This window comes from Vicia villosa, linkage group LG6 (genome assembly GCF_029867415.1).
Source record: "Vicia villosa cultivar HV-30 ecotype Madison, WI linkage group LG6, Vvil1.0, whole genome shotgun sequence".
NCBI classification, from domain to species: Eukaryota; Viridiplantae; Streptophyta; class Magnoliopsida; order Fabales; family Fabaceae; genus Vicia; species Vicia villosa.
In genome coordinates, this window is record NC_081185.1 from 88,967,422 (window position 1) to 89,019,310 (window position 51,889).

General features: G+C 35.2%; 6 protein-coding genes across 6 annotated transcripts; 5 read left to right on the plus strand and 1 right to left on the minus strand.

Moving 5' to 3' along the window:
• Positions 1-21,946: 21,946 nt before the first annotated feature.
• Positions 21,947-24,761, plus strand: LOC131614094 (uncharacterized). Its single transcript, XM_058885723.1, has 5 exons — positions 21,947-22,340; positions 22,447-22,783; positions 22,924-23,548; positions 23,938-24,148; positions 24,244-24,761. The coding sequence occupies exons 1-5, from the start codon at positions 21,947-21,949 to the stop codon at positions 24,759-24,761; spliced, it is 2,085 nt and encodes a 694-aa protein (XP_058741706.1).
• A 33-nt stretch (positions 24,762-24,794) lies between these two features.
• On the plus strand, positions 24,795-25,780 carry LOC131614095 (uncharacterized). Its single transcript, XM_058885724.1, has 2 exons — positions 24,795-25,098; positions 25,200-25,780. Exons 1-2 carry the CDS (start codon positions 24,795-24,797, stop codon positions 25,778-25,780), a joined length of 885 nt encoding a protein of 294 aa, XP_058741707.1.
• Positions 25,781-34,733: 8,953 nt separating this feature from the next.
• On the plus strand, positions 34,734-38,047 carry LOC131614096 (uncharacterized). Its single transcript, XM_058885725.1, has 6 exons — positions 34,734-34,910; positions 36,762-36,837; positions 36,958-37,028; positions 37,112-37,448; positions 37,531-37,650; positions 37,722-38,047. The coding sequence occupies exons 1-6, from the start codon at positions 34,734-34,736 to the stop codon at positions 38,045-38,047; spliced, it is 1,107 nt and encodes a 368-aa protein (XP_058741708.1).
• A 1,951-nt stretch (positions 38,048-39,998) lies between these two features.
• LOC131614097 (uncharacterized) lies at positions 39,999-41,132 on the plus strand. The gene is made up of 2 exons (XM_058885726.1): positions 39,999-40,634; positions 40,731-41,132. Exons 1-2 carry the CDS (start codon positions 39,999-40,001, stop codon positions 41,130-41,132), a joined length of 1,038 nt encoding a protein of 345 aa, XP_058741709.1.
• Positions 41,133-41,174: 42 nt separating this feature from the next.
• On the plus strand, positions 41,175-43,211 carry LOC131614098 (uncharacterized). The gene is made up of 2 exons (XM_058885727.1): positions 41,175-41,345; positions 42,093-43,211. The coding sequence occupies exons 1-2, from the start codon at positions 41,175-41,177 to the stop codon at positions 43,209-43,211; spliced, it is 1,290 nt and encodes a 429-aa protein (XP_058741710.1).
• A 3,725-nt stretch (positions 43,212-46,936) lies between these two features.
• LOC131614099 (uncharacterized) lies at positions 46,937-48,672 on the minus strand. Its single transcript, XM_058885728.1, has 3 exons — positions 48,040-48,672; positions 47,238-47,951; positions 46,937-47,098 (listed from the first exon to the last, which is right to left on the minus strand). The coding sequence occupies exons 1-3, from the start codon at positions 48,670-48,672 to the stop codon at positions 46,937-46,939; spliced, it is 1,509 nt and encodes a 502-aa protein (XP_058741711.1).
• Between the last annotated feature and the right edge of the window lie 3,217 nt (positions 48,673-51,889).

Below are 51,889 nucleotides of genomic sequence, written 5' to 3' on the forward strand. Positions count from 1 at the left end.
AGTCTCTCCCAGTAGAAGACAGTTTGTTTCCCCAGCAGTCAGCAAATGGCAGTCTCTTTCAGTAGAAGACAGTTTGCTCACTTTCTTTCATGACAGAGTCAACAAATGGCAGTCTCTCCCAGTAGAGGACAGTTTGTTCCCCTAGCGATTGGCAAATGGCAGTCTTTTCCCAAGAAAAGACGGTTTGTCTGTTAAATACTCAAGAGATCGACAAATGGCAGTTTCTTCAAACAGTTTGTCTGTTTCTGGGATGTTTAACTCCCCACAGAGTCGATGAATGGCAGTTTTCCTCTTAGGGAAACAGTTCGTTGACTCCCCAGGCATCAGTTGACGAATGGCAGTTTTCGTCCCGAAAACAGTTCGTCCGCTTTCAAACGAAGTCATTAGCCCCTCAAAAGATCATGAGGCCACATGACATTCTTTCAAAGACGTCAAGTCAAAAGGGAAGATGGTGAAGTTTCTTTACTACCGTCAAATGGCGTCTCATCTCCAAGTGCTGATGAGAAGTTTGATGAGGAAACAAACCTTTGAAGTTTCTTTACTACCGTCAAATGGCGTCTCATCTCCAAGTGCTAATGAGAAGTTTGATGAGGAAACAAACCTTTGAAGTTTCTTTACTACCGTCAAATGGCGTCTCATCTCCAAGTGCTGATGAGAAGTTTGATGAGGAAACAAACCTTTGAAGTTTCTTTACTACCGTCAAATGGCATTTCATCTCCAAGTGCTGATGAGAAGTTTGATGAGGAAACAAACTTTTGGAAATTTTCTCTTTATCTGAGATATTGTCCAAACGCAGCCGAGACCAGTTTCGAGATATGGACATCCGAAACGAGGAAAGGTTGTTTACCTTTTTCTAAGTATCAGCACTTAGTTAAAGAAGATGGATTGCGCATCCTACATTGCCATCCATTCACCAGAATCCACATCAAGTATTTCTGCAGGAGTTAGTCTCCTCATTCCCCGCCAAGTGCGACAACAGGATCAAATCATGCAAAGATTTTATCAATTACAACATCTCAGGAGCGCCCAAAATTCGGGCATTCTTTGATATTTAAGTCTCTTTTACGCAGGAGAGATCGAGATCTCAATCTCTCTCCCTCCAGATAAAAGAAACTTAAATAGGGGCATCTGTCATACCCTAATTTTTGACCCCCCTGAGATGACATATCTTCAGGATTTTTCATCAGGTCAAGACAAGTACCCAGAGCAGTCATTTCTCCATCTGGTACCTAATCGAGGATGCTCGAAGACAAGAAAGCTCAGGCAAAGGATCAATCAATACAAAGACTAGTCTTTAATACAATCATGGGGCTCAAAAACTTCACTTTTCTCATTTATGATTGATTAGACATCCAGTCATATGAGTACAGGTTTACTCAGGTCACCAGACTAGGGTTTTGAGCCTATCAGGGACTAAAATCAGGGATCACTTTTGGGAAACCCTAAAAAGCCCCAGGGAACCATTCAAAAACATCAATCATCTTCAAATAACTCATATGACAAGATCTACTAGACATCACACTTCAATTCAAAGTCTACAGTCATTATTTTCACATGGTCGACAAATTAGGGTTTTGACCTAATTCACCAAGATAGTTGACTTTTAATCAGGGCATGAATCCAAAACTCAAGACATGATTCAAGAATCTCTACTACCTCAATATAATCCATTTACATCATTCATTTGAGGAAAAGATCTTGTTTCTACACAAAAGCCCAAAAATTCACTTTGTCAGGAAAAAGTCAACTGTGAAGGATCATCATTGACTTTTAAGGTTTTTGGTCAAAAAATGACTTTCAAAGATTAATATCATCAATATATGGATGTCAAAGTCATTTGGCCAAAGAAATTCAAAGAAATTCATCAAGGAGCAAAAAGTCGGGAATTAGGGTTTTTGAGGGCATGGTGAGATCTCAAAATTTCACCTACACAACTCAAAAAACTTCCAACATGAAAGTTGTAGATCTTGCCAAATAAAACAACATCTTACAAGGGAACTTTTTTCAAAAGATCAACCATTTATGAAGTTTTGGAAATTTTGAAGTTTAGGTCATAAACACTTAGAAATTTTTCTAAGTGTTTTAACCTAGTTTTCATCCAACTTTAGGCTCATTTTTCACAAATTTCCCAAAGGATTCTGAAGAAACTCCAAACTAATGATTTGAAGTAGATGTTTAGGGCTTTCCAAATTGTGTTCAACCTTCTTCAAATTCAATTTGAGCTAGGAGTTATGCTTGTTCAAAGTTGGCCTCATGAAGTAAAATTATAGGTCATGTACAATTTGGAACTTTGCAATTTTGTGCATTTTGCTTCACTAAGTGATGCTACACGACCTCTAATGCATCTGAAACCATACCATACATCAATTTTCATCATTGCATAAGGATTAGAGAAGATTCCCAAAAACAAAGGCATGTGATTATGTAATGATTGCATTTTTGAATTTATGGCAAATTGATGATTCATCAAAGGAATCTTCTCCCAACCAATTGGAGCTCATTTCTGCAGCCATTTGGTCCCCTAAGATCAAGCAAAACCGATGGCTAGGGAGTGGTATCAAAGAGCTCATCATTGCACTTGGAATATTCTTTGAATTCCTTCATGGCTAAGAAAGCAAATCAACTTCACTAAGGAAGCTCACTCCTCTGCAGCTATACCAATCCATTTGCCTATAAATACAGATGCATTCCTCATTCAAAAACACACCAAAGCAACCATATTCCTTGCTTTCTCTTTCTCTCCTCTTGTTCATTGTTTTTCAAAGTTCTTTGGCAAGAAGAATCGATTTCTTCAAACCAAAGCTTATCTTTGGGAAGTGAGCATTCTAACATCTCAAGGGAGGTCATTTGAGGTGATCCAAGCACCTGGATCACTTCTGTAGGTGGAGGAACACCATTGTTGCTCTCACTTTGGAGCATCTGCAGTTGGAGGTCCATGGAGTGATTCAGAAGGTTTCAAGGCAAGCCAATCATCCAGACACACTCCTCAGGTCATAGTGAAGCTAACCAGATGGCTGCAGCTCATCTGTAACTCAGGATTCAACAACCTCCATGTCCACTTAAAGCTCAAATCGAGGGAGGTCCATAGAACAATTCAGAAGGATTCAGGCTACAATAAGCATCCAGTTAGCATCATTGAGTCTCAGGGAAGCTATTGAGATCATTCATTCAAGCCCAGGTGCTCTCAATCATCCTCACGACCTCCATTTTCAGAGGTAAGTTTCTGAATTTCACCTCTCTAATTTAAGTACTCTTTATGAAATAGCTCGATTCTATCTTGTTCAGCATCATCAGAGGATTGAAAACCCTCTATCATCATCCATTTATCTTTCAGTATAGTCATTTAATTTGATTTTGAAATTTTAGGGTTCTTCACGATTTCTGGTAAATTAGTTAGATGTAGTTAATATTAGTTCATGTTAGTTACATATTTAGAATCGTGAGTGAAATTAGAGCAAGTTTCGTGTTTACATCATGGCAAATGATTGAGAAATGAGTGAGTTCAGAAATTCAAATTCATGGAGCTTGAGGTTGAAGACGAAGATGGTGGTGGCGCGCAAAATTCAAATCTCAGGGCAGAGTTTATTTTATTTTGAGTGGTATGCGTTTTATTAATGACTAAACAACTTGCCCTAGTGGCCACACATGCGCCCTTAGTATCATCATGCCACAAGTCTGGGGTTCGAATCCCCCTCGCCCCAGACTTTTTGATTCTTTTATTTTTTAAGGATTTCCAACTTGTTTTGAGACATGACCAAATGGAGGCAAGTCACTAACACTGAGCGCGCGTTGGCTCAGTGGTGTTGTTTTGGATTGGTGACCTCAAGGGCGTGGGTTCAAACCCTCCAAGGGCCAAAACTTATTTTTTTTTAACACTAATTTCTTTCATTTCTCTTCACAACTTCACATATTTATTTAACCTATCAAAATAAATCATTTTCACTTCATTTTTCACACACTTTTTATTTAACATATCTATTTTGTGAATAATCAAAAAAATCATAAAAATATTATTTATTTCATGTATTTTTATTAGGTTTAAAATAGCATGTTTTAGGTGTTTTCTTAAATACTTGAATACATATTTTCTACTTTGTTTTAAACTAAATCACCTTGTAAATAATTTTATGATGAAACCCTATTTGTTTAGGTCTTAATTAAGTAAAAATCTTTATTTTTACTTTAATTAAGTTGACTTTTGTCAATTTTCAAAGCTGTTATCAGTCTCCGATTAAAACGGATGATTAAGGTTTTCAAACAACAAAACCTTGTATCATTCAAAATCATTTTCAAATTGCTCTCATAACCAGTACTGTAAAGTACTGGGCCTCTAATAGAGTGTAAGTCCCAAAAACCTTCTCTTCTTAGCTTGTTTTCAAAACTGTATTTTCAAAATCTTCTTTCTGTTTTCAAAAACATTCTTCTGGTATTTGAAGGGCATTATTCCCGGTGAAACTCTTCAGATACCTATGTGACCTTTGTCCATCTTCACTTCTTCTGTTTTCAAAAAACCATTAACTATTTATCATATATACTCAACTGTTATCAACAAAACAACAAAAATACTGTTGAGGCTCTGTACATACTTCTTCAATGGCCTCCACTCCATCCAGGTTAGGCTTTACAAGCTTTCAATTTACAGTCTTTGTTTAAATTACTGTCAAAATATAAACTGTGCATATATTAGTTTAGAACTACGTTTGAGTATAAACCTTAGGACAGCTAAACTATATATATATATTATAGGAATATGGCCTAGGATTGAGAATGTCTTCCCGGTGAAGGCTCTTTCCTAATTAGAGATTTGTAGTTCAAACCCCCAAGATGAATTATTCCCGGTGAAACATCTTGGCAAAAACCTTAGAATCCAAAAATAATAGGACACATCCACCCAAAGAGGAATTATTCCCGGTGAAACCTCTTACCCATTTGCTTAGAGCCAAAATAAGTTCAAAACTACATAGCTTTCTCTTGTGCTATAACAAGGACCCTCGATTAGCCTCCTCTTGGGCTTTGTACAAGGACCCACAGGCTTCTTAAAAGCATTTCCAGCTTCCTCTTGAGCTTGTATACAAGGACCCATCAGGTTTCTTATAAACATAGGAACAGGTCTTTAGCCACCTTTTAGCCTACCCTGGTGAGTTTCTTCCAATTTAAACCAGACTTTAAAACAAGCTAAGTTTGTCTCAATTTCACATTGAGTACATTTTTGGAATGAGAGACATGGACAGTCTCTGTCACCCTTATCTTCATCAATCCTCATTAGTAGAGTCTAGGATCTATGTTTTGGTCATCCTCAGCATTGAGTCAGCCTTCATCTTGGGCTTTAAACAAGAAGTCTCCACTAGATAATCTTTCTGCCAATCCTTTCTTCCTTTAATAATTAATGGAGTGCTACCCAAATCATTCATTTCAACAAAACCCCTGGAAAGGGTCAGCCTCCAAAAAAAAAAAACATGATAAAGTCAATTAAAATCAACTTCCATAAAATCCCTGGAAAGGGTTAGCTTCCACACATTCCTTCATTTCAATAAAACCCCTGGAAAGGGTTAGCCTCCAAAGTCAATTAATAAAAATGTCATTTCTCTTAGGAGATAATTTCCCCAAAAGAGTCAAAACCCCTGGAAAGGGTCAGCCTCCAAAAAACATGATAAAGTCAGTCTTTTAACAGACAAATTCACCAGCTGAGTCAAATCCCTGGAAAGGGTTAGCTTCCAAAGAAAAACAGTCTTTTAATAAATAAAACCTCCTCAGTAGAGTCAAAACCAACAAAAACAGTTAGCCTCAACCTTGGGCTTCATACAAGGCACCCAAACAATAAAACCCCCCTGTCAAGAGTCTGCCTCAACCTTGGGCATTGTACAAGACAGATAATAGAGTCTCCCCAGTGAGTTCTTCATCACTCAGTAGCCACAACCTTGGGCTTCGTACAAGGCAGATAAACCATACCTTTCATATGTCAAAGATTCCTAACACTTAGGATCTTTCCCCATATAGTCATCCATACTTAATTCGTTTAAGAGTCCGCCACAACCTTGGGCTTTGTACAAGGCAGAAAATAATGTTTTCCCTAGCTACAGTCAGCCACAACCTTGGGCTTTGTACAAGGCACATAAAATAGAGTCATTCATAGTCTCAAAAATTCAATTATCCTCAACAGTTAGCCACAACCTTGGGCTTTGTACAAGGCACATAAATAGAGTCTCCCTAAGTAGAGTCAGCCTCAATTCTGGGCTTTGTACAGAACACAAAAATACCGTATAATTAACCCCCAGTGGAGCCATCTCCCAGAGTCAATAATAATAATTAATCAATCAAAAAGCCTCAAGCTTGGGCCTCATACAAGCCAGCTAAAGTCAAATCTTTTATACAGTAGATAGACATAGCTTATCTCTATAGAGAGATATTTTTACTACTCTACCATATTCAAACAAACAAACATTACATTTCAATTTCAATTTCAATCAAAGTCTCCCATTTAGGACTCTGAAAGACATGCTCTGGCACATCCCCAGACTTGTACACTTTCCCTAATTTGGACGAGCAACTTTCTTTCATTTAAGAGGCATCTGACTGGCATACTTGCACACACAAGTAAGGTCCCCCTCTTGAATGAAATGAATCCAGTTATTCTGTCACTCTTTCAAAATGTTTGTGGTAGAATAGTACAAATACCTCTCTGTAGAGATAATTTCATGTCTCTTTACTGTAAACAGAGATTTAATTCCAAGCTTCAACCTTGAGCTTCAAGCAAGGCACCAAAAATAATTAATTTCCCTAGTTAGTTCCCCGAACTACATTAAGCTCTGACTTCCACTAGGGATATGTAGGCATGAGGTTCACAAGGAATCTCAGCGAGCTAATAAAATACCAAAAATAGTCAGTCTGTCTATCTGTCTGTCTTTTAAAATCAATTCAATTCCTTCTCCTAACACAAAGGAGAAACTTTCCCAATCATTAGCAGTAAACACAAACACAATGACACAGAGAAGGTTCCTGTAGAGTACTACAGATATGTAGGGTGTTTAAACACTTCCCTATGTATAACCGACCTCCCGGACTCCAGAATTTCTAGTCTAGGTGTAAATCCCCACACTTAGCAAACTCCTAGGGTTTAGTTGAGATCTTTTTTCCCCTTTCCTACTCGTAGGACAAATAAGAAAGTTCGTGTGATATCGTAGGAAGAACTGAAATAAAATTCATCCCGCCACGGGCGCATTCTCCTTCCAAATTTCGCGTGAAGGGTTTAGCGTGCCGTCCTCCCAAGTGAAACGGGGAGGTAAAAGAAAACGACCACCACAGTAATCTTTTGTAATCTTCGTTTGATGAGTGCTTAGTTTTCTTAGGGCGTACACTAACTGTTTGTTATTTTCACCAGAGCTCAAAACTTCGAGCACCAGAACCTCTGTCCCAGGATGACATGAATAGCATTTCTGTATGTATTTTTTACATGTGATATTATTTATTTGCTGGGCAACTTTATCATTGTGTCATTATTGTAAATCTTATTGTTGCCTTTCTTTATTCATGATAGGAACTTGTATCTGCATCTGCAGAAAATGACCTGACCATTGAAAATTCAGGACTCACTCCATGTAAGAGACTTATGAATGATGCAGTAGAAGATAATGATAGTGTACAACAATCATCAACCAAGATGGCCAGAGATATTAAACAGGAGAAATAGTTAGCTTCAAAATTTATAAGTTTTAAATTTACATTGCCTTATGATCAAGACATTTGGTTTATTTAATTAGTTGGATGAAATTTTGTTTTGCTGTTCTGGTACTTAGTTTATCATAATTGTTGAGTTTGAGGCTTTCTAAAGACATAGATATGTTGAATTACAATTGCCCCATTTAGTTATGATATATACAAGGTTTTCATTGAATTGAGTTTATCATGATGAGCATTGTTTCAAATCTACTTCTGTTTGAAATGCTTCTAATGAATTTGAATTTGAATTGCTTAAATAATATACCCTTGCTGTCATATATTATTGAAGATTCCAATTGATAGAATTCCGAACAACCTAAAGTTTTATCTTTAACACTATCATGCTGTATTGATATGCATTTGTATATGTTTTATAATTTAGAGTTGATGGCATGGTTTATATTCTAAGTAAAAAATAAACACTCTAATTAAAAAACACACTGTCTAAATGAGCCTAACTATAAAAAATTTAAAAAACAAATATGTGAATAATGAAGGATAGAAAAACACTTAGAAAGGGGGGGATTGAATAAGTGTGACTTAAAATCTTGAGCGATAAAAATTAAATGCACAATTATTTTTATCCTGGTTCACTGTTAACGAAGCTACTCCAGTCCACCCCCGCAGAGATGATTTACCTCAACTGAGGATTTAATCCACTAATCGCACGGATTACAATGGTTTTCCACTTAGCCGCAACTAAGTCTTCCAGAGTCTTCTGATCACAACCTGATCACTCCAGGAACAACTGCTTAGTTCACTCCTAAGACTTTTCTAGAGTCTACTGATCAACACGATCACTCTAGGCTTAGTTCACTCCTAAGACTTTCTGCTCAGCCAACTGCCAAGACTTCCTGCTCAGCCAACTGCCAAGACTTCCTGCTCAGCTAACTGCTAAGACTTCCTGCTCAGCCAACTGCCAAGACTTCCTGCTCAGCTAACTGCTAAGACTTCCTAGAGTATACTGATCAACTGATCACTCTAGTTCCTTACAACTTAATGTAATCAATTCAAGAGTTTACAAATGCTTCTAAAAAGCGATAATCACAACTGTGATATTTCTCTTACAATTTAAGCTTAATCTCAATAAGATATTACAACAGCAATGTAGTGAGCTTTGATGAAGATGAAGATTCTGAGTTTAGATTTGAACAGCGTTTCAGCAAGTTTGATATGAGTTGTTTTGGTGCAGAATCGTTAACCTTGCTTCTCATCAGAACTTCATATTTATAGGCGTTGAGAAGATGACCGTTGAATGCATTTAATGCTTTGCGTGTTCCGTACAGCTTTGCATTTAATGTTATACGCTTTTGTCAACTACCTCGAGCCTTGTTCACGCTGTGTCTACTGACGTAGCCTTTAGTAGCTTTAACGTTCCTTTTGTCAGTCAGCGTAGTCTGCCACGTGTACTTCCTTCTGATCTGATGTTTATGAATACGACGTTTGAATATCATCAGAGTCAAACAGCTTGGTGCACAGCATCTTCTGATCTTCTGACCTTGAAGTGCTTCTGAGCGTGATACCATCTTCTGATCTTCAGTGCTTCTGATCTCATGTTCTTCTGATGCTTCCATAGACCCATGTTCTGATTCTGCTTCGACCATCTTCTGATGTCTTGCCAGACCATGTTCTGATGTTGCATGCTGAACCATTTGAGACACATCTTCTGAGCGCTGAATTATGCGTACTCTTTATATATATTTCCTGAAAAGGAAATTGCATTGGATTAGAGTACCATATTATCTTAAGCAAAATTCATATTATTGTTATCATCAAAACTAAGATAATTGATAAGAACAAATCTTGTTCTAACAATCTCCCCCTTTTTGATGATGACAAAAACATATATAAATGATATGAATTTGCGATCAGAAAGAGTAGACGGCAAAAGACAAATTACACAGCTATAGCATAAGCATATGAATATGTCTCCCCCTGAGATTAACAATCTCCCCCTGAGATAAATAATCTCCCCCTGAAATAAATACTCGAAGAACTTTAATAAAAGACTTCCCTGATTATTTCGGTAGAGACGATCATATGAGCTTCTGCCTTCAGAGAATCCATAGCTTCTGACTTCTGCTTCCATTGGACAGCTTCAGAACTTGAATTTCTTTGATCTTCAGAACATTCACAGCTTCTGACTTCTGCTTCCATTCAGGACAGCTTCAGAACTTGAATTTCTTTGATCTTCAGAACATTCACAGCTTCTGACTTCTGCTTCCATTCAGGACAGCTTCAGAACTTGAATTTCTGGATCTTTTAGAACATTCACATCTTCTGATTTCTGCTTCCCTCGGATAGCTTCAGAACTTTGAATGTCTACTAACATCACTTCATGCTAGATTTGTATCAGAACATTGTTGAATGTACCAGAGCATCATTTGAGCATCTCTACATCCTGAAATGTTACAGAACAAAAACTAAACGACAAAAGTCAGCATGAACGAGTTAGAACATAAAATGTATATTCAAATACATGATATGTATCAGAGCCAAATGTATCAGAGCATTTTAGGCTAAAAACATGTATCAGAGCAAATAATGTATCAGAGCCATAACATTATGTGTATCAGGGCAAATAGAATTTTGTCAGAACAGGATAGACAATGATATTCAAATTCTATTATCAGTGCTACTGATTCATTCTTCTTTCTTGCTTCTGATCTCTGAAGCTTGACAGCACTCAGCTTGCTTCAGTTTCAATGGTTTTGCTTCTAGTGTTTGCTTTGAAGATTCACTTCACTTCTTTGTACCTGCAAAACACTTAAACCATATAGAACTTGCAGTTCTTGTTAGTGAATGTGTGGGAGCCTTTACCCAGCAACTGATAGATTTAATCAAATCATTTATCATTTATCTTTCTCCCCCTTTTTGTCATATCATCAAAAAAAATAGAAAAGATTCAGATGAATAAAACAGAACACATGGAGGAAGAAAATGATTTCATTAAGGTTCAACCAATGGGTACAGAAGTACAAGATGAAAAAAAAATTTTAAGAGGAAAACAAAGAGATAGGAAACCGAAAACCATTTTGAAGAGTATTTAAAGGAAAATAAAATGAAACGAATGATGAAAAGCGTTTAATGTTACGTGACGTGAGGAGAGATAATAAAGACGAATGAAGTGACTAGCACAGTTACCTATGGTCGGCGTCCCTTCAACTGCACGCGCGCTTATCCATGAATAGTAACGACAGGTTTACCTTCCCGAGATAATGCGTAACAGCTGTTTTGCTTTACAAGATGTTCTGAATCAACTTAGACAATGAAACGTTAGTAATAACCGAATCATAATTTCTAAACGAATTCAATCAGAACTTCTGATAAAAAAAATGTTCCACATTCATTTCAGAAGATACTCATACATGAGAAATTCTCATCTTCTCATTCTGGGCACAAATCCATACTGATGTTCTTCAGAATGAACTTAAACCTATCTTCAGCCAGGGGTTTTGTAAAGATATCAGCCCATTGATGGTCTGTATCAACAAAGTTTAAAGATATAACACCCTTCTGAACATAGTCCCTTATGAAATGATGTTTTATCTCAATATGTTTAGCTTTTGAATGAAGAATAGGATTCTTAGATAAACATATAGCAGAAGTATTATCACAGAATATAGGAATGTTACTCTCAAATATCTGATAATCTTCTAACTGACTCTTCATCCAGAGCATCTGTGTACTACAACCAGCAGCTGCGACATATTCTGCTTCTGTGGTTGATAGAGCAATGGTTGCTTGCTTCTTGCTGTACCAGGAGATTAAGTGACTTCCAAGAAATTGGCAACTTCCTGAAGTACTTTTTCTTTCAATTCTGTCTCCAGCATAATCAGCATCGCAGAATCCTACTAAGTTGTATTCTTTAGATTTTCTGTAAACTAAACCAACATTAGTAGTACCTTTCAGATACCTTAGAATCCTCTTAACAGCAGTTAAATGAGATTCTCTAGGATCCGATTGGAATCTAGCACACAAACAAACACTGAACAGAATGTCAGGTCTAGAAGCAGTCAGATATAGAAGAGATCCAATCATACCTCTGTATAGCTTCTGATCTACCTTCTTACTTACCTCATCCTTACCTAGGATGCATGTTGGATGCATAGGAGTTTTGGCTTCTTTGCAGTCTAGAAGATTGAACTTCTTCAGAAGTTCCTTCACATACTTGGTTTGGTGAACATACGTTCCTTCTGATGTTTGATTTATTTGTATTCCAAGGAAATACTTGAGTTCTCCCATCATGCTCATTTCAAACTCAGCCTGCATAGACTTAGCAAACTCCTTTCCAAGTGTAGCATTAGATGTTCCAAAAATAATATCATCTACATATATTTGACAAATTAAAATATCCTTTTCAAAGGTTTTACAAAAGAGAGTAGTGTCCACTTTTCCTCTAGTGAAACCATTATCTAGAAGGAAAGAACTTAAGCGTTCATACCAAGCTCTGGGAGCCTGTTTCAATCCATACAATGATTTCTTAAGTTTAAAAACATGATTAGGAGACATAGAGTCTTCAAAACCAGGAGGTTGATGGACATAAACTTCTTCATCTATATAACCATTTAAGAAGGCACTCTTAACATCCATCTGATAGAGAGTGATGTTATGTTGAGTAGCAAAAGAAATTAATAGACGAATAGACTCTAACCTGGCCACTGGTGCAAAGGTTTCTGTGTAGTCAATCCCTTCTTGCTGACTATAACCCTGAGCCACCAGTCTGGCTTTGTTCCTTATCACTTCACCTTTCTCACTAAGCTTGTTTCTGAAGACCCATTTTGTACCAATTATGTTGAATCCATCTGGTCTAGGAACAAGATCCCAAACATCATTCCTTGTAAACTGATTTAGTTCTTCTTGCATAGCAATTATCCAGTCTGGATCTTCTAGAGCATGATCAACAGAAGTTGGCTCGATCAAAGATACAAGACCTAATTGACAGTCTGCATTGTTCCTAAGGAATGCTCTTGTTCTGATTGGATCATCCTTCTTTCCAAGAATGACATCTTCTGAATGACCAGAGATGAGTCTGGATGATCTTCTGACAGATGGTTCTTCAGAAATACTTAGATCCTCCAAAGAAGCTGTTACTTGATCTTCAGATTCTTTGCTTCTGAGAAGCTCTGCTTCTGATGCGTTGCTTCTTGGTTCAACAACTTCTGATATGTCAATATCACAACCTGCAAAATTATCAACTTGCTTTGGTTTTTCAGAACCAAGCTTATCATCAAACCTGATATTGATTGATTCTTCTACAACCAATGTTTCAGTATTGTATACCCTGTAGCCTTTTGAGCGTTCAGAATATCCAAGAAGGAAACACTTTTGAGCTTTGGAATCAAACTTACCAAGATGATCTTTAGTGTTCAGAATAAAGCATACACATCCAAAAGGATGGAAATATGAAATGTTGGGCTTTCTATTCTTCCACAATTCATAGGGAGTCTTATTTAGAATAGGTCTGATAGAGATTCTATTCTGAATATAACATGCAGTGTTTATTGCTTCTGCCCAGAAATGCTTAGCCATATTGGTTTCATTGATCATGGTTCTGGCCATTTCTTGAAGAGTCCTATTCTTTCGTTCTACAACCCCATTTTGCTGTGGAGTTCTAGGACAAGAGAAATCATGGGCAATACCATTTTCTTTGAAGAATTCTTCAAAGGATTTGTTCTCAAATTCACCACCATGATCACTTCTGACCTTTATGATTTTACACTCTTTTTCAGATTGAATCTGAATGCAGAAATCAAAGAACACTGAATGAGTCTCATCCTTGTGTTTTAAGAATTTTACCCATGTCCAGCGGCTATAATCATCTACGATGACTAATCCATATTTCTTTCCTCTGACAGATGCTGTTTTGACTGGTCCAAACAGATCAATGTGCAAGAGTTCTAATGGCCTTGAGGTAGAAACAACATTCTTAGACTTGAATGCAGGTTTGGAGAACTTGCCCTTCTGACATGCTTCACAAAGAGCATCTGATTGGAATTTCAGATTAGGGAGTCCTCTGACAAGATTCAGTTTGTTAATTTGAGAGATCTTTCTCAAACTAGCATGACCTAATCTCCTGTGCCAGACCCACTGCTCTTCAGAAACAGACATAAGACAAGTCACCTTCTGACTCATAAGATCTTGCAGATCTGTCTTATAAATGTTGTTCTTCCTCTTGCCTGTAAATAGGATTGAGCCATCCTTCTGATTTACAGCCTTGCAAGACTCTTGATTAAAGATTATATCATAACCATTGTCACTTAATTGACTGATAGATAAAAGGTTATGTGTTAATCCTTCTACAAGAAGTACATTAGAGATGGAAGGAGAGTTACCAGATTTTATAGTTCCAGAGCCAATTATCTTGCCCTTCTGATCTCCTCCGAACTTGACTTCTCCTCCAGACTTAAGCACCAGGTCTTGGAACATAGACCTTCTTCCTGTCATGTGTCGCGAGCATCCAGAGTCCAGGTACCATGACATGTTGTGCTTTGTCCTTCTTGCAGCCAAGGATATCTGCAATAGGAATAATCTTATCCTTAGGTACCCACATCTTTTTGGGTCCTTTCTTGTTAGATTTCTTCAAGTTCTGATTGAACTTGGGTTTAACATTGTAAGCAATAGGAGGAACAGCATGATAATTCTTAATGTGAGTTTCATGATATTTCCTAGGTTGTGTCACATGCTTCTTAGTGTGTGTAATGTGAAAACTTTGTGCATGTGAGGTGTGCCTAAAATCATGTGAGTGGCCATACTTGAACTGATCATACAATGGCTTGTATGTAATTTTCATTTCATCAACAGGTTCAAGTTTGTATGGGGTTTCACCCTCATAACCAATGCCAACTCTTTTGTTTCCAGACACAGCATATATCATAGAAGCTAGCTGACTTCTGCCAATACTTCTAGATAGGAACTTCCTGAAACTTAGATCATATTCTTTCAGAATATGGTTCAGACTGGGAGTGGATTTTTCTGAATCAGAAGGAGATCCAACATTATTGGATAATTTTAAAAGTTTTTCCTTTAATTCAGAATTCTCCAACTCAAGCTTCTTAGTTTCAAATTCAAATTGCTTTTTCAGCTTTTTGTATTTGAGACTGATCTGAGACTTGAGTTCCAGAAGTTCAGTTAGACCGGAAACTAACTCATCTCTAGTAAGTTCAGAAAATACCTCTTCAGAATCTGATTCTGATGTAGATTCTGATCCGTCATCTTCTGTCGCCATCAGCGCACAGTTGGCCTGCTCATCTTCTGAATCATCTTCTGACTCATCCCAGGTTGCCATAAGACCTTTCTTCTTATGAAACTTTTTCTTGGGACTTTCCTTCTGAAGATTTGGACATTCATTCTTGTAGTGTCCAGGCTCATTGCATTCATAGCACATGACCTTCTTCTTGTCAAATCTTCTTTCATCAGAAGATTCTCCACGTTCAAATTTCCTTGAACTTCTGAAGCCTCTGAACTTCCTTTGCTTGGTCTTCCAGAGTTGATTTAGCCTTCTGGAAATCATGGACAGTTCATCTTCTTCTTCAGATTCTGATTCTTCAGGATCTTCTTCTCTAGCCTGAAAAGCGTTAGTGCATTTCTTGATATTTGATTTTAATGCAATAGACTTACCTTTCTTTTGAGGCTCATTTGCGTCCAGCTCAATCTCATGGCTTCTCAAGGCACTGATAAGCTCTTCCAGAGAAACTTCATTCAGATTCTTCGCAATCTTGAATGCAGTCACCATCGGACCCCATCTTCTGGGTAAGCTTCTGATGATCTTCTTTACATGATCAGCCTTGGTGTATCCTTTGTCAAGAACTCTCAATCCAGCAGTCAGAGTTTGAAATCTCGAAAACATCTTTTCAATGTCTTCATCATCCTCCATCTTGAAGGCTTCATACTTCTGGATTAAGGCAAGAGCTTTTGTCTCCTTGACTTGAGCATTTCCTTCATGAGTCATTTTCAAGGACTCATATATGTCATAGGCCGTTTCCCTGTTAGATATCTTCTCATACTCAGCATGAGAGATAGCATTCAGCAAAACAGTTCTACATTTATGATGATTCCTGAAAAGCTTCTTTTGGTCATCATTCATTTCTTGCCTTGACAGCTTCACGCCTCTGGCATTTACTGGATGTTTGTAACCATCCATCAGAAGATCCCATAGATCACCATCTAGACCCAGAAAGTAACTCTCCAGTTTATCTTTCCAGTATTCAAAGTTTTCACCATCAAATACCGGCGGTCTAGTATAACCATTGTTACCGTTGTATTGCTCAGCAGAGCCAGATGTAGATGCAGGTGTAGGTATAGTCCTTTCACTTTCATCAACCATCTTTTAAATGAAGCGTTTTTCTCTTCCTGAATCTTTTCTAAACACGGTTAAGTGCTTGCACCTTAGAACCGGCGCTCTGATGCCAATTGAAGGATAGAAAAACACTTAGAAAGGGGGGGATTGAATAAGTGTGACTTAAAATCTTGAGCGATAAAAATTAAATGCACAATTATTTTTATCCTGGTTCACTGTTAACGAAGCTACTCCAGTCCACCCCCGCAGAGATGATTTACCTCAACTGAGGATTTAATCCACTAATCGCACGGATTACAATGGTTTTCCACTTAGCCGCAACTAAGTCTTCCAGAGTCTTCTGATCACAACCTGATCACTCCAGGAACAACTGCTTAGTTCACTCCTAAGACTTTTCTAGAGTCTACTGATCAACACGATCACTCTAGGCTTAGTTCACTCCTAAGACTTTCTGCTCAGCCAACTGCCAAGACTTCCTGCTCAGCCAACTGCCAAGACTTCCTGCTCAGCTAACTGCTAAGACTTCCTGCTCAGCCAACTGCCAAGACTTCCTGCTCAGCTAACTGCTAAGACTTCCTAGAGTATACTGATCAACTGATCACTCTAGTTCCTTACAACTTAATGTAATCAATTCAAGAGTTTACAAATGCTTCTAAAAAGCGATAATCACAACTGTGATATTTCTCTTACAATTTAAGCTTAATCTCAATAAGATATTACAACAGCAATGTAGTGAGCTTTGATGAAGATGAAGATTCTGAGTTTAGATTTGAACAGCGTTTCAGCAAGTTTGATATGAGTTGTTTTGGTGCAGAATCGTTAACCTTGCTTCTCATCAGAACTTCATATTTATAGGCGTTGAGAAGATGACCGTTGAATGCATTTAATGCTTTGCGTGTTCCGTACAGCTTTGCATTTAATGTTATACGCTTTTGTCAACTACCTCGAGCCTTGTTCACGCTGTGTCTACTGACGTAGCCTTTAGTAGCTTTAACGTTCCTTTTGTCAGTCAGCGTAGTCTGCCACGTGTACTTCCTTCTGATCTGATGTTTATGAATACGACGTTTGAATATCATCAGAGTCAAACAGCTTGGTGCACAGCATCTTCTGATCTTCTGACCTTGAAGTGCTTCTGAGCGTGATACCATCTTCTGATCTTCAGTGCTTCTGATCTCATGTTCTTCTGATGCTTCCATAGACCCATGTTCTGATTCTGCTTCGACCATCTTCTGATGTCTTGCCAGACCATGTTCTGATGTTGCATGCTGAACCATTTGAGACACATCTTCTGAGCGCTGAATTATGCGTACTCTTTATATATATTTCCTGAAAAGGAAATTGCATTGGATTAGAGTACCATATTATCTTAAGCAAAATTCATATTATTGTTATCATCAAAACTAAGATAATTGATAAGAACAAATCTTGTTCTAACAAATAACAGTTATGGAAAACTATGTAGAAGTTAGGTTCTGCCCTTACAAATTGACTGTAACAGGTTTTGGAAAACTATAAGTGTCATCATTACATAGATATTTGGATTGTGTTTGACAGATTAGGTTTCTAAATCCAAAATTGTGAGTTCATTCTTGACAAGCCAATGTAACTTAAACCATTGAGCAAATTATAAAGTTGTGTTAACAATATATTTAAACAGCAAAAAAATTTATAGTCTGATCCAGATAATATATCCAGTGCAGACAAAATAAGTAACCTTATATTGAATACTATCATGGTTTAAGTTATAAACATATCTACATAAGTAGGGTATCAACCAATAATGGACAGGCAATGTGTACACATTGCGAATTTAACGAGAAAATTAAAGAACAACACCATATATGCAAATTTAAACATTAAAGATAATTCAGTACTACCTTCATTATGAAGGTTACTTAATCATACATCAAAATATGACATGGCCAATAAAACAACAGTTATCAGCACATGTCTTAAATATCCTTAACAAAAAAAATGATTGTTTTGATGGTACCCACAGTTAAGTTAAAATCAAAGAGAAAAAACAAATACACATAGATAAGCTAACTTAATTGTTGGTCTGCTTCACTTTCCTCTCAACCCTCGCGTACAAGATTTCCTGGTCTGAATTATAGTTGAATACCACCTTATCACCGACCTTCAGCTTTCTGTCCTGTACAAATGCATACCAACCATATCCAAGATACATTTCAACGTATTTTCTGTTTGACTTCAGAATCTTACACTCATAGAAAGATAAGTCTTCAAGATCATACAGCCTGCATCCTGTTATGTCCGGTCTTAGAGCTTTCTTTATCACCTCCTGAGGGAATTGCTGCATCACAAATTGGTTGTTGTTACAAATGTTCACATCATTAATCGTACAAACATCACTTTAATATTGAAATCAGAGATCTTATAAATGATGCAGTAGAAGATAATTAATAGTCTGCAACAATCACCAACCAAGATTTTGAAGATATTAAAAAGTATAAATAGTTACATGATTTGTTCTAATTTTTTAATTTTCCATGCTTAATGATCAACACAATTAGTTTATTGAAGTTGTTAAATGATGTTTGGTTTGTGTTGTTGCATTACAAATTTGTTGTTATTAACAATGTTCACATCATTAACCGTACAAAGTAAAGTACTATTGAAATCAGAAATCTTACCATCACTTGATGACCTCTAATTTGGGACTTGGTGATCTCTTTTTCCCATGATATCTCTTTCTGCAGCACTTTATCATTGTTATTCATCTGAGAAGGCTGGCCAGCATGACGCTCCACTTTCACATCCTTCAGCAGCGCATCATGGTTTGCTCCAGAGGTTTGCCCTAATTCATTCAACAAAGAAGCAGGTTAGATCTTTGAGCTTTTCCCTATTTCATCCTCCTCAACTTTTACTTCTTTCAATACAGATTTGGTGTTTCCATCAGATACTTCATCGTCATCAGCTTTCATGCCTAATATGCAATTGATTTCCTCGGTGTTAAGAGACAAGAACCTTCATCGTCAAACAAAAGTTACCACGGTTGTTTCCAAATTATTATAAAAAAACGATCAAATGGATCTTGCAACAAAGACAAACAGAGGTATGTACGTTCTATCCATAACCTTACCCGCCACTCCATGAAGAATAAGACATTTTCGCAGGGATGTGTTGAATCAAATGCTTTGGGAGTATGTTGCCTTGACTGGTTTTGTTTTTGCATGTAGGGGATAATAGTAAGAGAAGATATGTGATTTGATTTTTGATTATAACACAAGAAGAAAATCTGGAAGCAAATCTCAAAAGGTATGGCCTTGCAAAACGTGTTTGCCCTTTCACATTACAAGTATAAGTTGTTACTATTCATTGGTGAGGGATTATACTTACTGCATTTGCGTTTTCCAATGTTTTTTTCTTTTAATTTAATTTCATTTTTCGTTAATGTCATTTTTGTGTATTCAATGTTATCATTGATTGTAACCTTTTTGTGGTTTACCAACAGTTTTTTTATTTTACCATTAATTGATTAAATGGAATAATTATGCTGACCAAACACTTAACCATCAACTTTAATATCCCCTCTCATGTCTTTAACATTTTTACTGTCATAATTAGATGGTTAATTATTAATAAGGCAAAGCACGTTAAAGATAATAGCAAATACCATTGTGCATGGACATTTAATAGGTATACACATCCTTACCATATTCTCTCTGTTTTAATTGGCCGACTGTTCAAATAACAAAATAAGTATGAGAAAAAACTTTTCACATTAGAATCCTATAGGTGTTGTCTTTTATTTTGTTTGCATGAGGTATACTTAGTAAACCATTTACATAGCTATTATGGAATCACACGATTGTGAGAGTAAGAAAGTTGCAGCATTGGCAAGAAGAAGGAGGAAACAAGTTCTCAGTGAAAGAAGATTGAAAAGAAGTAGAGTTGGTGATAAAGAATTGGATTTTGAAGTATGTTTCAGTAAAAACTATCATCCATCCATTGACAACATCAGAACACCACTTTCTAACATCACTTCTTCAGTGATTAATCAAAGGAGTCAAAACTTGAATACACATCCAGCAAAGCTTCTAAGGTCATCAGCAACGGGTAGAAACGTCAGTGTTGATAAGTTTCAGAATCAAAGGCAACGCAATGCATATAAACTGAAGTCAAATACAACAACACCCAAAGTTGGTTCATGCAGCTCGAATTCAACATGTACTATGGATACCATGTCCCCTAACCTGGTAGCTGCGACATCATATCAACGAACAAAGACAATTATTCAACCAAATACGCCACGACTGAGCAGACAACATGCTTTCAATTCTCCTGTCAGCCTCGATACAAACACACCTTCAAGTGGTACAACATCTTCCTTTGCTAATCAAGTCTTCAAAAACGTTAATACACAGCAAAGTGGATCAGTCGTTTCATCCAGAATACAATTGAATGTCGGTGCTATTCAATCTATGGCCGCCAATCTATTCAAAAAATTCTCAAATATTGATCATTATGGTGAGTCTTCATCCACAAGCAATATTCACCGCAACACAAGTGTTAATAACGAAGCAGATGAAACCGTTGAAGATGGAACAACGGATGATTCAATATCTGATAGTGATTGTGAGTTCATAAATGCAAATCCTAACTATGACACAACATCAACTCTTGATGATGAAGAAACCATAGAACCAAACTATACGCCGCAAAATGTGAAAGATTCTGGTACATATGTATAGATATATGTGACACTTTATTTTATACTACAAACTAACTAATATGATTTGATTCCTGTAAACCATGCCATATTCAATGCTGCAGTCATGAAACATCTATAGTTGTGACTATTTTATTCTAAATTATGACTTGCTTCGTGTTTGTTTGAATAAAACAGGCTACTCTGATATCGGTGGTCCAATTGTTGAATGCATACATTGTGGAGCACTGATGTGGTATCAAGAGAAGACAGACAAACGAAAACATAGTGTTGTACCCAAATTCCAATTATGTTGTGGAAATGGTAAAGTTGTGTTGCCGCTTTTGAATGAACCGCCACTGTTACTAAAGCATCTATTGTCTGATGATAATGATTCAGAATGTATAAACTATCAGCAGTATTGCAGATTGTACAACATTATGTTTGCCTTTACGTCACCCGGAATGAAGTTTGACAATAGATACCAATCGGCAGGAGGACCGCCTAACATAAGGATACATGGACAGACTTGCCATAGAATTGGGAGCATGCTCCCTTTAGATGGAGAAACACCAAAATTTGCATAGCTTTATATTTATGACACTGATAATGAAATCCATCATAGAATGAAAGGAATAGGGTAATGTCTGAATTCTTCCTTTGTTTTATGACATTACTCTGTTTTACCTTCTTCTATAGAAGTTCATAATGCATGTACACTAACTGTTTTATAAAATGTGTTACAGTCATAATCCTAATGTGAATCCAGAAACGGTTGGAAAATTGAAACTTATGCTTGATGAGTTCAACACATGCTAAAACATTTAGGATGGCAGCAGATCGACTAAAAGATTCTCATGTACCCGATCTAAAACTGAAATTAATCGCCGATCGATCCAAGGACGGAAGAGTTTATAATCAACCAACAGTTTCTGAAGTTGCCGCACTTATCGTTGGTGATGTTGATACAGGTTCTAAGAGACATATTATACTTGAGAGACCGGGTGGGAGGCTGAAAAGGATAAGTGAGTTTCATCCAAGTTATCTTGCTTTACAATATCCACTTTTTGTTTCCATATGGCGAATATGGTTTTAGAATTGGTATTCTACACAGGGAAACAAAAGCAAAGAAAAAGAAGAATAAACTTACTATCAGAGAATGGCTTACGTTTCGGATTCAAACCAGACCAACCGAAGCACACACACTTTTGATGTCCAGAAGGCTTTTTCAGCAATTTTTGGTTGATGGTTTCACCATGATGGAGTCTCAAAGGTTGAATTACATACGCAAGCACCAGAAAAAACTAAGAGTTTCAAAGTACAATAATTTGAACGGTCCAGAACAGGATCAGAACACTCATGGAGCAAACAAGGGTAAGAGGGTTGTTTTACCATTAACTTATGTTGGAAGTCGAAGATACATGGAGCAATTGTATTTTGATGGAATGGATATTTGTAGTCATATTGGTTTTCCTGACCTTTTTATCACATTTACATGCAATCCAATGTGGCCCGAAGTCAAAAGACTGCTTCACCCAATGAGGTTCCAGCCCCATGATTGTCCCGACATTATATCAAGAGTTTTTAAAATTAAGTTGGATGAGTTGTTGTTTGATTTGACTAAGAAGCATGTCTTAGGGAGAGTGGTTGCATGTAAGTCATATTATTAATTTCATGCCGTCAAACTATGTTTTATGTTTATCACTTCTATTTAAAATCTCATATAATCATAAACTCTCATTGCTATAATTTTATGCAGATATATACACTATTGAGTTTCAAAAAAGAGGTTTACCACATGCTCATATTTTGCTATTCATGCATCCGCAAAGCAAGTATCCCACTCCCGAGGTCATAAACAACATCATTTCAGCAGAGATACCATCAAAAGAAGATGATGTGGAATTGTATAATCTGGTGAAGAGACATATGATTCACGGTCCGTGTGGTTTGGCAAACATGCTGTCACCTTGCATGAAAGACGCAAAATGCTCTAAATTCTTTCCAAAAAAATGGCAGCCTCAGACCGTAGTTGATCAGGATGGATATCCTGTATACCGAAGGAGGGATACTGGAAACACTGTTACGATAAAAACGTTATTCTTGATAACAGATTTGTTGTTCCTCACAATCCATATCTGTTGAAGAAATTTCAAGCTCACATTAATATGGAATGGTGTAATCAAGGTACTTCGGTTAAGTACTTATTTAAATATATAAACAAGGGGTATGACAGGATTACCGTTGCTGTCGTAGGAGACAACGATAATCCTTTGACCGCTAAAAATGGCGATGAAATCAAGCAGTATCTTGATTGTAGATATGTCTCACCAAGCGAAGCATGTTGGAGAATATTTTCTTTTCCCATTCATGGAAGGTCTCCTGCAGTAGAAAGATTATATTTTCATCTTGAGGGCGATAATTCGGTATATTATACAGATTACGAACTAATAGATGAGGTCCTTGAAAAACCAAGTGTGAAGGAATCAATGTTTACCGCTTGGATGGAAGCAAAAAAAACATATCCAGAGGCCAGAAATCTGAGCTACTCAAATTTCCTCACTAAGTATGTTTATGATAAAAGATACCGACAATGGAGACCGCATAAGAGAGGGCACACCATTGGAAGACTAATCTGGGTTCCTCCAAGTACAGGTGAGCTGTATTACCTGAGAATGATGCTGACTGTTGCAAAAGGGCCAACATGTTATGAGGATATAAAAAAGGTCGGTGGAATTGTTCGGCACAGTTTTAGAGATGCATGTTTTGAAATGGGATTTCTTAATGATGACAAGGAATATGTTGTAGCCATTAACGAGGCCAAAGATTGGGGTTCGGGACATTTTTTGAGAAAGTTATTCGTAATTATGCTAGTGTCCGGTACAATTAACAGACCGCGTCACGTTTGGCAAAAAACTTGGAAGACGCTGTCCGACGGTATTCTGCACCAACAAAGACAGTTAACTAATATAAGAGGTACATTGTTGCGATATATTTATAATAGATTATTTGTTGTGTGTATAACAAGCTTTTATGCGTATCTCAGTTTGAGGTTCTCGCAAACAAGGAATCTTCTAAAATATGTTCCTTCTGATCTGTACATCAATTTTATATTGCAAGATTTTGATGTAACATGCAGTAACTTACTGTGCTGCTGTAATGCATGTATTGTTAATTGATACCCTATTAAATGAACTTCCATGCCACGACATATCAAGTTTTAATTGGTGTTTTTTTTATAGATATGCAGTTAACAGAAGCTGAGTTGAAAAACTTGACCCTCATTGAGACTGAGAATATGTTGCAATCCAATCGAAGAAGTTTGCACGAATTCAAAGACATGCCTTATCCGGATGCTTATGTCACACGGCACGTTGGAAACAGACTGATTTACGAAGAACATGATTACAATATTGAAACTGAGCGAGAAAACTTCAACAATCTCTTTCGAGCCCTTACAGGTGATAATTTATATTTATACCATTTGATTGCATAAGCTGACAGTCCCACAGGTAGATATTTTTTGAAATATCACAATTTACATTATGCATGATAGATGAACAACGCTCAATCTTTGAAAAAATCATGGAAGCTGTCGGAAAACAAAGAGGAGGGGTCTTTTTACATGGTTATGGAGGGATCGGTAAAGCTTTCATGTGGAGGACACTATCAAGTGCACTTCGTTCGAAGAAAAAAATTGTGCTTGCTGTTGCTTCAAGCGGTATAGCTTCGTTGTTATTACCAGGTGGACGAACTGCTCATTCCAAGTTCAAAATTCATGTGCCAACACTTGACAACTCCACTTGCAATATTGACAAAAACACTGAAAATTCTCAATTATTCGAGGCAACGGACGTGATAATATGGGATGAAGCACCTATGGCTCATAAAAATTGTTTTGAGGCATTAGATAGAACACTTAAAGACTTCATGACCAAGAAGGGATTTGGGAATAAAATCTTTGGCGGCAAAGTTGTTGTTTTTGGAGGAGACTTCAGACAGATTCTTCAAGTTGTTCCGGGAGCCGGGCGTTCTGATATTGTTCATTCATCCATATGCTCCTCTTATATCTAGGACTATTGCCAGGTTCTAACACTGACAAAAAACATGAGACTTCAGCAAGGAAGCGATAATACAAGTTCTAAGGAATTAGCGGAGTTCTCAAAATGGATTTTAAATGTCGGTGATGGTAAGATATCTGAACCAAATGACGGATTGGTGGACATAGAGATTCCTCAAGATTTATTGATTACCAATTATGAAGATCCTATCAAAGCTATTGTTGAGAATATATATCCTAATTTGGTTAATGTATTCCAAGATGTTGCATATCTACAAGGAAAAGCAATTCTTGCCTCAACCATTGAAGTTGTGGATAAGATCAATCATTATGTATTGGACCTTATACCAGGTAATAATTATTTATTCTTTTTTTGGTGCATGGGAAAAAGAATATGCAGCCTATGATTTTGAATTTACTAATATTCGTATCTTTCTGTTAATTTTTTTTAGGTGAAGAGAAAGAGTATCTTAGTTACGATTCAATCGATAGAACTGACACGAGTTATACCAAAGCTTATGAAGTGCTAACTCCAGAATTTCTTAGCAAATTAAGAACATCAGGTTTACCAAATCATAGAATCAAATTGAAAGTTGGTACTCCCATTATGCTTATGAGAAATTTGGACCAATCAGATAGATTGTGTAATGGAACAAGATTGATTGTCACAAGGTTGGCCAATCATGTCATTGAGGCAAAAATTATTTCTGGCAAGAACATAGGTAACCTTTTTTACATTCCTCGAATGTCTATGTCACCTTCAGAGTCACCGTGGCAATTTAAGTCGATTAGGAGACAATTTCCAATTATTGTCTCTTACGCAATGACAATTAATAAGTCTCAAGGTCAGTCTCTTGATAGTGTTGGTTTGTATTTGCCTTCTCCCATGTTTAGTCATGGACAACTTTATGTTGCAATCTCAAGATTTACTACAAAAAGTGGTCTTAAAATCTTAATACACGACAAAGAGAATGTTCCGTGCTCCACTACCACAAATGTTGTATACAAGGAGGTTTTCCAATCACTTTGTTAGATGGTAAGCTTATTCTTCTTTTCCATTTTTGTAAATGTATATGAAAACACACAATATTTATATGCCTTAAATTTTATTCTTAATCATATTTTGTTTTATACATTTTATATTGTAGTTATACGATGCACGTTGTTGGCTGGTTGCAATCACACAAGAAGATAGCATCTGATATTTATACCAGCAAATATGTTTATTGTTTTTATTTGAAGACATAAAAAGTTTAATGAATTAATAGCTTTTTCATTGTTTTGTCGTTGTGTATCATGTGTTTAACATTTATTAATATTTACTAAAACTTGGAAAACACTTTGGCTAAATATATGTCGTTAATTTATATAAGGGAACATTACAAGTGATAGACTGATTCATGTAATATGATCCCGACCAGACCCGTGCGATAGCACGGGTTTCCTACTAGTAACCATGTAAAAACCCACCCTTGTATAGTATTCATCATAAACCCCATTATAGAGTCTGAACCCCACCCTTACCTTGGATTGAAGATCGTTCTATTATATCGATTGAGGTCTTTTGTCCTAGCTTCCAACCTTTCCTCTTTTCCACTTCTGCAATTTTCTTACGGTTAATTCTCCAAACCCTTCTTTTCCAAAACTCTAATTAACCTAATTCTTCTTATTTAACCAAACCATATAATTTTAATATTTTCAATGGGCCTAACTTCCACACCCCACCATTTCTATTTCAATCACCTAAACAAGCCCAATAATTAAATAAACTTCACTCTATTATTATTAATATATTATACATCAACTAATTAATCAACTAAAATACCAATAACAACTATTCAACAATTAACAGCATTTTGCAACTTCGAAAAATAATTTGAAATAATTTACTTAAATAATTAATTAAATTAACGGGCGTTACATGGTACTTTTTGGGTCATCCGAGGAGGGGACACCGCGAGGAGTTTTATCGTTGTCGAGGAAGTGTGGCTCGCGGGAAGCGTAATAGTTGATGGAAACGAAGGGGTATTGCTGCACATGTGTGTTGAGCCACACGTCGATATAAATGCGCAATGATGCATATGCTAGGCTAAGCGGGCGATCGGGCACGCCCTATGAGAGTCCCTTATAAATAGGAGAAGATCCAGCTAATTTCCACTTTCGTTTCTCTTTCTTCTTCATATTTCTACTTGCAGCCTGCTGGTCACAATCTGCGCCGTCTACCGCCGTGAGAGAGTTCTGACCACGACAAGTTTTTTGGCGACCATGTAAGTTCCTTTAATTCCCTTACTTTTTCCGATCCAATTTAGGTTTTTGGTAGAATGCGTGTGGTTTGGAAAGGTAAAACGTAGGTTTTAGGAATTTGTCGGGTGGGTGTTGGTGTTTGACGGTGGTCGTGCCACTTTTGGACGCCGCCACCGCCGAGGACGGGCAGGGAGCTGTTGCGTTCAGGTGTTGTAGTCGACACGATAAAGTGGAAAGTACAAGTTTCTGCGTTAACACTGGCCAAAATCTGGGTTTGAGCGGCGGCTCACATGTGTTCGGTGATGAGCTTAATGCAAGGCTTAAACCCCAAGAGTTAGGGAGGTGTTCCCTCGAGAAAATCTAGGGTTTAGTCTCTAAAGAGGCCTCAATAGAGCTTGTTGTATCTTTTTCTTGTATTTTAAGTTAAGGGCTTTGGTCGGGGACGTCGTCCTCGTTGCCTTTGTGCACACCCTTTTACTTGATTAGCGGTGAAATAGTGGATTTGGTTTTTTGTAGTCGAATACACTTTTTTCCATTTAATTTTAGGTATAAATGGCTTGTAGAACCGTTGATAAGATGATGAGCGATGCTAGAGGCTCGGAAACCGAGAGTTCAATAAGCCATAGCACTTCCGAGCAAACGTCTTCTTCTCGGACTGAATCTGTTCAGGGAGATGAGGCGACCACTTCCCGAGACCAGTGGGTATCTGACGGTCCTCGGGACACTCCCTCTTATAATGTTGTACACCCCGAGGAAGGTTTTACGGTCGTTGGGGTAGAAATGGATCCGCCCAATGTCAAGGAGGACTGGAATATTATATTTCCCAAGGTTAATGAAGTACTGTTGCATAACCTCCTTGATAACCCGTAGCCATAGTATTATTAGTGTAAGTGGATGCATTTGACTGAAGTCCAACCATCATGGTTTAAGGCATACCGTATTGATATTATCCAAGAGGCACGGAGTCTACTTGAAACAGCGGACGTGTGGGATTAATCGGGGATCCCAGATTTTCTATCTAGACCGATGTAATCGAACTGGGAGCAGTAGTCAATCTCATGGGAGATAACACTATCGCGCTTTGTGTCATGGCGTTCATCTGTATGACATCCACATTTTATGAAGAAACTTGTGTGAGTGAAGGATTTGAAGTGCTTGTGTATGTGCTCGATCATGACATTTTGGACACTTGTTTACCACTTCTTAAATTCATACACACATAACAACGAAAAAGAAAAGAAATAACTTTCGCAATAACTAAAAAACAAAAACTTTAGCATCGTCCCACTGGGCATGCCATTTTGTTCACCTCGGGTTTTGGTAAACGTCACTAGTCTCTTTTTAAAGGTTACTTGCGATATCGACCAGGGAATCTCAGAACAGTGCTTTCGTTTGCAAGAGTTTTTGTGAGAAGTTCTTTTGTTTTAGTTACGAAAACGAGGGTTTTCGACACGACGTCTAACACACTTGGAATGATATTTCTTTATAAAACGTATTTGGTGAAAATCAAACCAATAATAAACAAAGGAAATTGACAAGAATAAAAGGTAAATGACATAACATTTAAAGTTTGCAGAAAAGTATAAATGGTTCAAACATACATAGCCCTTGCTTGACTCATTTCGCTCGTTCGCTTGGGTACTCTGAGTGTTACAGCGTGCAGGCGTTTGTAAAATTGTGAACCTCTAGAACTATGTACAAAGTTCTTTATTTATAGTGCATAAAAATAACTACTTTGGGCCGGTTATCGACCTCTTTAAAAACCCCACGTTCTTTACCTTGACGTCCAACCCATGCTCAATGTTCTACATTCAGGTGCCTTTTTCCTCCAAAACTCCAACCTGCATGAAATATACTTTTATTTGAATCCTTTGGGCCTTTTTCCCGTTTTTTGGGCTTTTAAGTGCTTCTGGGCCCAATAAACTATTTTACCTTTTCGTTCTTAGTCGACCAACTGTGGTTCGACTTGAGAATATTTCTCTCACAATGGTTTTCATTCTCTTTGGCTGGATTTTAGCCTAGGTCGAAAATCCCAGCCAACAATATGTTTAGAATATGTTAGAAAAGCATCACTTTCATCAACTCTGAGGAGATTTCAGACAAGAAATCACATAAAGCAAAACTTACAAGAAATCACATAAAGCAAAACTTACAAGAAATCACAAGCAAAAAAATCAAGAACAAAGGGAATGAGACTCTTTTTCTTCCTAGTTTCTTCATAGTTGTAGTATTTATACCTGCTACGATTTTGGTGAACTTCATCTTCATGAAGCAGAAGCTAGACATTTGATTCAAATCCTGACTCTCCAATGAATTTTCAGTAAAAAGAGGTAGGTATTTAATCAACAAAAGCCCAAAGAGTATACGAGAGTTTATTTGTAGTAGTAATGTTTTCCACAATGCTACATATTTTCCCATTGTCTTCTCCATATTTTGTGACCTAGACCTTCATATTTCCCATTACATATTCAAATCGATTGGGAGAAAAATGAAGATGACAATAAATAAGTAAGAAACAACTATTAAAAGAGAAGAATAAGAAGAGAAATAGGGAGAACCCGAAAAAGGAAAAGGAGAAAAAGGGAATGAGAAAGAACATGGAAAGAAAGAGATATTAGGAGAATAGAGAGAGAGAGAGAGAGAGAGAGAGAGAGAGAGAGAGAGAGAGAGAGAGAGAGAGAGAGAAGAAATGGATGAAGAGTGAAACATGAAACGATTTGGAAGAGTAATACACAGAGAACAACAATAAATTTCTAAAAGAGAAGAGAGATAAAGAGAGAGGAAGTAAAAGGAAAAAAGGAGTGAATGAGGAAGAAGAAAAAGAAAAAGAGGGAGACGAGAAAAGAGAGAGAAAGTGAGGGAAAAACAATAATAAGGTTCTGCCACTTGGAAAAATACATTGTTTTGATTGGGCAATACAAATTGATTTACTCAATTACCTAAAATAATTTTTATTAGTGTAAATAAAATTGTGTTAAAGGGTAATTAAGGATAATCATAGGTATTTTCTATTCTTAGGTTGATAGTTGACTATCTACCAATAAGAAGATTTAAGGTTCTTGAAAACCTTTTATTGCCCTTCACTTAAGTTGCTCCACATTTGCAAATTTGGGGCATTTTGAGTCTTTAATCATGCTTTCCGTAACTATCAAACGAAGTGTTAGAAACCAACTACTGCTTTTGCAAAATATCACCTTAAATCTTCTTTCAAAATCAACTTTAACTCAAAAAACTCAGCATCCTCTCTTTCTCCCTCCTCCTTTTTCACTATCTCTCTTTCTTTTTCTCATTTTTCTCTTTATCTATCTCTCTTACTCCCTCTTATTTTTGTTGTTCTTCTTCCTTCTCTACCTCTTTCGCTCTCTTTTGTTATTTTGGTATCATATGGAAACAAGAATGGGGTCCAAATCAGTTTACGTTGGTGCATCTGTTGGATTGAGATTTTAGGGTTTCAAACTGCGAACCGATTTACATGTAATCACCCACTTCCATAGAAGAAGACCCTCCTTCTTACTTTATATATGTAAAGCTAGAGCGACTTGCAGACAGTGGCAGCGTACTAGAGGTGCTTCGACGCATGAATTGTTGGAGCTGATGGCGAGTGGAACTGAAACTTATTGAATTGGTTGCCCAACAACGTTCTCGACAAGATACGAGGGATGCTCCCTTCTGTGACGACGGTTGAAGCGGACAACCTGCTACTTGCTAGGATGGAACACAATGATTTTATGGTAAAAGATATGTATCAGTATCTGTACCGTATGCAGGAGCAACACAAGAGTGCTGTTTGGAAACATATATGGAAATTGACTGTGTCGGAGCGAATACGCTTTTTTCTTTAGCTGCTTCATCATGACAGGTTATTGACTAATTTTAAGAAAAGCAAAACGGGCCTTGATTCGATAGATTGTCATATTTGTGGACATGTTTGTGAAGAAGTGCTCCATGTAATTATATATGTTTCAACGTGTGCGATGAATTATTTATTCGACTAGTTATTTTCATCATTCATCATTGATGTGTATCTTTTTAAATTTTTCTTTATATATTACGAAAGGCTTAAAAACAAATAAAAAAGAAAGAATGAACTTAGATTAAATGGTCAATTGAGTGAGTTAAGCAGGTAAATGCGACATATTAATTATAAAAAATTAACATTAATGAAAATTTAATAAATGGCTCCTTGCAATAACTAAATGCTAAAAACTATTTAATAGAAATTAAACAAAGCATAATAATTTTACTTATAATCCCTTCCAAAAAAAAGTAATAATTTTACTTATAAAACCATCCAAAAAAATTATATTTATTAACATTCAAATGAGTACAAATATGACTAAAAATCACATGCTTGTTTATGCTTTTATCATCTTTATTTTTCTATTTCTTGTTCTAATCAATGGTGGTAAGACATTTTTTACACCAGCTTAAAATTTATCTTATACAAAACATAATATCATAGTTTAGTAACATTTCTTTCTTCTTATTTGACAATACAGCTATTACATGTGTTAGAGCATCTCCAATGGTGCAACCCATTTTTGGGTTTTTTGTGGGACCCATTAATCCACATCATCTTAAAATAACTCATTCTATTTCCACTCCAATGGTACAATTTTAAAGAACTCATATTGATCCCACAATTTTACTTTATATATTAAATTTCATTGGAGCATTGAGTAACAGCTACAAAGTTTATTATTATTTTAATAAAAGAACCATTGCTTTACACTTGCACGGTCCGCTTACGTGTAGGAATTTAATTTTCAATATTTTAGACATGTGGCGTACGGCACTCAACAAAGAGGCAGTTGGAGATGGCCTTAATGATGATGATTGTCCAAAAGCTCCGGAGCTTCTTCCTGAATATTTTAAATGCATTAATAAAATTTGTGTGCTCATTAGATAATGTAACAGAACTCACATGATGCAATATTATTGGAATAGCAAAGTGTTTAAAGATTTATCCGCCTCATCTGCGCAAATTTCTTAACTTTCAACACGCTCTTTTTTAAATGAATAGCGAATATAAGAAAATGAGGAGGGTTATATTTACTCCAGGAGTAAGTTATTATAACTTACTCCAAATCTAGACCGTTGATTCTTCTCAATCTAATGGTTAAAAATAATAATTAATAATTTTCTCTCTCCATATTTAATTACTTATTATGTTTAACCACTAGATTGAAAAAAATCAATGGTTTAGATCTGGAGTAAGTTATAATAACTTACTCCTGGAGTAAATATAATCCTCCTCTAAGAAAATAAGTGATTAGTCCATTAGGTTTAATTTATTAGATGATATTTTTTCTGCTTCCTTAGTCCATTTAGATTTTAGATGACTGTGGGCTCTCCATTGCTTTCTGCACCCCATTTCTTTTGGTTTTGTATGCCTTTGCTTAAAATATTTTATTTTTCAAAGTAAATTATTATTAACAATAAATTAAATAGACTAAACATTTAAATAAATACTTGTTAGAGGATAAATCGGAGTTTTTCAAGTTTATTCTCTATTAAATTTTTTACCTAATAAACATAAGATCCTAAGACCCCGCCCCCCTTTTAATAGAATTAACAAACTCGAAGAAATTTCATCTCTTTAAATTGCTTGACTCATCAAGTGATCTTTGAGCATCATTCTTTCTTGAGAGACATATCTCTTAAAGAATTTTTACCAAAGATACTTTTCAAAGGATTCATTATTCATCAAGACCATCAAACCATCTTCAGACTTACACTTTGCACAAAATTTCTTTAATTTACCTTTAAACCCTTGAAGTTCACAATGCCTTCATGCAAAACACATTAAGTTTTTGTTTTTGGTACCCAGATCTTTTGATGTCTCGTTGTGTTAGTGGATTTAAGATGTCTCGTTGTGTTAGTGGATTTAAGATGGTTTAAGTCGTTGTCCTATATTTCATCTTCAAGCATGTATTTTATAAAAATAGAAAGGTTATAAATGAACAAGCTTATGAAAATAATTGCATTTATAAATAGGATGATTGGTTTTCTTCTTAGCCCAACAAATACTGATAAACGATTTATTAGGTTGATAAACTAATCTACTTTTAAGTCCTTTTATTTTTCCTTTGTATATTTACCTAGGGGTTTATGCAAACTATAGACTTCATTTTTCAAAGAATCACATATTTCACATTTGCTAGATTTTAACGATTGTCTTCTAAAATCAACAAATTCATTTACAAGCATTTCATTACCATTTTCAAGAAATTTAATATTATATCAAATGTCTAAGATGTTTCTTTCTAATTTCTCGATTTCCTAACTAAGCTTAATACTTAATTTAAACACTTTATCATAGAAAAATGTACTTATCTTATAATTATCTTTTTCATGGGTAGCCTTGAATCATAGATGTTTCTCTTTATCTATCGTTCATCTTCTCGAAGACGCTTCATGAGAATTATGAATAAGTCATTACATGAAACGTAGCATGATGAATTTGAAATTTTTCCGATTGATTCTTCATATATCAAGAGTTTGGCCAGCTCTATAAAATTTGAGACATGCTTGGTGATCATTAGCGGTCAGTTGCCTCCCGACCCATATTATGGTCTATTCTTTATTGATCGGCTTCCTACTAGAGATCAATTATTGAAAAGAGGTGTTGCTAATGTATCGAGCCCGGATTGTGTGATGTGTGGTTCTTCCGTTGAATCATCTTCTCATCTTTTTTTCACTTGTCAAGAGGTGAAAATAATTTGGAAACATGTTTTTATTTGGCTCGGAATTTCGGAGGCGATTAATGTGGAGGAGTTTCTTTGTTTCGATGTTATTCAAGAAAAGGTGAATTGTCGCAAGCGAAGAATTTTAACCAATTTTGTTTGGGTGGCTACTATTTGGAGCATTTGGTTTATGAGGAATGCTATTATCTTCAAGGGGGAGGAGTTTTGCTTCGATGTTATTTGTTCTAACATTGTTTTTCTTTCTTGGAGATGGTTGCATAGCGGATATACTAAGTTTAGACCAACCTATTATGAGTGGTTTAAACTTCCTTTATCCGACACAAGCAGTCTTTAGTGCTTGGTGTTTTTTTGTAAGGGTTGCACCCCTAGTGCGAGCTTTTCAATCAATTGCTTATTAAAAAAAAAAGTATTTTTAAAAAATACAAATGATATTTATTTTACCAAAATTCTATAATTTAACCTATCACCACATTTATTTATCAATATTTTTATTATAGAGTCAAGAAGTCATTTATTAATTTGAAATTAAACACAGGAAGATCAAGAGTTTGGCCAGCTCTATAAAATTTGAGACATGCTTGGTGATCATTAGCAGTCAGTTGCCTCCCGACCCATACAATGTCGACGTGATGAGAAAACAGAGAAGGAGGCAACATTTGACTAAGGCCAAATTAACGAGACACCAAGTTGTGTTGATACCTCATAAAACCATATCATTTGGGCCCAGGGTCAAGTCGAAAGGAAATACTGTGGGAGTTAGAAAGGCTTTCCAAATAGCATTTGTTCGACCAACATTTTGGAAGACACCAGGGAAAGGTTCCCTTAACCAGTCCGGACCAAATCTCCGCTCCATAAAGGGGGCCATGGCTGAAACAAAGGTAGTGGTATTCACAAACATATTGACATATTTCATGAAGATAAATCGGTCGAGCGTTTGGGGAAGAATCGCCAAAGCCAACCTCAAGCCTTCGATAGCCCTGACCTTATTCAGACGAAGAATGGATTCAAAAATATAATAGCCTATTTGATGCCAAAATGTGGCCGTTAGCCAATGCTGTAGCAGCCAGAGAGGCCCTGAGAGAGACAACTATTTATCATGATCAGGGAGAGACTTTAACTGAGAAGAAACGTCAACTAGTGTCTGATAAAGTGAGGCCATCAATAATTTACCAAGAGAGATGTTTCAACCTTCATGAAGATGAATGGATAGAGGTATAAAGATTTTGGCTATGGTTGAAGGTCCTAAACAAAACAGAAAGTGAGAAAGCCAAAGAGTCAGAAACACATTGTTTTCGCTGTCGGAGATATCTGTTGTCGTTTTAACGTGATGATCATCGATGTAATGCATAAAATATGAGCGATCGAAGTGAAAAGAGTTCTTCGTCGACTCACTTGGGTTGAAGGTTGCACGGAGCATAGAAAGCTCGGTGATAGCAGCCATATCGAACAACGTAGGTGTCAACATCCCGCAAGGAAGTTGGAATGTATTGGTCGAACCTTCCCAAAAGAAAAGGGAAGACAAAATGAAGTTGAGATTAATCTTGTGGGCCCTCCTTAAAATTTGAATAACGTCAAAGATACCAAGTTTCTCCCACTGGGTTCGTCGCTGCCCTTGGACTTTGTCGAGCCAAGCAAGGTATGTTGCATGGTTTGGCATAAGTTTGGAGCGAAACACCATGGCATTGTAAGCCATAAACCTAACATCTATATGCTTTGTTTGAAAAGAAAAAAGGATTGTAGGATAAAAATAGGGAAAGTATTTTTTTAACTATTCTAGGGTGTTTTTTCTGGGTGGGATAAAGCCCGTGGAATGCGAAATTTTTTTTTGCAACAACAAACGGGATGAGCTTTTTCCGCTGCCATGTTTTGATATTGGATTGATACTTATATGATGGCTTTGGGGTGCAATCTATACTTTGTTTCACAGAAAGAGTGAAGGAGGAACGAGATGAGTTTGCCATCGCAAAAAGGGAGAGTAGTTCTTTTCTTTTTTCAAGGTTGGAAAGAAAGAGAAGAAAGAAAAAATGAATGGTTAGGAAAACTATTTAGATGGAGATCAAAGCAGCAAATCAAGGACAAGTGTCACATAAAAAGATGTATGTGTACCCAAAAGTTAGAAATTTAGTGGAGTTTGGTTTGAAAGTCGACGCCCTAAAAACTAGGGATCATCATGAGAGATGACAAATTTACATGGGAAATTGTTGGGCAGAAAGTGGTCATTATGACGCATGACTTTGTTGTCCTAAGAAGACATGCAGTCCAAAAACATGGAAAAAGAAAATGACCAAGTTCTTCATCAACACAATCTCTGTCAAAATAGGCATTTTGGGGGCTATTTGTTGACAAGCAATTTTCGACTAAAGGGCTATCGGCCTCAAGAGATAAGTTAGCCCAAATAAATGGGTTGTTTTGGTATAAAAAAGGGCCATTGTGCGAGAAAGTGAATAGCTATCGACGAAGCTGGTGAAACACCTCCCAAAAGTCGGTCGACCAGAAAAACATCTAAAAATTTTGGTTCGACGTCGACACGGTCAGACAGAAGGGCAGGAAGGGAAAAATTCAAATCCACGAATCATGATGCCGAACGTGGGGGAGTGGAGGAAAGCTTCACTCAAATTACCAACGTGGGATTACAGTAATTGTCGATGATTACTTTTATATTTTATCTATTTAAGAAAATTAGTGTAGTCTGTTTAAAGGTCGCAAATTTGTTATATTGAAACATTACACTCAAATACCTGCATATAAGAGAGAAACAAGTTTCATTATTCTCAATGTACGTTTCCTTCCAACATTTTAATTCAAAGAAATTTCCAATTTTTTATTTTGAGTCTTTTGCTTTATTTGCTTTATTTCTTCTATACATTGTTTTTCTCATTTGCATTCCTTCACAATATCCTTTCTTGATCACTAATTCATATGAAAAAACTGAAAACTAAGTTAAGGATTCTTATATCCGATCATGCAAGTAACCTTTAATAAGAGGCTAGCGATTGTTTTGCGAGAAGCACAATTATCAACGGACCAACATCCTATGAGGATATAAAATATGTGGTTGGAAAGGTTAAGGATAATTTTAAGGACGCATGTTTTGAAATGAGATTTCTTAATGATGACAAGGAGTATGTTGCAGCGATATGTATGTATAGATAAAAGTTTCATGGTGTTGTATGTATTTCCATCGTGATGTTGTATGTATGTATCATTATAACATTTTTTATGTATTTCCATTTTTATGTATATCACACTGAATTTCCAGCTGCAACATTATGTAATCTTAAGCTGCAGCTGGAAAATTATATGTTAAAATGGAAATCTGATTTTCTATATGTACGTATTAATAAAATTTTCCATCTTCCCTATTGTATTCTTAAGCTGCAGCTACGATGTATATAACAAGATAGATGTTGCAGGTTTATAATATTTTGCGGTTAATGTTTCAATTCATTGCTGCAACTTCGATTAATGTTGTTCATATGAATATAAACAAAATAGCATCATATGAAGCGCTGGATGGTATCTTTCTAACAAATCTGCAGTTGATAATCATTGAGATACAAAATTTGACACTCATTGAGATTGAGAATATGTTGCAATCAAATCGAAGAAGTTTCCATGAATTTAAAGATATGCCTTATCCAGATTCATATGTCACATGGCACATTGGCAATAGACTAATTTGTGATGAACATGAATACAATGCCGATACTGAAAGACAAAATTTCCACAAACTTTTTTGTGCCCTTACATGTGATTATTTTACTTTGTTTTATGAATTTGTTATATGACATTGTTTTCTTTAAAATGATAATTTTTACATCATAACTGATAGATGAACAACGTTCAATATTTGATAAAATCATGGAAGCTGTCAACAAACAAAGAGGAGGGGTGATTTTTTTACATGGTTATGGAGGGACCGAAAAAACATTCATGTGGAGAAAACTATCAAGTACACTTCGTTCACAGAAAAAATAGTTCTTACTGTTGCTTCAAGTGGCAAAACTTCATTATTATTTCCAGGTGGAAGAAATGCCCACTCAAAGTTCAAAATACTCGCGCCAACACTTGACTACTCTAGTTGCAATATTGACAAAGACACCGAGTATTCACAGTTATTTGAAGCAACTGATGTGATAATATGGGATGAAGCACCTATGTCTCATAAGAAATGCTTTGAGGCATTGGATAAAACCCTTAAATATGTCATGAGTAAAAAGGGTCTTGCGAATAAAGTTTTTGGTGGGAAAGTTGTCTTTGGAGGAGATTTCAGACATATTCTTCCAGTTGTTCCAATAGTAGGGCATTCTGATATTGTCCATGCATCAATTAGCTCATCGTATGTATAAGATTATTGTCAGATTTTATAACTAATAAAAAATACGATACTTCAGCATGGAATAGATAATACATGTTTTAATAAATTAGCTGAATTCTCATAATGGATTGTGAATGTTGGGGATGGTAAGATTTTAGAGCCAAATGATGATCTGGTTGATATAGAAATTCCCCGATAGCTATTAATATCCAATTTTGATGATCCTATAAAGGCTATTGTTGATAGCACGTATCCAAGCTTGTTGGAAAAATTCCAAGATGTTGCATTCTTACAAGGAAAAGAAATGCTTGCTTCAACCATTGAAGTTGTAGATAAAATCAATCATTATGTATTGGACTTGATACCATGTAAAAATTCGTTAACTTTAGTCTATTTTTACATACAACAATACATTCTATCAAATACTTTTGCTAATGTCTTAATGTTTTGATTTTAAACCGTTTTTTAGGAGAAGAGATAGAGTATCTGAGTTTCGATTCAATTGAAAGAACTGATACAAGTTATACCGAAGCGTATGAAATGCTAACACCAAAATTTCTTAGTAAAATGAGAACACCAGGTCTACCAAATCATTGGATTAAATTGAAGGTTGGTACCCCCATTATGCTAGTGAAAATTTTAGACCAAACTGATGGATTGTGTAATGGAAAAAGATTAATTGTTACAAGATTAGCAAATCATGTCATTGAGGCAAAAATCATGTCAGAAAAGAACATAGGTAACATCTTTTACATTCCCTGAATGTCTATTCACCTTGTGAGTCACCGTGACCATTTAAGTTGATTAGGAGACAATTTTCGATCATTGTCTCATACACAATGACAATTAGTAAATCCCTTAGTCAATCACTTGATAGCATCAGATTGTATTTGCCTACTCCTTTTTTAGTCATGGCCAATTGTATTTTGCAATTTCAAGAGTTAAGATCAAAAGTGGTATGAAAATTTTAATACATGATAAGGAGAATGCACCGTTAATCTATATACAAGGAGGTTTTCTAAGCACTTTGTTAGTTGATAATGTTTTTTGCCTTATCATTTGTGATCCAAACTAAATATCTATTCTTACTTAATACATGTACATGCCACAAACTTTATTAGGTTTTTTTGCAATTTCGAATAGTCATTATATAATATGATATATTTTTTCATGCAGTTGTATGATGCGGTTTGTTGTTATTGGTTGATTGATGCAATCATGAAGTTCAATGATGTATGGTTTACATGAAAGATAATTTTGAAGATGCTTACATGTGGCTTTTTATTAGTTACAACCATATTAACTATGCTGTTTAATATACTATTTAAAAAAAATTAACATTGGTTGAATTATATTAACTTATCTTTGATATGTATAAATAAGCTATCACATGGATTTTTACTATTAATGAGTTAATTCCTTTCTATTTTCAAAAGAAATTTTTCCTTTCTATTTTCAAAAGAAACAAAAAGTTCTTTTATCAAAATATTTAGTACTTATACTAATGCATACTATTCTTAAAATTGGAACCTAATTTAACTTTGGTAGTATATCTAAAGTAAAACATTAGTAATCGAAAACCCAATTAAAAAAAGAAAAAGAAAAAAAAGGGAAGATGCTTACTCGCACTTAATCATTGGCAGCACTTGAGTTCCCTAAACCATCTAATTCTAATCAACACTTAAAGCACAATCTTTTGATTATTGAGCGGTCCCTTTCCAAGGAAAGTTATCGTAATGAAATTATGTTCTGGTTACTCGTAAATGCAAAGGTCGCTTCACATAACCTTTTTATGCTTTCAATAACGCCGTCATCTCTTAAGTTTCCAAGACTTGTATATTAATGAATGAAAATAATAAAGTTATTTAAGTTTGAAAAATGCCGGTGCATGTTTATGATAATGGCCGACGTTATATATATGTGAATGCTCAAAAAGATACAGTCAAAAATAATTCAAAACCTTACTGTTGGTAGTAATTGCCATGGCCACTTCTACTACTCAAACAGACGAGCATGTGTCCTTGAAGCTTGTGTTGAATGAAAAGGGTAACAAAGTGTTGTTTGCTGAAGCTGGTAAGGACTTTGTAGACATTCTTTGTAGCTTCTTAACAATGCCTTTAGGAACTATTGCTAGACTTGTAGTCGTAGAGAAGAAATCTAGCATAGGGCCAGTTACTGTTGGTTGTCTTAATTCACTCTATCAAAGTGTGGCTGATCTTGATGAAAGTTGTTTCTGCAATGACACGGTCAAACAAATGCTGCTGCAGCCAAGTAACCCTTCTGAAGAATATTGCAAAACTCTTAAACTCAACATTGATGACACTCAGCCAACCAAATACTTTGCATGCGACAACAATTGCTGCAGCTACAATGATCTGACGACGTCACCATACAAAGATAAACATAAATGTCGCTGTGGCTGTGAATTTGCCTCATTAGTTTTCGTTAATCATTCCCGCCAAGGATTTGTTAATGGAGGTGTTACTTTCGTCATAACGGACGATCTCAAAGTAATTCCCAACGGCATTGACTATACAAGCCTTAGTATGCTGCAGGAACAAGGCATAAAAAATCCTAGTTTGTTAAAAGAAGTAGTTCTCAATGTCACCAAAGAGAAGGTTTTTTATTTTAATATTGCTCTTATTTAAAACCTATTTTTAAACATCTCTCAAGTCTCAATTGCTTTTGCTAATCACAATTATTATTTTGCATAGGTACTTGATTTGTTAAAGCATTCTTTGCTTTCCACCTCAACTTTGACAAATTTGTTTTTTGGAAAGAAACCATCCCTAGAGAACTCAATAGTTTGCTTGCCTGATTGTGAAAGTAGCAGTGAAATCGGAATCACTATGAAGCTAGTTATAAAAAAATCGGATGGAAAATTACTGTATGCTCAAGTGGAACAAGATTTTGCAGATAAGCTTTTGAGCATTCTTACTATTCCTTTGGGGGTTGTTGCCCAAATATTTAGAGGGATTTGCTCCTTAGGCAGCATCAACAGATTGTACAAGAGTATATCTGATTTGAATAAAAACAAATATTTTATGTCAAAAGAAGCAAAGAAGATTCTTGTTGATGTTTTTTATGATGACGATAAACTCATTCAGTTTTTCTAACATCATGATGACCATAAGATCTATACTGGCAATATTAAGAGAATGACTTCCATCCTTGACGATGACATTGTTCAGATTCCAGGTATGTATGCTGTTACTGATGATTTGGCCATAGCACCTTTGACACCAGTTTTGGCTTTAGGTTTACTTAACCGATTCAAAACTCCTCTTACTGATTTGAAGGAGAAAGTTGTCATCATTCGCGACAAAGAGGTAAGAAATTTATCTAATCTTCTTCATGATTTTTAACATTTTAGTTTTTTTTTGAATACATGATTTTTAACATTTTTAAATTGTCGTACTGAGACTTTTTTGCATTGGTTTATAATTATATTACCTAAATTGTCTGTTGCAGTTTCTTAGAATATTTAGGGCTTGTTTGACTTCGACATCTGCCCTAACAAATGGCTTGGCTCACCTGTTAACTGAAGTTAAGGACGAGAAATGACAAGATCACAAGACCTCAAATTTTGTGGTGTTCTCCAAGATTCTTAGAGGATATTTGAGATTGGACAAGCAGACATCGGCACTTGGTTTATTGTTTTTCATGTTATTTCTATTATGTACTCTCGTTACGCTTTGAATTTTTATTCAGCTTTCAATTTTTACTGTCATTTTCTTTTTTTTTCTTTTTCCAATATTATATTTCCAATGTTTGCAGTTGTTCATATTTGTCATTGTCGCTTTGTTAACTTTTTTAATGGAAAATAGATATGAAATAAAACTATCTTAAATAATGTATATTATCGCTGTTCATCTTCAATTTACGACAATACAAGGTAAGCAATACTTGCTCTTTGGAAAAAGTATATAAAACATAAATGGAAAAAAAAGTATATTTTGATAATAAATTAAAATACAATGTATTTTTTTCATATAATGAAAAAAAAAAAAAACGAGAGAGATGTGTGAGAAATGAATAAATCTCTTCTTCTTAAATGGAAGTGGAGAATTTTATAGGAGGACAAAGCTATATGGAGTAGATTTTTACTTGTGAGGTATCATAATCCGAAGATAAAAGTCCTTGCTTTAAGCAAGGATCTTCTAAATCGGGATGATTCTAGATGGTGGAGAGACATTGTTCTTAATGATTTTAAAGAGGATGAGTTGGGTGAAGGGTTCACTGATTGGGTTAGTTGTGAGTTCAAGAACGGATATAACACTCTTTTTTGGCATAGTTGTTGGTTGATTGATCAACCGCTCCGTGTTTCTTTTCCGCATTTGTTTGTTCGTACAATTAACAAACTTTGTGCGGTGAGTGACATCGTTTCTTGGAATAATGGCGTAATTTTATGGAACTTGGAATCCATCTTCGGGACGGATGTCTCCCTCTCTCCGGCACCGAACGCTTTTAACCAATTTCCATCCGTCATGAGCACGGTTGTTGTTGAAGAATTAAGGGACTTAAAAGCGCTATTACAAGGTGTAGTGCCAGACAATTTGGCAAAGGATGAGTTTCGGTGGAATCTCACCTCTAACGCAGATTTTAAGCTGTCTAGTGTTTCAATTTTGGTGTCTAATGCAAAGGAGCTAGCTTGGTCTCTTCCCATCATTAACATGTTGGATATTATTCGGAAGATTACCATTCCGGCAAAGATCAAGATTCTCACTTGGAGATTCTTCATCAATCCACTTCCGCTAAAAGTTCAACTTGTCAATAGAGGTGTGTCTAATTTCACTTCCATAGATTGTATTTTTTGCTCTACCCATCCGGAATCTTTGGAACATCTTTTCTATCATTGTCATGTTACAAAGGCGGTTTGGAAAAGAATCTACACGTGGTTGGACGATGAAGTTAAGATCTCTTTAGAGGAATTCAAGAGCTTCGGAAGTATTCAAGAAAAGAAGAAAAACATCAACATTAAAGCTACCCTAAACACTATATGGATAGCTCTAATTTGGTGTACTTGGAAGATGAGAAACACAATTATTTTTGACAACGGTTTGTTTAATTTTGATGAGGTGATATCAAATATCATGTTTTTTTCTTGGAGGTGGAGTTGTAATAGGGAACCTCATAGTAGGATTTCTTTTTATGACTGGTATAAATTACCTTTACTTTGTAACAAAACTCACTAGTGTTTTCTTGATGTAAGGGTTGCACCCCTAGTTCGATTTCTTATACTCTATTGCTTATTAAAAAAAAACACAATTGAACTCTTTAGTAAAATTAAATGAATAAATAATAGATGAAATTATATGAAAAATAAAATTCATACTAAACGACTAATATGAAGAGAAAAATAATTCATGAAGAATTTAGAAAGAATTTCAATATCTCAATTTTAATATGATAATTTCAACATTTTTTTAAATAAAAAATATTCATTATTCCAATTAGTAGAGTACATGCAATACAAATTAAAAATAGTAAAAAACAAACAGGATTAATATAGGATTAATATGCAAATAAACTCACAGCATCCATGTTATTAGTATAAACGAAAAATTGCATTGTTCGAAATATTAATGCATTCGGATCTGTAGCGTTAATGGCTCTAAAGTTATAGATTGGATGATCACTAGATCTAAACTCATCTTTCAAACTGAAACTAATGAACACCACATAAAGAAAGAAAAGCAAAATACACTACACAAAGACGGGAAATCAAAACAAACAATAACGCATAAAATGACAAAATAAAAAAAAATACAAAAGAAACACTAAATATATGTGAAAATCACTTATTTAACTAATAAAGAAACATGAACGATTTGGAAGAATAATATTGTATCAAAATCTTAATTAAAAATGATAAAGAGAGATAATGGAGTTAGTGGGTTAATAATTTTTAAAATTAAAATAAAATAATAGTGATATTATTAAATTACCCTTAGTTTTTGTGGGTTAATATTTTTTAAAATTAAAATTAAAAAATAATTTAAAATAATATTGATATTACAAAATTAACCTTAGTTTTGACTCCAAAAATTGCTTAAGAGACTTAACAATTTTTATATATAAAATATACACCCACATCTATTAATAATAAAAAAAATAAAAAATATATAATAATAAATAATAGTAATTATATAATATTTGACTATTACTATTATAAAAACAATAAATATTTATCTAAATTCTAGTTATAATTAATTTAATAATTAATATATTTAATATATATATATATATATATATTTAATATATATATATATATATATATATATATATATATATATATATATATATATATATATATATATATATATATATCGATAATTCTATTATTTATTTAATTGATTCAATGTTAATAATTATTAATAATAATAATAATCATAGGCACTACAATAAAAAAATAATATTAAGGTTTATTATACAAATTATTAAAAATAAATAAATTTGCTCTTATTGCTTTAAATTAACACATTTTTGTCAAAAAAATTAGCGATACTTCCTTTTATTAACTTTATTTATAATTCAATTTCTTCTGAATATATTTTTAATTTTTATTGATAGAGGTAAAAAAATTTGGCATCTTTAATCTTAAATCATGTTTATCATGCCATTGTATGTAATTTAAAGATCAATGTCTCAACATCTCTTAGGACATCTGAGATCTGTATATTAGAATTTCATGAGTTTTAGTTGCATTTTATTTCCAATAATTAAAATAGTCATTTGATAAAGATTTAGACTCATCTGATATTCTTGTGGTCTCAAGCAGCGACTCAAGAAAAGAGTGGATTATGCATTCAGGTTAGGGATGACAATGGGCAGGATTTGGGCAGGTTACTATAGTACATGTCTCCATCTCCGCGGTTTGAAAAAATCCTCGTAACCGAGACCATACCGCATGGGCACCAATGTTCATACCCGTACCCGTATCCTGTGGGCATCTCAATACTCGTCCTCGTGATCGTTTACCCGCGTTTGTGGTAAAATTAAATCGATAAATTATAAAGTATCATATAATTTTAAGTTTAACAATATTAAAAAATTACGGATATTATTGTTGAGGTCGGAAATAAATAAACACTTTTATTAAAATATGTAATAGTTTAACAGCAGTATATATTTTTTTAATTGATAAACATGCATTTTTATATAATAATATAAATGACATTATATAAATATGTAGTGCGGGTATGGGGCGGGGTGAGTAGTAAGATACCCGTGCACGCACCCATACCCGCTTATTTTAATAGGTAATTAAATGTGTCCGTACTCACTCATTTTTCGGGTTTTTAACCTATCTGTTGTGGTCATTTTTTGCGGGTACCCATAGGGTACGGGCCAAATTGTCATCCCTAATTCAGGCTGCACTTGCCACATGACTCCAAACAAAGACTTGTTCGAGTAACTATGTGATCAAGATGGTAGATCTATATTGCTGAGAAACAACAAAGCTTGCAAGATTGCAGGTGTTAATTTGTGAGATTTAAGCTCCATGATGAGCCAATAAGGTTATTGACTGAGGTCACGTATGTACCTGATTTGAGGAGAAATTTGATTTCTCTTAGTGAATTCGACAAGAAAGGATATGTTTTTCAAGGTGAGAAAAGTATCCTAAGAGTCAAGAAATGGTTGAAGGAAATCTTGAGAGGCGTGAAGAAACAAGGCTTGTATATCCTTTAAGTTGAATAAGTGGCTATGCAGATGTTACATCCACGAAACTTTTGTCAAAGACATAAATTTTACACATGAGATTGGGCCATGTCAATAAAAAGGGTCTGGTCAAATAGGGGAAACAAAATCTGTTTGGTGGAGACAAAGTCGAAAAGCTGAAGTTTTGTGAACCATGCGTACTAAGAAAATCTTGCATAGAGAAGTTCAATAAAAATAATTAAACAAAGAATAAATGGATCTCAAACTGGCAGAAAGATCGAGAGATTGAGAACTGACATGAGTTTAACCATTGATACCTCGTAAAAATGACTCATCATAATCAATGAAGAAACATTTTTCTTTGATAACCAATATAAATACAATTGATGCAGTTAGCTGCAACTTAGGTTGACACATGTGACGAAGAAATGGACGATTCACACGTTTTCAATTGTGACAAAAATATGGAAGGAAAGCTAGGAAGAATGCACTTTCAAAAATAATAAAAACAATGTTTTGAGACTTGCATAACTGTTAAAAATGGCTTGCTATTTAAAAATTTGTAAAAAAAAAAAGCAACAGAAAAAAAAGCCTGGTGATATACAAACAAAGATAACAGGCCCAAGTAGTACCAAACTAACAAAGCAAAGCAAAATTTATTGCCACAACAATAGCAAAAGTAGAACAAATCCTCCTATTATGTTTTATATAAAACATAAACTCAAAAGGAAAAATCTTAAGTTCAATTAGTTAAGAATGTTGTATCCTAGTAAAATATGTTAAATCTTATAAAGGCTTGCGTAATCATACTAATTTAACAAAACTACAATCACAGCCAAATTTGCATGACATTTTTGGATAATGAAAAATGAGAATTTTTATTGAGATGTGATTACTTTGCGTTATAGTGACTTATTGATATCAAATTTTGCAAGGACATGCTATCCCATAGTGTTATTTTGTAGATAGATTTCAAACTTTCTGTCCCTAACAAAAATTTGTAATGAAACAACATCTCTAACTTTAATAATATTGTTATAGCGACGGTAAGTTTTCTTGAAACAAACTGTGTGATTCACTCATTTTCTTAATTTTTAAAACAGATGATCTTTAATTGAAACTGGACTTAACATATATCAGAAAAAGATAATGCTAGAATTGAAATAAATATAAAATAGTCAAATAAAAGAAATATTTTTGATAACAAAATTTCTTCTGAAATGATTCTTCAACATGTAACTAATTGTAATCGAATTTTCTATACTCTCTTCCTTAACCTCTGTTTTATGTTCAACTCTTCCTTAACTTCCACTTTTAATTTGCTTTTGACATTCTCTTCTTTAACTTTTGGTAACAAGTGACAAAGACCATTTGTAAGAGCAGAAGTTGAGATCAGCGATGCTTTCAATACGCTCAAACACTACAAAGCAACAAAAAAAAAAACGTATAAGCAATCAATTCCATATGTATTACCTACTAAGTCAATCTACCATAAACACTTTAAACAGTACAGCACAACATATTGATGTTGATAAATTGAATTGATTTTTTGTTCTAACCTCCTTGACACCAATAGTGACATGCATTTCTTGGAGATCATTGAGAGGAATTTGCAACTGGTTGATTAACTGTAAAGCTGAAATAGGAGACCATGGTGTCAAAACCAAGTCATCTGTAGCCATGTATGCTCTTGGTCCCTTCACATATCCTTCATAACTTCCTTTTGGTAATTCAGCTTGAAAGAGTTCATACTTACCCCAATCACTTCTATATACATCACTTACAAAAAATTTATGATTGCCTACACTTTGTTCGTAATTTTCACCTTGATAAAAGCAATAATAATCCATTCTTGAATAGTCAATCGGTACTATATGCTTGATTGATTGAAACACCGCAGCCAATCGACAATCAACAAGTCTATTTTTCGCATCTTTTGACGTTAAATATTTAGTTTCATCCAAATCAACTATGCTCTTGTACAAAGAATCAATGTTGCCTACAAAACAGTTCTCTCCCAATACACGAACAACTCCACCCAAAGGAAATGAAAGAAAACCCAAAAGCAAGTCAGCAAAATCTTTTTCCCCTTGAGCATACAATATCTTCCCATCAGATTTTCTTATAACAAGCTTCACATTGATTTGAATATTGCAATTGTTTTCTTGATGACAAGAGAAATATTTGTAATTTTCCAAGGACGGTTTATTTCTTATAAACAGATCTGTCAAAGTAGTCTTGGAAAGCAAAGAACACTTTAGCATATCTAGGACCTGCATAGCATTAACACATTAAATAAGAGTAATAAAAAGATGAAAAAAAAGAGAAATCAATTAGGAAAAGGAACTGGAAATGCATAACCTTGTCTTTAGTGACAGTCACTGTCAATTCCTTTACTGAACTCGAACCATTGATTTCTAAATCTTGAAGCAGACCAAGGCTCGTAAATTGAACAGAGTTTGGAATGACAACCAAATTATCAGTAATAACAAAACTAGAACCATCCTTAACAAATCCATTGCAGGAATATTTCAGAGAAACTGAACGGGTGTGGTTAGAGTAACTCACACATCCACATTTCTTATTTGTGGAAAGATTCAGATAACGAGGATACGAACACCCGTTAATCATGGTACATAGGAAGAACTTAGTGGGTTGGGTGTCATCAATGTTCAATTTAAGATTACTGCAATAATTTTCTGATGAGTTTTTTGGCTGCAATAACATTTCTTTGGTTGTCTCCATTATCGTATACTCTTTGTCGAACTCTCTTAGACTTCCATAGAGTTTGTTCAAACATCCAACTGAAACTGGCCCCATGCTAGACTTCTTCTCTACAAGCCTTGCAATGGTTCCCAGTGGCAGTGTTAAGAAGCTAAACAGAACATCCACAAAGTCCTTTCCTGCCTCAGCAAACAAGACTTTGTTGGTGTCTTTGTTCACCAGAAGTTTCAAACTCACTCCCTTCTCTGTTTGCCCGGTTGTAGTAGCCATAGTTGCAACTAGCTAGTGTGAAAAAAGAGAAAAATGTATAGGGGTTTGAAGGTTTTGAGCATTTGTAATATATAAGGGTACAATTCATGGCTTTTCATTTTCTCTTTTTAAAGCACGGGTAACTTAGATAAGATAAATAATTTATGGCTATATAAATGTTAATTCTTGAACTTACTAGTTTTTGGATTGTGGGGATCATAAATGGAGGCGTGTAATAAAGAAGGCCTGTAGTTACTGTAACTCTTCTTTTATTTTCTTCATGGCAATGCGTAAAAATCTAAAGAAGGTTAAACGATACATTTGTATTTATGACTAAGAAGGTCGGGAATTTCATTTATGGCTTGCCGAGTAAATGGTTTTTCTCAAGACATAGTAAGGGTTTCTTTTTAATTCTTTTAAGAGAATTTAAAAGATTTTGATATTTTTTAGAGTTTAAAGATTTTTTTAAAGGTAAATTCTTTGGAACCTAATTAATAGCACTTGGATGAGATAGTAAGGGTTTTTTCAACTTTACAAGAGGTTTTGAGTTTGAATCAAACTCCGATCATTCAACAGTGTTAATTCTCTTGAAGAAGAATTTTGCCAAAATAAATTCAAAAGTACTTGAGTGTTCAAACAAAATACAATCAATATTGAATACAAACTAGTATGAAAAAAAAACAATTTTTTTTTCAAATAACCAACATTTTTAAATTTAAATACTCAAATAACCAACATTCCACATTATTCACCAAAATACTCCTGTTTCAAAGAAAAAAATCCATATCAAAGAGGATGCACCAACGTTGCTGGCACATACACTCAAATTTGCACATAGGCGCCAGACCCTATGACGCTTGCACTACCATAATGCCAAAGGTAGTGGCGCATGCTTTGGGAGCCTAAGAGGAGGCGTCAATACCCCTGGCGCCATTTTTCATTGAGGTAATTGTTTAGTGGAAGTTGTATGAAATTTATTAAGGAGGAAATTGGCAAAGCTAACACACATGTGGTTACAATGTTTGACCCTCGTAGAGGTTGGTTCAATGTACTGGAGACAATGAACCATAACGAGGGGAGGACAAGGGAATATTATTGGGTTGAAGTAGATAGAGGTTGGTGCGATTGCGGAAACTTTCAAGCCTTCCGTATGCCTTGTACCCATGTCATAGAGGCATGTTCATATGTCTGCCATGACCCTTCCAACAAACTATCATTCGTTTACAAAGTCATAAACGTATTCAATGTGTACAACAATAGCTTCTTGATGGTAGCAAAAGAGGATTATTGGCCTACATATCAAGGGGTCATAGTTCGGCGCAACAAAATATGTGAAGGAAGAAAATGGTCGTCATAACAACATGCATATTTTAACCAAAATAGATACAACAAACAAAATGGTAATGTTAGAACAAGATTGAGATCTATGTTCAGAATTTGGTTTTGATGATAACAAGCATATATTTTGTGAACAACAATTTTATTACTAATGATTTCATTGAGTGTGTAGATGTTATGCTAAAAGGCCTTATACGACATTCATCAAAACAAACATAATAATTATATCAGAAACAAGCTTAAAGATTGAGGAATAAAACAGATCAGAAAATGTATCAGACAAGCTCAAAGGATAAACCAGATATCAGATGCATGAAGACTGAAAAACAATAAGAAGATCACAAAAATGGAACATTGTCAAATAATCAGATGTTCTGATTGAAAGCAAGTTCAAACAATTAAAGTCAGAAGATCAGAAGTCATCAAAGAAACAAAAGCTCGATAAGCTTTCTCAGAAGAACAAGCAATGCCAACAAAAGATGTTCTGACCCAATAATCAGAAACTTCTAAGAACATCTTAAATTGGTCCAGTTAAGTCACATGCAAGAAATCACCGTACTCAAAGTAAAGACAAAATTATAACATCTATTTTAGTCTACATCTTAGTGAAAGAAGACACACCACCTAAAGTAATTATCATGGAAAAAGAAAATTAGAGAAGACACGCCACCAACACCAATGATAAAGTCACTTGTGAACCTTGGAATCATGCAAAAGTAGATACAAGCTCAGTTAACAAGTTATCTCTATATTCAAGATAAGATATGCCGTAAAAACATCTCCTTGCAGTACACGTGTTACAATGCATTTATTGAAACATCCAACGGTAATATTCAATTGAGTATAAAAGAACAAGAGTTTCAAATCAAAAGCAAGGGAATGCATGCACATGTGTAATAAGCTACCAAAAGAAATCCACAAATACCAAAATAAGTAAAAGAAAGTAAGAATGATTGTTGAGTACTACAACATGTCTATCTAAAGAAAACTGAGTGAAGAAAACAAGATTCTACATGTTATGAAGTATGCTCCAGTGGAGTAATGAAAGTTAGAAATATATCTAAAGGAAATCAACGAATACTTGATCAAAATATAAAATCCTCACATTTGATGGCTAAGGAAACTAAATACACTGAGTTGTTGCTCTATAGTGTAGCATGTTTGCTTAGGTTCATTAATGTGGTTTCGTGATCAGCATAAAAATTGAAAAGAAAGATCATTACACAAGAAGCAATTTACAACAAAGGCTTTTGCCCTTAATTAAATTCCAGGAAAATGAAGATGAAGATCAAATTGAAGAAGCACTCAATGCAAAGAGCAAATGTTCTTACTCTGCTTATCAATAATGAAGTGAAGATCTCGTCCTGAAGATAAAGACAAGAAGACTACAAGATAATTCTTGCAAGAATCTTCTAATCACTTTTTTAGACACTAGAAGTAGTTACTTGACAGTGTGTCAAAACAATCTGTACCTTGATAACGAGAAAATATGCTTATTGAGAAGCATTATATTGTAATAACACTTAATAACGATTATTCCTTAGGCAGCCAAGTAAAGGTCAGAAGCTTGAGATGACATTGACTGTGGTCATTGTAGAAATCCTCTTAGACGACCATATAAAGATCAGAAGTTCAACGAGGTCAATGAATGTTATATCTACGAATCAGATCACTGAACAGTTCATTGGAGTTAGTCACGACAGCTGGTTGTGCAGGAGTTTCTAGTTTGATGAATGTTATATCTTGCTAAGATCACTGAACGATTCATCATCTAGGGTTAGTCACATGCAGGTAGCTTGTGCAATGAAGTTAGTCACAATAGTTGGTTGTGCAGTGTATTGTTAGTCACGACAGTTGGTTGTGCAGTTGTAATTAGTTTGGTTATAGGGGATTAAGACCT

Bases quoted from the DNA above. Each gene is read 5' to 3' on its own strand.
- LOC131614094 (XM_058885723.1), top strand. From the start codon at position 21,947: ATGGAGTCTCAAAGGTTGAATTACATACGCAAGCACCAGAAAAAACTA. The intron at 23,549-23,937 runs GTAATTATGCTA...ATAGATATGCAG, and splicing joins ATTTTTTGAGAAAGTTATTC to TTAACAGAAGCTGAGTTGAA. The intron at 24,149-24,243 runs GTGATAATTTAT...TATGCATGATAG, and splicing joins TCTCTTTCGAGCCCTTACAG to ATGAACAACGCTCAATCTTT.
- LOC131614095 (XM_058885724.1), top strand. From the start codon at position 24,795: ATGAGACTTCAGCAAGGAAGCGATAATACAAGTTCTAAGGAATTAGCG. The intron at 25,099-25,199 runs GTAATAATTATT...AATTTTTTTTAG, and splicing joins TGTATTGGACCTTATACCAG to GTGAAGAGAAAGAGTATCTT.
- LOC131614096 (XM_058885725.1), top strand. From the start codon at position 34,734: ATGTGGCCGTTAGCCAATGCTGTAGCAGCCAGAGAGGCCCTGAGAGAG. The intron at 37,029-37,111 runs GTACGTATTAAT...TAGATGTTGCAG, and splicing joins GGAAATCTGATTTTCTATAT to GTTTATAATATTTTGCGGTT. The intron at 37,651-37,721 runs GTACACTTCGTT...TATTATTTCCAG, and splicing joins CATGTGGAGAAAACTATCAA to GTGGAAGAAATGCCCACTCA.
- LOC131614097 (XM_058885726.1), top strand. From the start codon at position 39,999: ATGGCCACTTCTACTACTCAAACAGACGAGCATGTGTCCTTGAAGCTT. The intron at 40,635-40,730 runs GTTTTTTATTTT...TATTTTGCATAG, and splicing joins TCAATGTCACCAAAGAGAAG to GTACTTGATTTGTTAAAGCA.
- LOC131614098 (XM_058885727.1), top strand. From the start codon at position 41,175: ATGACTTCCATCCTTGACGATGACATTGTTCAGATTCCAGGTATGTAT. The intron at 41,346-42,092 runs GTAAGAAATTTA...AGAATTTTATAG, and splicing joins TCATCATTCGCGACAAAGAG to GAGGACAAAGCTATATGGAG.
- LOC131614099 (XM_058885728.1), bottom strand. From the start codon at position 48,672: ATGGCTACTACAACCGGGCAAACAGAGAAGGGAGTGAGTTTGAAACTT. The intron at 47,952-48,039 runs GTTATGCATTTC...AATGCTATGCAG, and splicing joins TGACTGTCACTAAAGACAAG to GTCCTAGATATGCTAAAGTG. The intron at 47,099-47,237 runs GTTAGAACAAAA...GTTGCTTTGTAG, and splicing joins TCACTATTGGTGTCAAGGAG to TGTTTGAGCGTATTGAAAGC.